The sequence below is a fragment of the Panicum hallii genome, chromosome 4, assembly GCF_002211085.1.
Source record: "Panicum hallii strain FIL2 chromosome 4, PHallii_v3.1, whole genome shotgun sequence".
Classification (NCBI taxonomy): domain Eukaryota; kingdom Viridiplantae; phylum Streptophyta; class Magnoliopsida; order Poales; family Poaceae; genus Panicum; species Panicum hallii.
Window position 1 is genome coordinate 15,454,142 of NC_038045.1, and position 72,089 is coordinate 15,526,230.

The window sequence follows — 72,089 nt, forward strand, 5'->3', positions numbered from 1 at the left end:
ATTAGCTTAAATAAAATCTTGCCAAGACTAAAAGCTAATGCAGTTGAGTCAGCCAACCTAGAGCCTCATAGTTTGTGTTATACTTGTTGAGTACGAGTTTGTACTCACTCTTGCATTTCTACTCTTCTGTTCTCTTGGATATCTTCGACTGCTGCTCAGTGCCCGGCAACGTGGAGGACTACATCAGCGGCTTCGACGATTTCTAGGCGTTTGTCTCCCAGTCGACGTCCCTGTGGCGCCCAGCTCTTCGTGTACTTCATTTTACGCTTCCGCAACTCTTGAACCGATTCTTGATTCGGTTGTAATAAAATAACTCATTTACGATTTATATTAATATTTTACGTGATATGTGTTATGATATCTTGATGATTCTGTTGTATATATGCGTGACTTGATCCTGGCGCATATATGATTGCTCGATTTATGTTCTTTACAAATCGGGTGTGACAGCTACGGCCACGATCATCCCCTTTTGACTTCAGTTCCTGACGGAACCCTCGGCTCCGTCTAACTCCTCTACATATCGAGTTCCGCCGCGACCTTGGATGGTCGCGCGCGACAGCAGTCGCATTTTTTCCAACATAGTTGATCCGTTCGAATGGCTTACACCCAGTATGTTGGAAAGGCTCGCATAAAGAGCTATCTCGACTACATCCTGAGTGGCTGCACTCAGAACAGTCTTGTTTCTGCCAAAAGAATGGCAAACCCGCGGCAACGCCCGCACCTGCTCCTAGCAAGCTCGATCCGTCCGTCCGGGTCCTACCTAGCTTACGGAGCACGCTCACAGCAGGAGCGACTTTCGACTACACTCAGAGTCGCCGCACTCGGGGTAGTCTTGTTTTTCTGCCCTGCGCAAGGCAATCCCGCGACGATGCTCACGTTCTTTCCTAACAAGCTTAGACCCGCTCGATCGAGTTGTGGCTAATCTGTTAGACGAGTATTAGCTACCCCTCGGGTCGTTGCACCCAGGGAAGCGTCTACTACTTGAGCCTTGTAAGCCTGGATCCCAATTCAGCTAAGGCACGCAAACAAGTAGAGATATCAAGTGAAGTATTTACATAAGGGAGTGATTACTTGTCTCTCACACCCTAATCCTGCAGTACACTGTGTACAATTTGTTCTGCTACAGGTTGGGCCTCTCGCAGGTACTCGTCGAATCGTTCATCCGTGCAGTCCGCCGCCACCCCCTATGCAAAAATGTCTAGCTGCGCGTTTGGCAAGAAGGATTTCACATACGCGAGGGCATTGCTAACGCATGCGACTGGAGCCTCAGACAGGAATTTGAGCACTTTCTTCGGGGCTTCGCGGAGTCACCCCAGTAGAGGCCGCGGGCTCGCTTCGCCTTCTTCTGGGGGATCCACCATGTCCACCAGCTCCTGGGCGGCCCCCCTGAGGTCCTCCAGCTCTTTCAGCTGCTGCTCGTCCTTCTCGCCCAGCATTTTGATTTGCTGAAGGCAGTCGACGAACTCTCGTTCAGTATCGCCGATCACCTTCTGCAGCCTTTCGACATCATCTGTACGACGATACAGCATATTCTTCACGTCAGTAAGCAGCTCCTCTTTGTGTTTTATTATTTTCCTAAGCTCTGCGGTGAAGATATTTCAGCAACTCAGGGAAATTGCTAAGGAAAAGTACTCGAGGTAAGCGAGGGCCTACCTTGGTGCGCTTTCTTCTCTTCCTTGAGCTGCTCCTGGTACAACGCTTGTTGCTCCTTGAGCTGTTTTTGGAGCTCGGAGTTGGCCTTCTCAAGGTTTTTCAGGTCATTCTTGAGTAGCCAAGTCTCTCGAGTTCTTTCCTGCTTCAGTATGTCCAGCTCTCGCTGCAGATAGCAATTCTTCATAATTTCTTTGGAGACGCGCTTGTCCAGGGCAGCTAACTCTCGCGCATCACTCACAACCGCGCTGAGCTTCTCCGATTTTTTCTGGGATTTAGTGATTACATGCTGCGCAAAAGGCGGAGATTGAGTCAAAACAGCTCATCAATATGCACAACCGGAACATTACCCAAGTATTACCATGGAAAAATCGTATAACTCCTTGAAGGTGCTCTTGAAGGTCTTTAAATTTTCTGCCGTTAGCAGGGGGTCGTCCACCAGGTCGGTGGTGATGACGTTCTTGTACCCCGGCCCGGCCTTTAGTATCTCACGGGGATTCCTCGAGGACCCGGCGATATCTTCGGGCGGTGGTTGCTGGACACCTGCAAGTACACAATGTTGTCAATATATTGCGCCCAGATCTCGGTAGCCAGCCGTGGGCGGATAAGCGCTTACCTGTGCCTTCAGTAGGAGCGGCATCAGGGGCTTTGACTTGTTCTCCGCCACCAGCTTCAGCTTCGTCTTGTCGGAGCTCGGGAGGCGGCAAGTCGGGGAGCGTCGCATCTGCTTCAGGGGCCAGCTCCGTGGGTACTGGTTCTCCGGGCGCCGATGGCTCGGAGGCTGCAGCGGCTGGGGCCAGCTCCATGGGTACTGGTTCTCCAGGCACCGACGGCTCGGAGGCTACAGCGGCTAGGGCCGGTTCCGCGCCGGAAGGCTCAGTTCGGGTTGACGACTCTGGGGCTACGGTGGCCGCGTCCGGATCCAGCTGGAGCTGCACCACGCTCGCAGCCCTGTTGATGTCGAAGCCATTGTTTTACAGGCCGAACAGAGCGAGATATTTATGTGACCAAAGGTAAACTCATAGTTTAGACTTCTTTTTGACGGCCTTTTTCACCCGCAAGGCCTGTCGCGGAGTCCCTGTTGTTGGCGGCGGGGCTTGATCAGCAGATTGGGCGGTCCCCGCCACGGCAATGGTCACTGCCATGACGACGGATGGACCTGTTTCCACCTCTTCGGGTCCGATCCCGGGTGGCAGAGCAGGAAGACTACAAGTGCATACTGTCAGAACACAATACTATTGATACTTGGCAACTCGTCAAAACAGTAAACCAGTGCCTGGAAGACTCAACTTCTTGCACCTTTCGTTTGCGCACTACCCGACGACCTTGTGGCACCAGAGGTAGAGTTGCGGCTAACTCCACGGCTGGTCCAGGGAAGTTGTCCTTTCTCACTTCCCCTTCAGTGCCCGTCTCCGCCAGGGGGCTCCCACCTTCCGTGGACTCGCTGCTGTGCAGGGCCGCAGCTTTTCGAGCCCTCTTCACTTCGACAGCGGCGCTGGGAAGAAGGTGGTCTAGCCGCGGGATGTCCGGCTGCGGCGGGTAGCTGCGGTATAACTCCGTGTGTCCCTGCAGAAGGTGCTCAGTTAGCATGGGCGAGATGGAACTTGTTCCTATTATAAAGTAGTTGAACATTTACCAGCTTTGGAGGCTTCTGAGCGGTGTAAAGCTGTGGGACGTATGGGACTGTATCCACATCCAGAAGTACTCGTCTGACTCGACGGAGTGCGGCTTCATCTGTCAGTTCTTCTGCGCACATACGAGACGAATCTTCAGCACCTGAATACTCAAATCCAAGACTGTGGCGTTGTTGGATCGGTTGGACTCGGCGTTTGAAGAAGGAGAACATAACGGACGCGCCGGTCACTCCCGTCATCTTGAGTGCTTCTATGACTGTTAAAAGCTCCTCGACTTGATCCAGGTCCCCTCTGGTCAGTTCACGATTCCACTCTGGCCTCACTACAGGTGGTCTATTTGTTTTCCCAGGGAGCTGGGGGGCATGATTTTCAATGTAGAACCAATGGTTCTTCCAACCGGGGAGGTTTGAGGGGAATTTGTAAGAAAGGTATCTTTCGCCGGCCTGCTGTCGCAGTTGAATGCCGGCGCCCCCTACAACAGAAAGTTTCTTCGTGGTAGGCTGGGGTTTGACGCGGAAGAGGAAGCGGAATAGATCCCAGTGGGGTTCGATTCCGAGAAAGGCTTCACAGAAGTGGATGAAAATAGAAATATGGCAAATGGAATTAGGGTTGAGGTGATGGAGCTCAAGCCCGTAATAATAAAGAAGGCCACGAAAGAAGGAACAAGTGGGGAGGGCCAATCCCCGTTCGGCAAAATGGAGGAATGTGACGATTTCGTCAACATTTTCCATGGGGAAAGGTTCACGGTAAGAGGGGCGCCAATTGACAAGGTTCTTTTCTTGCAGCAACCCCTCAGAAACTAGTTTGTTCAGATCGTTGAGGGAGCACTTACTGTGTGTCCACTCCGCGGTCGATGGCTGCGCCTCTTTCTTCTTTTCCTCGATCTCTGACTTCTTGAACGCCATCTCCGATGCGCTGGCCACGAGATGCTCGGGGGCTGCGGGGAGAGGGGCGGGGAGGTCGGAGCGGGAGGATTTCTTTGGGGGATGGCGGCGGCGCTTGGTCCCGATTGGGGATTTCGGCGGTTCTTGGCAAAATACAGATTGAAAGCACAGTCTTTTCCACTGTTATCGCGGGGTTAAATAACCAGCGGGGTGGGGAAAGGTTACTGTTCCGAAGTCGAAGGGTCATTTTTTGGAATATTCCAAACATGAGAGGACATTTGGTGGACTGTTTGGATTAAATATTCGATTAATCATTTTTTCAAGGCTAGTTAGCTCGAAAAAAGGGATTTTTCGGATTAGTGATCTAGTTTCTATCATTTGTATCATCATTTTGGTACTTTTTCAAGTTATCATTTTTAACCTGTATGCCACGGTTTTAGATCCTTAACTCCATATTTGTGGAATTTGGATTTAAGGCTCGGGGGCTGCGGGGTACGTGGCATCGACTACTTATTTTTCAAATTTCTTTGACGGACAAGGAGGATTACAGACAAATGGGACCCTCAGCCTGATTCTCCGATTCAACCTAAGGCTCGGGGGCTACTCCATATGGAGTGCGATTTTTCAAATCGCACACCATGATTAAAAATAAAATTCGGGGCATGAGCACCTCATAGCTTCGATGCAGCCAAGCAAGTACTCGAAGAAGGATTTCAAGGCAAAGCTTTAGAAGAAGTTGAAGATTGCTTCAAAAGTACTCGATAAGCCTGCAGTACTCAGCTACGAAGAGCTCGTGGGCTTGTCAGACCCGGGGTCACCGGGCTGGGTACATAACGTAGTTTAAAGAGGTCTAAGAGATTAAGTCCGTCTTATCTCTTATTCATTTTGTTTATCTCTTGTTCATCCCGTTTAAATAGGAGATAGAGCTAACCAACACGGAGGGGATCTACTCGAGATATGTTCTGGTATGATCCCTCAGCGGGTGTTGGTTAGCATCTTTGTAACTCTGGCCTCTCGGATATATAAGGGAGGTCAGGGACCCCTCTCAAAACACGATTTCTAGGTCATTCAACGCCAAAGGCAATACAAACCACCATACAGGACGTAGGGTGTTACGCATCTTGTGGCCCGAACCTGTCTAAACTTTGTTTTCCTTGCACCTTCGAGTTCCTGATCTCGGCGTCTCCTCACCCAAAACTTACCACCTTGGGTATATCCCTCGGTGGGCAGCCGGTTAAACACCGACAGCAACCCCTCGGAAACAAGCCTATTAAGATCGTTGAGGGAGCACTTACTGTGTGTCTACTCCCCGGATGGCTGCTGCGCTCCCTTCTTCTTCCCATCCTTCTCCGATTTCTTGGGCGCCATCTCTGGATCCGCTCGCCACGAGTTGCTCGGGGGCTGCGGGGAGAGGGGCGCGGAGATCTGGGTAGATTGGGAGTTCTCCGAGAGGATGGCGGCGGAGTGCGGTTCTGTTTGGGGATTTTGGCAGTTCTTGGCGAATTGCAGATTGGAAACACAGTCATTACTCAATGTTACCGCGGGGTTAAACAACCAGCGGTTGGGTGCAGTTTTACTGTTTTGAAGCTGAAGGGTCATTTCAAAGAATGTTTGGAGCTTCAAAGAAGCCGAAGACTACTTCGAAGAGTACTCGATAAGCTTGCAGTACTCAACTACGAAGAGCTCGGGGGCTTGTCAGACGCGGGGCCACGGGACTGTGTACACAATGTAGTTTAAACAGGTTTAAGAGATTAAGTCCGTCTTATCTCTTATTCATTTCGCTTATCTCTTATTTATCCCGTATGAGTAGAAGATAAAACTAGTCGGTACAGAGGGAATCTACTCGAGATATGTTCTGGTACGATTCCTTGGCTAGTATCGGTTAGGATTCTTGTAACCCTGGCCTCCCGGATATATAAGGGGGGATAGGGACCCTCTCAAAACAAGATATCAGATCATTCTACACCCAAGGCAATACAAACCACCATACAGGACGTAGGGTATTACGCACCTCGTGGCCCGAACCTGTCTAAGTTTTGTGTTCCTTGCACCTTCGAGTTCCTGATCTCGGCGTCTCCTCACATAAAACTTACCACCTTGGGCATATCCCTCGGTGGGCAGCCGGTAAAACACCGACAGACATGGAAGTTCTAGTCGGGTACAAGCATAGGAGTCCTACCCGAGTACTCTTCTGGCCCTACTGTATCCGACTAGTTTTACTACTGTATGAGTATTTCTACGATGCTATGAGTAGTTACAACTGGTGTAGGGCGTGGGCCATATCCCATCCCTTATCCTAGGAAAAGTATGCTATGTGTACAGTCCTATGGGCCCGGGTCTGACAAGCCCTGAGCTCTTCGTAGTCGAGTACTGCAGGCGTCCGAGTACTTCTGAAGACGTCTTCGAGTTCTGCCGAACTTCATCTTGAAGGTGATCTCCATGTACTCCCTTGACAGATCGAGGCTGTGAGATGCTCATGCTCCGAGTAGTTGTCAAGTCTTCTTTTATATGGGTGCCATTAAACTCGCACTCCATATGGAGTAGCCCCCGAGTCTTAGGTTGACTCGTAGAATCAGGCTGAGGGTCAATTTAATCTTGAGTCTTCTGTCCTTATCTTCCAACAGATTTGAAAAATAAGTTGTTGATGACACGTGTCCCGCAGCCCCCGAGCCTTGAATCCAAATCCCCAAGGTTTAGAATAAACGATCCAAACAATCGTGGCATACAATATGTGACGGAAAAGATTTAATGGTTAAGATGGGCAAATCGGTTCAGTAAATTCGAAAACCTCTTTTTTTTGGGAAGAGGAAAAAATGGTTAAGCAAATAACTTCTTCAGAAAACACCCGAAATTACCTCTGAAATCAGATCTTGTTCCCTGAGTCAATAACTAAATAAGACCTCTGGGTAATAATATGAAAAACTCCCTTAGTTCGGAATAAAATCCCTGAAATAATGGTTAACAATTATCTTCCCAAGATAAATCTTCAAAAGCCTCTTGAATCGGGAACTTTCGAGTAGTTTTGCAGCATCCAGCGTTAAAGCATGAGAGCTGTCACTGAAAGCACAATGAGTGCCTTGTCACATCCAGTCCCCGAGCCAGGGAGCTAGATGAGTAGTATAGTATATACCTAGCAATCGGTGGCGCCAGCCCCCGAGCCCAGGCATCGGCCAAGTAGCCGCTGAATCTTTATCAGTCGATGAAGCTGACTAGTCGGAGTCAATTCCAACTAGTTTTGAGGCGAGATGAGTAGTCAAAGTAGTTGCCGATGGTTGTTGATTGTGATACTCAGGTAAATAGCATGGTCACACCCTAGAGTTTTAGTGTGTTGTCATGTGTAAAATGTGGTAGAGGTGTGTTTAAAATGTGCAATGCTAAGGAAAAGTGTTTAATTATATAATTATATTTTAACTAGAAGTCCTTTTGTACTAAATGGGTAAAAATGGAGGGAAAAATTCAAAAGTATGAGGGCTGTTTTGCAAAAGATGGAAACTTGCGTTTAAATCGCAAATATATGTAAAACTACCCTTGGATATATGTGTAGTGTAGTTTTATTTATAGGATTTACATAAAGTTTGAAAGTATTACTAAGTTTTATATTAACTTCAAAACTGTTGCTCTTCTGTAGATGAACCTTAAAGTAAAGTTGTAGAGCTTGAAAAACTATGCACTTTTGCTTTTGGGACCATCTCCATTTGAGCACTGGTTTAAAAGTTATAAGTGCTTTACAGTGGAGTCCCTGTGTTTTTGTGAAATTGCGTTTCAGTCCTCTTCTTCTACCTCCCTCTCTTCCTCCCCTGCTTCTCCTCTGCTGCACGCCGCCGCCTGCGCCCGGCCTGAGTGCCACCCTGCGGCTCTGCGCCCCTCTGCGCCCTACTCCACACGTCGTGCTGCTCTTCCTCCCACCGCCCGCAGTGCCCGCGCTGGCCGCCCCTTGCTCCTCCACGTCGGGCAGAAGCCCCCAGCGGCCGCCACGCCGCACTGTCAAGCACGCCGGCGCCGCCCGCTGCTCTGCGTCCGGTTGCGTGATCTTTCCCTCCCTTCTTCTTTCTTCCTACGGCCGTGCGGTGCTATAAAGGTTGACCAAGCCCTCTTCTCTCCGGCTGTTTTGCCGCTGCTTCCTCCCCCGACACCGAACCGCCGCCGATTCCCCACCGGAATTCTCCTCAGCCGCACCATCCCGACCCAATTCCTTGAGCCCAGAGCTTCCTCACCTCCTCCCCTTGCTCCCCAACTGGATCTGGTCTAGCCCCGGCCGTTCCCCTCGCCGGATTTGCCCCACCCCGAGCCGCCCCTCATCGGCGTCGCCCGAGCTCGGCCCTGTCGTCGATAGCACGCCCTGCCGCCTCTCTGTCCAATCCAAGTATGGAAATCGCTTCTCCCTTGCCCACTGGTACTCGTGCGCGCGTTGGTTCCCCATGTTCGCCGGCCTTTCACCGGGAACGGCGGCGTGCCGCCACGGCCGCCGCACCTCCCCGTCGATAGCTCGGTTTCCCTGTTGTCCACCGTGCGCGTTCACCCTCACAACCTCCCCTAGGTTACATAGGCCCTGCCCGACCGGCTCCTCCCCGCCGGCGACCTCGCCGCCGGCGAGAACACGCCGGAGGTTGAGCGGCCGAGCAATGTCCAGACGGTAAGGGACTTATCCGTGAGAAGGAGACTTCTTCCAGGGACCTGAGCGCATAAATCCAGACCCCCCCCCCTCTAGTGGATCTATTATTTCATGTGTGTGTGTATTCTGTCTTGCAAAAATTCGTAGAAAATCACAGAAAAATCCAAAAATTGCAAAATTAGTTTTGTTGGAAACTAGATTTCAAGTCCTACAACTTTTGTTTATAGAGTTTGATATGAAACTAAATACTTTCGTATCTATTTTAAAATCCAAGGTTAAAGGGTAATTAATACATAACTTCTACAGGTATGCTTTGTTGCTTATGAATTTTAACGTGTAACTTCTATAAGCTATGTGTAACCTTGTTTTAAAATTTCAAACCTAGATTTGTTTGGTAGCTTAACTTCTTTTAAATTTAGGCAATTCACATTTGAAATTTTGACTAAACATGTTCTATAAGCCTAATTAATTAAGATCTCTTTTTGTCATACTCTAATGTGTTAATGTTTAGTGTATAACTAAGTTTTCAAAACCTTATGATCCTTTTAACTTAAGGCTTTGAATTTAAATTTGGAATTCAAATTCCAATGTTCTAGTTCCGGTTTGCAATAGATTCAGTGATATCCTCATGACTCCTTTGTAAATGGTGATGCAAACCTAAACCCTTTTATTTCATGAACTCTTGTGTGTCGACTTGGTGAATTGCAACTTTTGTAATGTAAGATCTTAAATTTAAATCTCGTCTTACTTAAATTATTGCATCTCATATAGAATCAACGACGCTCGACGACGGAGATTACAAGTTGGTCTTAGGACAAGACCAAGGGTTTTCGAAAGACCCAACGCAAGTCGTCAAGGAACTAACGGAAGCCCCGAACCAAGGTTCGGAAGCCTTTGACACTCCTGCCCCCACCCCCACTCAAGAAGGCAAGCCCCGGACATATCCCACTACTTTATTTACACTGCAATCTACGTCTATTTATCTACACTTATGCATTACATCTAGGAGTTGTAATGAAAACCCTAGATGCATTGATACTAGGAACCAATGTATTGAACCTGAGTCCATAACGGCTAGATGCTCTGCTAAATAGGGCCGATAAAAGTCGAGTGATTTCCTGTCACTCACGCGATATAGGAGTTGCATGTTTACATTTCTGCAATCACTATATGGATGACGGACAGGGTCATGTGCTATATCATGACCTGAAGTTTTATCCTATCTGTTTTGTTAAAAGTTGATAAGGCCGATCCATGTGGTAGTGGTGGCTAAGCGTTTGAAAGTACTAGCCACATGCCGTGAAATATGGTAAGCGGTAAGCCTAGTACCCGAGTGGCCCGGCAAATGGACATGTCTCCACCACTAGACCTTTATTTTATGTTCACACGCACCAACGTGTGGGAGTACGTTCTGCAAGGCAGACAGGAATACGGGTTTTGTAGTCGCGCTACAGACGTATGTCCTGCACAATTGGTGTGCGTACGGTCCTGCAGTCGCTTGTGGTGGCCCTGATTCATAACCCGGAATATGAGGGAAACGGTTGCTTTGGAACAATTATTGGATGTTCCAAGCGTTTGTGTTAGGTTTACCTTGCAAGGTTTGAAATTCGATTCAGAATCGTCCGCTTCTCACGAAGATTGAGACTGCTTATTCCTTCTGCCACATAGAGTAAGAAGTGTAACAAATGATGGATAATCTTCATGGATGATAATCTCTACCTTGCTTGCTTAGTGTAGGTGCTAATCTAGAATGGATAATCAACTAGAAGATGAAAGCTAAAACTTGAAAGGAGTTCATACTCTTTGTTGCTTTTCAGCTGAAAATAAACCTAGAGCTTTTACAATACCGTCATTAGTCTAGTTACGGGCTAAGTATACCCAACCCCGGGTAAGTCTTGCTGAGTATTAGAATACTCAGTCTTGCTAGTACCATTTGCAGGTATAGCCTTCGTGAACCCCACGGACATCTCTGCATGGCCAACTTCTGTACCTTTTGGCTGGTCCGTGGAATGGGATCCGTCCCCGGCTGGCAGTGACCCTCTGGAGTGACACCAGGCCTTGGGCTGAGCATGGTGTCAACCTTTGCGACGAAAGTAGTCGCGTGTTTATTTCTTTTCCGCTGCGAACATGGACAAACCATCTAGCTTGTCTGTTTAAACATCGTTTGTATAAATTTTATTTGCAGTTGAACAAGGCTTGTAATAATGTTTATGCATTTGTAAATTAAAAGTAATGAGTTGTGCTATAAATGTAAACTCGCCTTCGTGCGAGGTAAACCTGCATTGATCCTGTTGAACCGTGGTTGTATCGGGCGGAGACCCGACAGACCAATGGGTTACACCGTTTGAAGTACATTGGACCCCTTCAGAGAGGACTTACGTATTTGAGCCGGTGTAATTCTGGCGGTTCTGCCACAGCTGGTATCAGAGCTATAGGTTTACCATTACAATTACAACAACTCTTAAAAAGTGTTTTCAGAAAAAAATTTGGCCAACAAATGAATTTACAAACATGCGTTGGATTCGTTAAGGCTATGCTTAGTTCGTAAAGCCCTAGGGATGTATATGGGAAATATCAGGTGGCAATTAGAGTATATATATAATCCTGACTTGCAGCACTACTTTCTGTCAAAACTTAAATTCGTGCATAACCCAACCTTACTTTCAGTAACGACACCTATGATCAGAGGTAAGAAGGTAAGGATCCTCAGCCAACTAAGGGAGCTTGGCCTTCCTGTCGGTGATGCGAACCGAACGCTGTTTCTCAAGCAGTGACCTACTTGAGATGCTGCCAATATATCAACTTAGGTTGAATATATTGGGAGTATATGGTTCCGCGCAGGGTATGGCGATCGCTGTTCATACCCCCGCATTTTGCAGTATCCCCCGTGAATACGTTGTTTCGATGACGTATGTTAACGTTGTCTGTACGGCGGTAATTGTACAGATGTTGTTTCTATAGTGAACAGTACTGTTTGGGGACGCTTTCATGTCGTGCTGCCATGAAAGGTTCATGATATATATATGTGTTTTTCTGCAGGTACGCTAACCATGATTAATAGGTTAAGATGGATAGGGTTTATCGACTAGTTATTAGGGAGTGCCGTATGTGTTATGCCACCGAAACTAACTACGTAAGTCTGAAGTTATTCGGCAGTTGTTTGGGTTGTGAGGACGAATAGTATGTGCATGCATTATCGAATAAATGAATGCAAAGTATGCTTCTGTTAAGGAAGAATAATGTGTTGTTCGTCTTTAGATCGGGTTGATAGGATTTTTATGATAGTCTTAAGTATCTTAGGTATCCATCTGATTTTCAGCCTTTGCTGTTATCAGTTTTCACTATCTTATTCCATTTATCTTGTGATTTCTCAGCAAGGTAAAAAGTCTCATCATTTGCATTCTTGTTGCAGATGGCAGCCCCTCTTAACGTCTTTTGGGATCCGGCAGGGCATCTCCACACAGATGCCTTGCATTGGGAAGGCTTTCCTCACTTACTTTGGGAATCCTTAAGGACATTTGATTATACGGAACCTCCACAGTATGATGTATAGGAGCAGATGTATAGGAGCAAGGACCCTTCAATAATATAGAGTACTAGTCGGAAACTAGTAGTCTGAACGTTACTGAAAATATGCGAGGAGGCCTCTTTAGTAACATAGAGTACAAGGGAAAATAGTAGTCTGAATGTTACTGGAAATATGGGAGCGAGGCCCGTTCAGTAACATAGAGTACTAGTCGGAAACTAGTAATCTGTTAATGGAAATATGGGAGCGAGGCCCCTTCAGCAAGCGTGCATGTAATACGGGTCGTAAACCTGTAGAACAGAGTTGTACTGGAAATATGGGAGCGAGTGCCCTTCAGTAACATAGAGTACTAGTTGGAAACTAGTAATCTATTACTGGAAGTATAGGAGCGAGGCCCCTTTAGCAAACTTGCGCGTAATACCGATCGTAAACCAGTAGAACAGAGTGGTACTAGAAATATGGGAGCGAGTCCCCTTTAGTAACATAGAGTACTAGTCGGAAACTAGTATTCTGTCACTGGAAGTATGGAAGCGAAGCCCCTTTAGCAAACTTGTGCGTAATACCGGTCGTAAACCAGTAGAACGGAGTTGTACTGGAAATATGGAAGCGAAGCCCCTTCAGTAAACTTGCACGGATAGCAATCGTGAACTAGTAAACGGAGTTATACATGAAGTATAGGAGCGAGGCCCCTTTAGTAACATAGAGTACTAGTCACAAACTAGTAGTCTGAACGTTTCTGAAAATATGGGAGCGAGGCCTCTTCAATAACATAGCATACTAGTCAGAAACTAGTAATGTGTCACTAGAAGTATGGGAGCGAGGCCCCTTCAGCAAACTTGCACGTAATACCGGTCGTAAACCAGTAGAACGGAGTTGTACTAGAAATATGGGAGCGAGGCCGCTTCAGTAAACTTGCATGGATACCAGTCGTGAACCAGTAAACAGAGTTGTATTGGAAGTATCGAATCAAAACCCCTTCTGTAACATAAGATACTAGTCGGTAACTAGTAATCAGAGCGTTACTGGAAGTATGGGAGCGAGGTGCCTTCAGTAAACTTGCAGGGATACCAGTCGTGAACCAGTAAACGGAGTTGTACTGAAAATATGGGAGCGAGGCCCTTTCAGTAACATAGAGTACTAGTTGGAAACTAATAATCAGAGCGTTATTGGAACTATGGGAGCGAGGCCCCTTCAGCAAACTTGCACGTAATAGCAGTCGTAAACCAGTAAAAGGAGTTGTGCTGGAAGTTATGGGAGCAAGGCCCCTTCAATAACATAGCATACTAGTCGGAAACTAGTATTCAGTTACTAGAAGTATGGGAGCGAGACCCCTTCAGCAAACTTGCATGTAATACCAGTCATAAACTAGTAGAACGGAGTTGTACTGAAAGTATGTGAAGGTGACTGGAAGTCAATTAACCTGGGAGAAATAAACCTTAGTGGTAGCTTCAGTCGGTTCCTTGGGCGGACCATGCGAATTCACATGTTGGCCCGAAGGAATTGATGACGAGGTCCTTCACGTGGGCTCATCAGTTCCTTGGGCGGGCCAAGGCAAGTCGTATGGTGCCGTGCAAAGATGTCTCGGTTGGTCCAAAGGAGGTGACGATGAGGTCTTGCACTTGGTCTTGCTCAATTTCTTGGGTGGGCCAAAACAAGCCATATGTTGCCATGCGAAGATGTCTCAGTTGGCCCAAAGGAGGTGACGACGAGGCCCTGCACTTGATCTTGATCAGTTCCTTGGGTAGGCCATGACTTGCCGCATGAGAAGATGTCTCGGTTGGCCCAAAGGAATTGACAACGCAATCCTGCACATGCGTTGTTACGAAAGTAGTCGTTGTGCAAAGATGACTCAGCTAGCCCAAAGGAACTCCTTGGGCGGGCCAAAACAAGTCGTATATTGCCATGCGAAGATGTCTTGGTTAGCCCGAAGGAACTCCTTGGGCTGGCCATAACAAGTCGTATGTTGCCATGCGAAGATGTCTTGGTTAGCCTGAAGGAATTCTTTGGGCGGGCCAAGATAGTTCGTATGGAGCTGAAATATAGATGAACGAACAAGCCCTATTTTGGGTAAACTCCTTGATCCCCTGACCGAGTGGTTGGATGAATTCTTTAGGAAAAAACCCCTTGTGTTGAGATAAAACTCGAGACAATGGTTAACTAAGTCTCCATAAAACCTCATTCAATCGGGTCTCAGTCTTCATGTGGACAGCCGCCTTATTAGGCCCAGCCCAAGAGAGTAGAAACCAAACGAGCATGGATAGTTGTCGATCTTGATTCATGGGAGATTGCCGATGAATCTGTGTCGCTCGTTGATGAAGCCACGATGGTTTGCTGATGAAACCCAACTAGTCGTTTTTGAGGATATGGTTGCTAGTTGGACTTGGCCGTGTACTCTTCCTTCTGGTTGGTCGGTGGAATGGGATGCATCCCTGGCTAATGATGATCGCGCTGAATGATGTCATGTGTGGGCTTTATCATGATATCTTGTATAGTTGTTAGAACTTCTATTTATTTTTCCGCTGCACTGTTGAACTCCGAAAGTACTTTTTTATCAATTCGAACTTGAATTGTAAAAATAATTACTGTTGAACTCTGTGATATAAAATTTGTGGATTGTTGTAATCTCTGGGCTCACCTTCGTATGGGTTGTATGTATGCATTGTTTTGATCGAAATTCCAGTGGTTGCATCGGGATGCCGGCTGTCGTTTTACTCCGTTTTAAGTGCTTGCTACCTCGGATTGCCTCTAGGGTGATAGTTAGCGCACTTGAGCTGGATTAATTCGGACGGTTCTACCACAACTATAAATTAAATCAAAGGCTAAATGCACCGAAGAAGATTAATTACTAGCTGAAGGAGAAAATTTCTAACCTTTTCGAAAAAAAATGTAAAAATTCTCCTCCCCTCCCTCACTCAGCTGCCATGAACAGTGCTGAGTTCATGGCAGCTCGGGGAGGGGAAGGGGACTACTATATATAGGCAGCGGATTTAGTACCAGGTCATGCCATGATCCAGCACTAATGCCGCTGGTGGTATTAGCACCGGGCCGTCGCACGACCCAGTGCTAATGGCCGCTCCATAGGCACCGGGTCGTGTCACAACCCAGCGCTCGTGGCCCCGCGAAGCCCAATTACCGGGTCATGCCACGATCCGATGCCTTTGCTGGATCATTGGCACCAGGTGTTACCACGACCCGGTGCCTAAGGCTACCGGCTGCAACAACAGCTGATACTTTTGGTTTAGATCTTTAGCCCATTTTCTAGTATTGTAATATTATGGTGGTTGTTATTTTTCAATTTCCCAAATGCATGTCTCATAGCAATTCTAAGGGGTTTCGGAGTGATTTACCACCTCTTTCCTCTCAAAATAGAATTAATCGTGTTCGTTTCAAAAAAAATTAGAATCATGTTTCCCAAGCAGGCAGCTAGCATGTCCACATAGAGTACATTGGCCGTAACACGGAAGCTCCTCATTGAACTTTTTGTCTCCACTCTTCAAGTTCTTCATGTTACCCGGCCTATACGCGTTTTCCTTCTTATGCAACTGGAGTTGGGCAACCCACCATAGAGGAGACTCCCGAGCATTGTTCTGGAGGCACAACCGAAAATAAAAGTTCATCATTAATCCTGGTTGTAGCTTCCAACATCAATAGTTCCGAGGCTCCAACCGGGACTAACATTCCCCCCCCCCCCCACCAGTCGTTAGGTCTAGAACTAGTTCCTAACTTATTAGTTCGGATCTAAATATTGCCAGGAGCCCGGGACTAATGAAGGGGATGGACGTGGTCTTCTCCAACAGTGAAGCTCTAGATGAGACTATGTGAGTACTACTAGAACTATGTGGACTGTACTACTAGAACTATGTGGACTTCCGTTATAATTTTTCACACTATTGTGAGGTGTGTGTATAGCTTGTGACATGTCATTATTATCATCATAATTCATGCATGCATCTCATACATATATATGAGTTAATGGATGTGTGACCTTGGATGGTAATGAACTTCGTTCTCTTAACTTGCTGCCCAAAAATGTCTCTTCGGCTTGGTAATTCATTTCACGTATGTTATGGAAATGTGATCCTCATGTATATAGAGAACATGAGAATAGCGTGGCGGTAGGTCCTTCACTTGTGAGGCTACTAGCCAGGTTAAACCTTAAGTTTCGCAGATCCAAGAAAAACTTCTTCCGTTATGCGGTCAGGGAATCAGGGCTGCTCTTTCCCTCAGGGGACGAGTATTTTTATCACCATATATCCACGTCGGTATATTATATTGATTGTGCATTTGTTTTTCTTCTACAGTTGTACTACGGGAAGGCCTGGTGGAAAGAGTTTCTGCCTCAACAACAGGAAGGCCATCATGCAAATTTTTGGCCAAGCGTTCCGGACAAACCATATTGCTAAGGGTGACATGTGTTAAGAGTGTGCAGCGGAAACCATCAACAACCAAGGTAGGCCTAATTTAACTTAAAAGACTAGCCTAATGGAAAGTTGCCCCGATTTATACGTTGTGCTCCCCCACCATCAATTTTCAATATGGGACTAAATCTAACAATCTCCCCCATCACACACCAAGCCCAATTCTTCCATCACCAACAATCCATGTGATCTCCAGAAAGACATTATCCAAGCCCCGAGCACAACTCTGAGACGTTCACGGGCTTCCATATCACCATGTGACCCCGGAGATATTCCAAATTATCCAACCTTCGGCTTTAATACCTACCACTTGTTAGTGTGCACAGCTGAAACCGGCCTAGCCCCGCTATACCCACGAGCCGGCACCCAACCAAACCCAGGTCCACCGGAGCCCACAACAACAAGGCCTCAGTCCTAACTCAACCCAAAAGAAGACTAGCATGATGGCTAAAGGTTGCCCCACCTTAACAGTCAAAGGTCAAAGTGTGGCATTGGGAACCACTAGTCACACCGTCGCTAAGTTGTACAAAGGACTAGGACTAGCGTAAGTTGCATCATGCACCCAATACAAGTACGGATCAGTCATCGGGTGCTCAACACAAACATCAGATGGTACATAAGTATGTACAGGCCGAAAGAATGTTTTGTGCCAAAATTTACAACATGCAACCTAACACAAACATGAGATCAAACAGTAGGTATAAATGTTCAGTCAGCTGGCAAGTCCTGAAGTCCATCTTAAAGTACTGGGAAACAAAATTTACCACTTCAGCTAGCTCTTTCATTGCTGCCCATACAGATCGACATTGTACCATGGACCATGATCAATCATGTTTCTCCTCCATGGCCACATATCGGTGCAAACGGTTATTCCAGACAACAGATCAGAACTGCACACTCTGTATTTCGAAAGTACAATGAGGCACATATACAAGGATCCAAATCTTCATAGTCATGGGTATCCTCTACAGTTTCTCAAAAGGTTGGTCGCATGTTCATCCTAGTTATGACATGAAATCTGACCTTCCCTCCTGAGAGGGTTCTGGATTGGTGACCACATCCACAGGATGCTCATTTCCTTCACTCCCACTCATCACATTTCCTGACATGCTACCTGGTTAGCCAGCGTCATAAGAGGTCTACCCTGACAGCTCTTTTTTGCTCTCATCCTTCACAAACTTGCCATCAACCCTCAATGCAATGTCGCTGCCCTTGTTGGACTCATCCTCTCTGATATCTGACATATTGCTTGAATTTCTTGTGGAATCATCTTTAGAAGTAATATTTCCATCATGGACATCTACTTCAATCCTGTGAATTTCTGTAGAGACACCTTTGAGATCTTCACTTGCTTGATCAGTGTCTTCATGAACCTGCAGCAGTTCATCTGCCACCTCAATATGGGCCAATGGCTTTTCGCAATCAACTGTTGGATGTCGTTCAAGTTTGACATTATCTTCTTGGGATGACCCTGGGAATTCATGGTTTGCCTGTTGTTCAGTACTTGTGCATTGCAAATCAGAGGGCTCCTCAAGTTCCTTGCCACAAGTTCCACCTTCCATAGCACCAGCTGCAATGTCAGCATCACTAATATTTTCCTGAGGGATCTGTTTATGATAACTACTTGCAGAAGAATTATCGCCAGAATCAACAGCATCATTGGCAGCAGTTGCTGGAAGAGACTGGAAAGCATCCCAGTCATCATCCCAGTCATCATCATCAACTTCCTTTTCATCCTTCCCTTGAGTTGCACAACACTCCGAACCTTCAGGGGTGGACTCAGCTGATAACCCAGGGGTTTTGTTAATATCCTGGACATTCTGCTTGATGTTACTATTCTGGACATTCTGCTCTGAGCGTGCACTCATATTGACTGGCACTGTTATCTGGCCTTGACTGACTGAAGCTCGGACCATGTCCTACAGATATGCAAAGATTATTGGGTATTTCAGGGCGCAAAGGAAGCAGTATCAGGAATATATGAGTATGGATGGCATTTGACAAATTCTTAAGATCATGAACATCAAGCCTAAAACAAACCAGCGTGCATTGATACACCTATGTACAATTACCACATACTAAATTCCTTCAAAAAGAAAATCTGCACATAGTAAGGAATACCTGAAGCTGTTGTCTCCTTTCAGGTGGTGCAGAAAGCATTATATCCTTGAGCTGTATAGCAACAGATGGAATCTGAATAAAATGAGAGAACAACTTCTTGGAAATGGTGTTTACTTCAGCAAGTTCCTGAAACAGAACATTGTTGAAATGGATAAACAAAACCAAACTGAACATATTTTTTTGGTTGCATGATTAGATGAAAAATAAAATAAAATTCTACCTGTGAACCTGTATCACTGGAGAGATAGAAAACCATCAGTAAGGCCTCCAGCAGAAGAGTTGTAGCATCTTGTTGGTATTTCTTTGATTGTGCTAGTGTGTGGAAGAGGAAAAGAAGTTTCAAACATTCATCAATAACACCGACAGATTCTTTATTTGAACATTCCTGGAGTAACAACTATGTCAGATAACACCACCCTATTTTGCAGAAATTTCGACAACCTATAGCTAATAATATTCCACACAGTACCTTCAATGTAGTCTGCATTACCAAAAACACATCTCCCAACAATTCTGTAAGTAACATCATAAAAGAATCTGTCTTTGTTTCTGAACCTTCAGTTAGCTCCTTCTGTGCATAGCTTCTCAGTACATGCAAACCCAGCATGCGCACCTGCTTAGTGAAATCAACTTCATAACTAACCACTAGCAATGAATGATATTCTGGGAGCACATAATAAGCAGAGATAATTATCTACCTGTATGTTGGTACTATGAAGTGAACCCTGAATAATCTGTACGCACTGCCTGAAGCTTCCCCAAAGGAGCACATCGTTGCTACTTCCATTTTCACTTAGATTTCCAATCTCTTGAACAAGTTTTGCAAAAACAGTGGCTTCTCCCAAGAAAAAAAGTAGTATCTTTGCCAACAGCTTGTAGGAATCAGAAATCTTGTTTTCAAGCAATGAAATCCTTTTAGCACACTCTGTACAGAAGTATGCCACTAGGCTAACCGAAGCTCCTAAAACAACTTTAGGATGCATATGCTCACCATCTGATTCAGCTCTTTCTACAAAACAAATGGGGAGCCAATACTTATAATCATTCTTCTTGAACAATTTCTCTTATTATCTCGTGTTCATAAGGGAAGAGTTAATTTTTGGTCCAGCAATTTTCTAGGTAGGTATCTTCTAAGGTACATTTTTAAGGTCCCTTTTGTGCCATCAACTTTAAATGTTAGCTAAACATTAGGAGTTGTGGGGTAATGATGGGGCAGCAATTTATGGATGGGCCCCCACTTGTTATAGCTCAAGAGGCCTACCAGAATCAACATTCCTTTTTATTGAATACTCTGTTCCAACCAAACCTTAAAAGTACAAAATTTAAAAGGAACACTGAAAAAGGTAGAGCCTTATAAATTACCAAAGAAGGTCATCTCTGAGCTCATCTGTGTTAAAGAGGAGAAATGAACACTACGAAATGAACTTGGTTAAGTTATGGTAAGCATTGTACACATCGTTGGAAGCTCTCTTGCTAGGGACAGTACTCAAGAAAATCAGCTTATGTAAACTTCTTTCAGGGGTCTGTTTGGTTCCGGTCCTGGTATCGCATTTGAAAGTGACAGGCACCAAGCAAATTGCCAATTCTCCCTTTGGCAAGTAGTCTACAGAAGGTGCTGGACTGCAGATTGACTTGCTCAAAGGAACCTACCGCACCCTATCCGATGTCCTCACTGTCCTCACTGTGATCAAGAAGAGGAAACAATTGATCACTGTGATCAAGAAGAGGAAACAATTGATCACTTGCTGACCAACTGTGTGACACAAGACATTTTTGGTTCAGCCTCACAAACTTTTGGCTCCAAGAGCTATCACCGTTGAAAGCAATTAGGGTTGCGTGGAATATTGGATTAGATTGATTGAGAGATAGAGGTACATATATATAGGGGTGAGGAGATCGAGGTTTATAGAAACAGCACCAAACAAGATCTCATATCTCTCTAGCCAAATAATACCAGGGCCGGCCGGCGATACACGCCTGGGCGCGCGTCCCACACACACTCACATACACCTGTCTAACAACCATCAGCCCGGGATGGAAGTTCTGAACTTCTGATCAGTGTTTTCAAGTCGTCCGACTAATCGCGATTAATCGCGATTAGTCGTCCAGGTCGCTGAAGAGTGACCGACCAGGGCTATCGACCCGATTTGGTCGACCAGCTTTCTGGTCGTCCGATTAGTCGTCCACTAATCGCGATTAGTCGGCCGATTAGTGCTGTAAGCGACCAGAAAAAGGATTTCCTGCACTGCTGCGGGAGGCGCCAAAACAGAGGCGCGGGAGGCGCCAAAACGGGCCGTTTTCAGGCCACCAAAACGCGCGCGGCGCCAAGCAGCAGCTCCTCTCCTCTCTTCTCCCTCCTCTCCTCTCTCCTCTCCTCTCCCAGTCGCCCTCCTCTCTCCTCTCCTGATCTCCTCTCCCTCTGCTCCTCTCCCGCCGGTCTCCTCTCCTCTCCCGCCAGTCTCCTCTCCTCTCCCGTGGAAGCCAGCAGCAGCCGCCCCCTCCTCTCTCCTCTCCCGTGGAAGCCAGCAGCAGCCGCCCCCTCCTCTCTCCGCTCCCGTGGAAGCAGCAGCAGGCCAGCAGCCGCCGGTCTCCTCTCCCGTGGAAGCCAGCAGCAGCCGCCCCCTCCTCTCTCCTCTCCCGTGGAAGCCAGCAGCAGCCGCCCCCTCCTCTCTCCGCTCCCGTGGAAGCAGCAGCAGGCCAGCAGCCGCCGGTCTCCTCTCCCGTGGAAGCCAGCAGCAGCCGCCCCCTCCTCTCTCCTCTCCCGTGGAAGCCAGCAGCAGCCGCCCCCTCCTCTGCTCTAGTGCTCTGCTCTCGTCTCAGATCCAGCAGCAGCTCTGCTCTGCTCTTGTGCTAAAGATCCAGCAGGCCAGCAGCACAAGCCTTTGAAGATGAGCTCCTCCTCCGACGGTGAGTTTTGAGTATATGCTCCTCCCTTGCTCCCAGTACTAGTTCTAGCCCCCAGCACCCCTGCTCTGCTCCTCCCCTGATGCTATTGACTATATGCAGAGATGGAACGGCGGCGTGCAATGGTGGAAGTGATGATGCCAGATAGTGTGGTACGGGAATCTGCTGCTGCCGAGATTGACGCACCGCCAAATTCTGTTGGTGCTGAGACTCAAGCAACTGCCAACTCCTCTGTAGCCTCAACTGCTCCAGATTGCAGTGGTAAATCCCTAGCTGAGAAGGCAATTGCGAAACTGCCAGCTGATCTTCGTGCCCAGGCTGTTGATAAGACGAGGAAGGCTAAATCTTCTGACCCAGGATGGAACTATGGGTGGTGGCCAGATGTTACAAGGAAAGACTTTGTGCAGTGTATTTTCTGTAAGAAGGTAGTGCCTTCAGGAATAAAAAGGTTCAAGCAGCACCTTGCTGGGGGTTATGGTGACGTAGCAGGGTGCCCTGAGAGTCCTGAAGTAGTCAAGAGAGAGATGAATGATTACTTGTTGAAGAATTCCAAGAGTACTTATGTGCAAATTTCTGAAGTAGATGAAGAAGCTGCAGATGAAGGGGAACAAGTTGTTGGGCCTCAAGATGAACCAAAAGCAGCACCAGTGCCTAGTTCTGGGACAAGGGTCAAGCAAGTAAAGAAGAAAATGACACAGGCTGCCATCAGCACTTTTGTTGTTTCTGCTCCACCAAAAGCACAAACTCAAAAGTATTCAAAGTCAGTGAGTGCCATGCTTTGCAAGACACCAGAAGAAGTAGTTGCAGAGAGGCACAAATCAAAGACTTCTCAACCTACTCTTGAGCATTGCACAAAGAAATCCAAGGAGGCCAAGCAGATTGTTGATGACCATGTTGCTGATTTTTTCTATGAGAATGGCATACCATTGAATGTAATTAACTCAAGAAGCTGGGAGATAATGCTAGAGTCCATTGGGCAATATGGCCCTGGTTACCGCTCACCATCATACCATGAGATAAGAGTTCCTTTGCTTGATAGGGCTGTGACTAGGACAACAGAATTAAGGAAGAAGCATGAGGAGGCTTGGAAGGAATATGGCTGCACCCTTATGTCCGATGGGTGGACTGACACAAGCCATCGCCATCTGATAAATTTTCTTGCCAACAGTCCAGCAGGGACCTTCTTCCTAGGTTCTGTTGATGCTTCAAGTGAGATAGCAAATGCTGAAATGTTGGCAGACTTGTTAAAGAAGCAAATTGATAAGATTGGAGAGCAATATGTGGTGCAAGTTGTCACTGACAATGGAGCCAACTTCAAGGCAGCAGGAAGGATTCTGATGGAGAGGATTCCTCATTTGTTTTGGACACCTTGTGCTGCCCATTGCTTGGACTTGATGTTGGAGGACATTGGGAAGATAAAGGACTTCAACACTTGCATAAATAATGCAAAGAAGGTATGCAGATTTATCTACAAGCATGGGAGGGTTCTTGATCAAATGCGGGAGAAGATAGGTGGAGATCTTGTGAGGCCGGCTGTGACTCGTTTTGCTACCTCATTTCTTACATTGGCAAGTATGCATAGGCATAGGAATGGCTTGAGAAGTTTATTTGTTAGTGACGACTGGAATAATAACAGCTTGTCTAGATCTAGCGAAGGTCGGCAAGTTGTGAATATTGTTCTTTCAATGCCATTTTGGAACAATATGGAAAACTGCCTAAGAGCTACACAACCACTTCTCATTGCTTTGAGGATAGCAGATGGAGATGAGACACCCGCAGCTCCTGAGATCATGGCAGCCATGGATGTTGCAAAGGCCACTATCAAAGAATCTTTGAAAGATAAACCAAGTTTACTTGTGGAGGTGCTTGAGTGCTATGACAAGAGATGGGAAAGCCAAATGGAACAAAGACTATATGGGGCAGCCCTCTTCTTGAATCCAGGGAAGTATTTTGACATAAAAGAAAAAGATAAGAGATGGGCTGCAAGGCTAAGATCAATGTTCAATGATGTTTTGTGGAAAATGATAGATGATGATGATGAACAAAGCAAGATTAGTAAGCAAGCAGATGACTATGAGAGGTCCGAAGGCGATTGCTTCTCAAAGCCACTAGCAATCAGAGATAGAAATAAAAAAAATCCTAGTAAGTTTTGTGCTACTGCTGTTACTGCTGTTTTTTTTATAACTCTTTGTCTATTTCACTTCTTCATTGATCACTTTGATTGGTAGTAATGCAGTAATTTGAATTGGTTTGCACTTTGCAGTTCTTTGGTGGGGTTCATATGGTGGCCTAGCATATGAGCTCCAAAGTTTGGCAAAAAGAATTATTAGCCTTTGTTGTGCTGCATCTGGATGTGAGCGTAATTGGAGTGCGTTTGCTCATGTAAGTTACTGCTATTTTTTGCTACTAGCAGTAATTGGAGATAACATTCTTTGGGCATTTGTTAGTGGACTTAGTGCTGTTTTTTTGTGTAGGTCCATACCAAAAAGAGAAACCGGTTGGAGCATAAAAGGTTAAATAAGTTGGTGTATGTTAGCTACAACCGGAAGATGCAAAACAGATTTCAAAAAATTAGAGAGCTTGGTTCCAAAGGAAAGAAAAGCAACCCACTCTTGCTTGAGGAATTTCAATGGGAAAGTGAATGGGTTGATGAAAATTCTGAATCGGTTCATGGTGATACCGATAGTTTGACTTGGACTGTTGTGGATGAAGTTGCTGGTGCAACTCAAGGTCTCAGGGGGCGTAATTTACCTAGGGCTGCTGCTGCTCGTGCTGCTGCCGCTGTCAACCAAACCTATGTTAGGAAGAGGAAACGTGCAAGAATCACAAAGGCCCAAGACCAAGATATTGCACAAGATGAGGCTGAAGGAGAAGGTTCAGATTCTTCAGATGAGGCAGCAGGCTCAGATTCAGCAGCAAGGGAAGAGGATGAAGATTGTGGACAGGATTCTGATGGAGGCTTCCAGTTGAATGCTGATCTACTTGATTAGTCACTAGTCAGTTGAGTGCTGTCTGATGGAGGCTTCCAGTTGAATTGCTAGTTTGCTACTGCTGTGTGCTGTGTCCTTATTCCTTAATCCTTATTGTTTGCTACTGGCCTACTGCTGTTCCTTATTGTTTGCCTATTAGCCTTGTTATTGCATTAGCCTTATTGCATTAGCCTTGTTATTGTTTGCTACTGCCTACTGCTGTTCCTTACTTCCTTATTTAATCTGCCAAAGTGCCAAGTGCCAACTTTTTGCAGTTTGCTACTCCACTCCAACTCCAAGTAAGTCACCATTCACCAACCTACCTTGCAGCTTGCTGTTCCTTATTTGTATGTAACTATATACTATACTACTATATACTATATAGTATATACTATTACTATATACTATGGACGACTAACAGCCGACTAGCTCGACTAGGGTCGACTAGTTCGACCTGGTCGACGACTAATCGCGACTAATCGACTGGTCGGTCCTTAGGCGACTAGGACCGACTAGGCGACTTGAAAACATTGCTTCTGATGACTGGTGGAGCAGTGCAAGTGAGAGGGTCAACGGTCTGGTACATAATAAACTTAATGTTAGTAGTAATCCTTGTTATCTTTGCTTGTCTAACCAGTATTAATCTAACTACCCTAGCTAGGTCATTTTCCACTTTCCTTAGCAAGTATAGTCAAGACTTAGGCAGCAAGCTTGAGTCAAGTTTTTGTCTTAATGTGTAAGTAAGTCAAGTCTACTCTTTGCCTTAGAAAGTAAGCCACTATGGCCGTCTTGCAGTCTATCTTTCATCTATAAATAAGAGGCTCAAAATCAGAGTCTCCTCAGCTCCTGCAGCCCATAACAAGTTAGCAAACCTTCTAACCTGTGCTGATTTTCCAAACACTTAATTCTCTTGTCATCCTTGGTGCTTGGAATCTATGGCATAGGAACCGGCGTGTTTTCGCTGGAGTGGCGCCAAGAATGGCAGGAGCCTTGCTGCTAGCTGAAGTAGTGCAGCTGTGGGCGATGGCTGGGGGATGGGGCTCAAAGTCTCTCCCTCCTGACAGCCCTGGATCCTAATGAGTAGTTGATAGTTTCATGGTCATCTTTTGTCTAATCACGGGCGCGCATGTAATATTTTATATTTTAAACTTTATATGGGTGTGGTGTACTTGGGGTACTAACCCTCTCTTCTCGTTTAATATAATGATATGCAGCTCTCCTACGTGTTCGAGGAAATGGTAAGCACTGGTGAGCAATTCGTCCAGGCAAATGTGTGTTGTAATCTATGTAAATTTCTTCTTAATGCAATGATGCTCAGTCTCCTGCATATTCGAGGAAAAATTGTGAGCAATTCAATTTTGTTACTATATCAGTAATTTGTGTTTACTGTTTTCATAAGTAAAGAAAACTGGACCATGTTCCAACAAGCGGTTACAGCTTTCTGAGTTTTTATCAGATTGTTTGGCTTTTAGGGGATGGGAACACATCAACGCCTATTTTCATACCATTTCAAATGTTTTTTTGCCAGTTTACTAAATCCTAAGGGAAGCATTGAATAAACTACAATCAGTTGCCACTTGCCAATAACAAAAGATAAGTTCATTCTTTTGCGAAGAAAAAATCAGCACATGTAAGGACAATGCAAAATTTTCACCTAAAGATAAGTGGATCAGGACAGGTGATTATGTTTGGAGAATAACAACAAATCAAGAAAAACAGAAGATGGTACCTCTAAAACATTTCCTCATGAAAGGCAAGATATTTTGAAGGAAGGAGATTATATTTGACAAGCATAAATTAGTCGACACTTGTTCAAATGATTGTTGTGATGTGGATACCAGTATCATCATCAGCTTCCACAGATCCTGCTAGATGGGACAGGCTATTAGGTTCCATGAATGGAAGTACCAAGGCAATTTTGCACTAGACATGAGCAGGAATAGCATAGCCTATCACTACCTCTCCTTTCATTCGAGAAGCCATCATCTCACTTGCAATAGACAACTCAGAAATCAAAGTATTACTTGAATACTTCTGAGAACTCCCATCCCTACTGTAGTGATAACAAATACAGAACTTATTGCCAATATCGCATTTAATAAGGAACAAAAGGTTATAACTGAACACCAGCAGTTGATTTGAATCTAGTAACATTGCAGCAAGGAAGCTTAAAATGATGAACATGCAGCAAAAATGTCTCAAATGAACTATAATGTGGCAAGATTACCATTGAAGTATCATGCCGAGATACTGAGAGAATAACTCAAATGCAGAGGAGACAAAGGCTTCAACCTCAAAGAAGCTGTCAGGGCAGAGCCTGATAACCTTCATGGTGAAACAAAAGTTAGTCAGTAGTCTCATTACAAATAAGCAACATGCAATGAAGCATTTTGCTATTTTTTAAAAAATACTGTTACTGGGTTATCCTTGAATACTGCTACCTAGATGCAAAAGGAATGGTACCAGAGACACTATTAACCCTTCAAATAAAGAAGAGAAAACCTATCCTCGCAAATATGGAAGTCCACATCGGTTAATCTCGTTAGAGCAATGATAACACTAGGACTCAAGCGCCAATAGTTGTTAGATCACTGCAGCTCAAACTTCCTACGGGAATTAGCTATTGTTACTTGGAGCTAAACTAGGTGGGTATAAGAGAACAAAAATGCTGTAAAGCCAAAAAAAGGTCAGCAAGCTAACAAGAAGAATAAAAGCACTAGTGGATGATGTCAAGTTTCAACTCAGAAGTTACAGTTAGAACAACAGTGCCATGTTCCCATGTAAAACAAAAGCTGTCAATATTCTCCATGTTTAAATTTTATATCTTCTATTTACACTGCATGTATCACATGTTTTATTCTATCTCCTCTACCTTATGCAAACACAGACAATAAGCATCCGTAAGCATACTCTACATCAAACAAATTGTGCACAGCATCTTAAACATACCAACTGTCGTATTGGGACCAGTCTGGGCCCAACAGTGGTGCAAAAGGATAGTCATGTACTGTTCACGCTGTTACTGTTAGATAGTTGGTTTGTTAGGGTTTTCAGGATTAGATCAAGTTGTTAGTTTGTTAGGGTTATCTATTAATCTTCGTGGCTAATACCTAGCAGCAGCAGCAGTCGTAATCAAGCAAGAACCTTAAAAGCAGTCAGAGCCTCCAGAGGGAGGGCAATCAGCTGGTTCTTCCTGTTATCCCTACTACTACCATATTTATCCCATCACAGATGCTCACATTTAGGCCTAGTGGACTACTATATTGCATAAGCATAAAGCATTGTCATTGAAAAAAATGCAATATGTTGCCTTTTTTCATTTAAAAAGGTTAGCACTGCACTGTGATTGATCGATCTAACATAGGCTGCGGTAATTATCACCAGAATGACTTGCCTGAGTGAACAGACGGATGATAGGAGCACTTGAGCAATCAGCATATGTAAGAGCCTGCACTGGCACAAAAATCTGTCAATATAGGAATGGTTTTAGAGTAAAGGATACACCAAATCTACTTTTTAAGGTTTGCAAGAATAAGAAGTTATATTTAATCAGATTGCCACTGAGGATGAGTATGGTGCTTGCCTGGAGCCAACAGGTTCAGAGGCTTAGGTCCTGTTTGGATCCTTCCCAACTAATGATTAGCTAGCTAATTGATAATAGTTTCTATTAGCTAACTAAAAATTAGCTAGCTAACGATTACTGGGAGTGTTTGGATCCATCAGCTAATTGCTAATTTTTAACATGAATGGACCATGCTACCCCTATGTTTTTTGGTGCTGAATTCAGGGCAGAGAGGGGAATGGATCAGGGGTAAAAAGGACTTTAAACATCATTAGCTAGGATTAGCTGGGTTCAATCAGCTAATGAAATATTATAGTAAAAATTAGCTGAGGGATAATTAACTACTTCATTAGCTGAGGGATAAAATTTTAGCTAGCTAATCATTAGCTAGAGGATCCAAACAGGGCCTTAGACTCGGTTCAAGGTTGATCAGGGTCATGGTTGTGATCACTTTTCTTATGGTGTGACTGCTAACTCAGTAGCGTATCCACTATCTGTGTGGGTGGGTGGGTGGGTGCATTAAGCATTTGCATGCGCCTATGTGAGTTGGGGTGCTCTTCTGTAACGCCCCAGTCCAAATATGGCTCAGTCCTACTTGCACGCTGAGTAAAACACACACTCGCATCAACCCCTCTTATGCTTTCATCCTCGCTTTGCGTAAAAGGGTTAACCCGAGAATTGGAATGCATTTGGCACTTGGGTTTATATGTTGGTAAACCTCACCCTAGCGAGGTGGGAAAATTTCCCACACATGGGCCACTAGTGGGCTCTAATTCATCCTGGACTGGGATGTCACATCTTCCTTTTGGAAGAGTTCTATAATACAAAGATATGCAGCTCTCCTACGTGTTCTAGAGAACAAAATCAGCTTGCGACATCTGGCTTAGGTTGGCATTTGATCATAATTAAAATGTAGATGGTAAGAAATCATCAGGAATTACAATGAAAGATCACAGTTGGAGAATCAACGGTATTTGTGCTAAGATACTATTCCCTCTGTTTCAAGATAGTTTGTCCAACTACGCTGTGGTAAAGATTAAGAAGGCATGGAATTTAAGTAAAAACAGCAGAACAAGGCCATACTTACCCAGCTACCATATTGATTATTTATTTCATCATTTTTATAATGAAATTGTAGATGGTGAAAAAAGTGCAATAGTCATATTTTTAACTCCATCAGTGGACAAATGTTTTGACATGATAAATACGAACATATTTGAAAAGGGGTAAATACCAATTACCCTCAGTGAAACAACTTTGAAACATCATTACCAAAATCAATGTAAAACAAAAACAAAGTTGACCAACCTATCAGGAACTAGGTGGATTTGTATTAAGAAGAAATAGGCACCCAAATTTGCCTCAATGAGGACAGGAATTTGGGTGGTCTACGTGTGAATCCACACGTTAACCAACTAAGCTAGGCTCAGTTCCTCACCTCCCATGCAATGACAATCTCCCTAACAGCATTTCTAAGGTAAGCAGCTTTTTAACATTTTAGTTTCCATCTCAAGCCTGAAATATAAGCTATGATAATCTCTGAAGCTCTTCATGTTAGTCAAAAATACTGACCAGTGCTCTCATGGTGGCTGGTGGTGGTGGCTTGGAGGCAGCAAGGAGCAAAGAGAAATGAGAGACAGCTGCAGTGAAAACACTTTATATATTTTAATCCCCAAAGTTCCCCTAGTGCCCTTGTCGTCCAAATTTTTATTCCTGCATGCGCTCGATTCTCCCAGCAGCCGCCAGAGGTATCTTATCTCCTACACGCTCATCTAGACAAGCATTTATGTGTTTAAATGCGTTCACTAATTAACTGTTGCTGACCGTGTTAACTGCCTACCCGCTTTTAGTGTTTAACTCAGCGGCTAGGCCATAAACTACACGCATACCTTGTTTTTACCATTTACACGCGTTTAGGCAAACACTGTGGTACCACATCTAACACTTGTATATGGCAACTCATCATTTGGAAACATAAATAAAGCTTAGTTCCATTTCCACGTGCCTAAATACTCCATCCATCCCAAAATATAGCTAGTTTTAGCGTTCGAAATTTGTCCAGAGTTCCAAGGGGTGTTTTGAGCCATGAATCATCAAAAGTACCCTTCCCATTTATCCACATCCACATGCTGCCATGCAGGTTTAATTTGGTTGCATGCAAATAAATTCGGCAGGGACCTTTAATCATGCATGTAGAGGGACAGAATAAATGAAACGCAATTTAGATGTTGTGGACACCTTTGTTGGGCGCATTTATAGGCGTCGTACCAAGAAGGTACCAGCAGCACCTGAAGCTTGCGCTAGTTTGTTCAGAAAATTGCCGAGAGGTTAGAATTAGTTGGAGCTAATCTTATCTAGTCTCCAGTCAGCATAATATAAGCCGGCTTGGTTATGGAGTCCGCAACAAGGATTAGATGTTCTAAGTTCAGAGCCTCTTCAGAGAGCGAACGAGATTAGATCCTTGTATCAAGTTGGTTAAGCTTAGATCAATAAAGCTGACCTTTCCCTGCCGCATCATTAGACCTTTAATCGCTGCCCTTAATCTGTGTGGAGATAGTCTCAAACTAGCTATGTTCTGGGATAGAGGCAATAGAAACTACTACCTCTGGTCACAAAGACATGATGTTTTGGGCATACATCCGGTCCAACTTAAAAGTTGTGTTCATTACTTCTTTTTCTCTCAAATATGCAGGAGAAAATTTGATCATTAATACCATTGAAGATATTTACATTAGAAATATGAAAATCATACGTATACTGTTAGAATGTAAATTAATGACCGATGCTAAATGTAGATGTTTATCAAATATGAATCAGCAAGTTTAACAACTTAGAAAACATGAATATAAGAAAAGCAAACTGACCTGGAGGAGTTCCTGGCAAATATCCACTGAAAGGAAATTGTTGCTGAAAAAGACCTCTGCTGTGAGGGACAAAAACACAGGTAAGACCTGATCACAAGGTTTTTGATCATCTAGTCCCTGAACAATAAATCCCCCAAAGTTTTTGTCTTGTCTAAAGTGAAGATTGATCTTCAAAGAACTATTCTTCAATGATTGGCGTGCACGAAATAGTGCAAGGATAGATAATCCCCAAAGAAACTCGAATTCAGTTCTATCTAATTTGACCATACAATGCCCAGATATAAATGTCAGTTCAAGTAAATCATCAGACTTATTCATGTCAAATTCCATAGGCGCAGCATCAAGAGCTGTTGCTTGAAGAATTAATGTCCAAACTTCATCAAGATACTTCTGCACCTTGGATGAGACTAATAATGACTGAATCCCATCAAGGAATGGTTTGTACTGTAAAAGAGAATAGAATATAAATCAATATATAATTATGTAATCCTCGGAATGAATTGTTGAGGCTTGGTTCACTGTCTTACATTTATTTTTGAGTGCAAACCAAAGCTAATAGAAACATAATCCTTGAGGACTCCAATCCAGTATTTTCCTAATAGAGTTGAGCTGTTTACAAGTGAAGGTGCCAATTGCTGGTATTCATCAGGAGCATTTTCCTTCATCCTCAAGAATTGATAGGTGTAACACTTGACTGCTGCATGGGCAGTTAGAAGGCGAACTTTTATCTGTCACGTACACAGTCTAGGTTAGATACTGAGGACACTACCTGACATCTAAGTATGCATCAGTTTAGGACAACTAAAATACCTTGCACACAACCCAGTCAGCAAAAGATGGATAAAATAGGCCCTCAATGTCACTTAGCGGGCATGATATCAGAGAAAACAAACGATTAAGAGCCACTCTGTCCCCACCAATTATGCTACTTGTCATAACCTGTTTTTTAAGCATAGATGCTTATAAATGACAGAGTATAATAAATACATGTAGTGTGATTGGGAGGGACACTAATAATAGCAAAACAGGAATTTCGTTTTTGTTCTGATACAAACCCTAGTAGCGAGTTCTAGTCCAGCCTCCAAAAGAAGTGGGTCAGAAGCAGTATTTATGGCCGTTCTAACAGCAGAAACAAGTTGAGCCTGCACATCAAAACAAATACATTATGGTCATTGTTATGTTTGGCTGTTAGCATTGCTTGTTAGGCTCAGCATTATACGTAGAGACTTTTTGAGTTCAGTAAGCAAGAATTGAGTCCCAGGAGTTCATAGCCTTCTCAGATTACAATGTAGGTTAATCTTGCCATTGTTAGCCTCAATTCCAGATTAACAAACTCCCAGTTCCCTGCTATATCAACATCATATTTCTTTTTCTTAAAAGGAATTAAGATCCGAGGATCACCTGAAATTGCTCCAACAAGATATGCCCAGGAAATTCAGGATCCACTGCCATGGCAAACTATAAAAAAAATAGATAGTCATGATATGATTTGTAACAGCAGATATAAGAACTCGCAGCAAAAGAAATCATAATCCATAGCACTAGTTAAAAAAAATCATAAGACAGTTATGATGTGGCAGACATGCTAAGCCAATCTGAAAAAAAATATCATGCCTATCGAGAAAAGAAAACAAAGCAACAAATAGAGTCAATGGGGCGAATATCAATGGTCTAACATCGATGGCCTGGCCGCATATGAGCATGCAAACAGGCAAAAAACAACAATTTATCGATTAAGAACTCATAACTCAGGGTCTGAATCAGTATTCAGTAGTATTCCTGCTTGTAAAGAAACCTGAAGTTCCATGGTCTACAGGATGCAAATATTCTTTTTCTCGAATATGCAGGAGAGTTGTATATCAATGCATTAAGAAGAAGAATAACACCAAATACAACACACTCGAAACACATACACACACACACCAAACACACACACGTGGACCCTCCTCTAACTCCACAATGTATTCGTACAAGCATAATAATATAAGATTTATAAAGTATTTTTCATGATGCATCTACTCATCATTTTCATATAAGCAATATAAATACTCTAAAAGATAAATTTTGGTTAAATAAACAATACAAGATTTTCTGCTCATAGTATATCTAAAGTACAAATTAGTTGAAAATATGCAACGAAACGTTCGCATAATCACATCGCGTGGGTAGTTGATCAGATAACCTCAAAAGTATGTATTAGGTTTCCTCAACACAAAGATGAACATGTAAGTTGAATACTAGATTTCTCTATTTCATCACTTGTGCTTAATCAGGAGACTAAATTGCAGAACAACGAAATAATAAACCTCATCAAACCATTTACTACACGTTCATCTCATTTTAAATGTCAATAAGAATGCTTTGTTGACAAGCTATGTAGGCAATTAGTTATTTAAGCCCTGATCCAAATTTCAGATGTTTGCCTTGAACAATAAACGTGGCTGATTAAACATCACAGCACAAACTAGAATGTGTATTTATCTCCAGGCCATAATATCAAAATAGCTGGTGTACCTTGTCCATAATCAAACACAAAAGCTTGACACCTATCGGTTGCATTCCTTCAAATTGTCCAGTACTTATCTGCGACCCAAAGGTAGTTGTCAGTTAAATGTTTGGTAAATTTGAACAAAATGTTCTCCCAACAGTTTTACGGTCAGAATGTAAAATCTGATTTATGTCTAAACCTGGTATGAAAGTGAGACCAGCTCTTGTAGCTTAAGCACTAGCCAATCATTTGACAGATGAGTCCCTTTAGCTATTGCGCTCCTTGCCAACAAGAGGTCAAAATGAGCTGGTTCTGCTCCAACTGCAATTGGTACATGGCTAATACATCTGTTTTCACACAATAGGAAATCATTAAAATAATAGTAAGTGAAAAAAGGGCATCTTAGGGACAAATTGAACTTGGTTGAAGCAACAAAAAGTTTTAATAGATTAAAATTCAAAAATAGTAACCATACTCTGCCGCAAAAACCCTGGTGCGATATCTGAGGTGCTTATTCCTTTGAGGAAACTGGCTGGATATAGAAGCAGCCCGGTTGAATTGCTCCTGCTTTGAGCTGGAAATCATGTTGTCTTCATCTTCTCCATAGTATACATCATTCTCAGGTGTACTATCAGGGGGATTATGTCCAGAACTGGATAGAACTTCACCTGTGTTTCTTGTAATTGACGTAGCAAGAACCTAAGTGTCATAAAAAGATGACATCAGTTTACCAACTCCAAAGCAAAATTTCCACCGCACTAATTATGTATTGATACATTGAAAGAACTAGCAAAACTATGACTATTGTGTAAACTAGATTCATTATTAAAGCTCCAAAAGTCACCAGCACACAGTAAGATCAGTGTGTGATTCAAAATTCAAATATGAATTATCCAATGTAAATGTAAAGAGGGAGAATACAGAGATGCTAGAATCAAATAGCTTGCTATTTACAACAATCTAAATGAAGTGGCATTAAAAATTTACAAAAGGAACATGAATACAGCTTCACATATCAATTTGTTCATATTACAATATGATACCAGATACTCGTCACAAAATTAATCATTAGAGCTCGTAATTGTATTACTCTTTCAATTCTAGTATCCTGTATCTCCGCCTCTGGCAGGAAATAACACATGGAAATCACTACGAGCTACACTAGGAGATACAAATTTACAAAGCAAAGTATGTACTAAGAATAACATATTTCGTCGAACTGTCAGCCAACAAATTCACAAAGCAAAGTATGTACTAAGCATACCATATTTCGTAGAACTGCCAGCCAACGCGATGGACGAAGCGGACATGATGTATACAATAAGCGAATAATAGTTGCACGAACCAACATTGCTATTCTGCACAGTTAAACATTTAGTGATTAGCATTTCATAATTCATAACTTTTCAAAAAGTAAATTTAGCTGGACAGTTAAATCAAATTCTAATATTACTTCTGTTCCAAAAATGTAGGAGGTCTTAGTTTTGTCCTATGTCAAACTTCTGTAACTTTGACCGAGTTTATTAAAAAATGCACCAACATCCACAACATCAAATTAATTCATTAAATCCACCATAAAATATGTCCTGATAGTGCATTTATTTGGTATTGTAGACGTTAATATATTTTCCTATAAACTTTGGCCAAAGTTAGAGAAGTTTGACTTAAGACAAAACTAAAAACCTCTTACATTTTAGAACTGACGGATAGTAGATATGCTAATGACAAGTGAAAAACATGTTAAACAGGATATAGACCATCAAATGTGCAAAGGAACAAAAAGAGGTCCTCCAAATAATGATGTCATACAAGTATACAACTCTTAACCGAAAGTGTGTGCGCAGTTCAGTGACATACAACTATTGAATTACAAGTGGCACAATACCAATGGTTCAATGGGACTACAGACGGGAGATGATATCCCATGACGGTACTTTTCTCAATGTGACATACTAGCCCCAGAGTTTAGGAAAAACAAATTATGACAGAAAAGTTGTGCCTAATGAATCAGAGCAGAGCAATATATCTTTAGAAACAGCAAGACAAAATTGCAGGTTTGCCATAAGGCATCTAAATGTAAATATAACATTGCAAATGACAACTAATGATAAGTGGGCACCTGTAAACAACAAACACTAGAAGAACTGAATACCACTGTCCACCACTAGGTAAATAATATAATTTCACTGATCACAAACATAAGTCCATCTAGGTTTGTCCAAAGAACTTCTATCAGACTATCAATATCTAAAATTTATACAGATTGATAATACAAGATTGGCATTAGTAGATTCATTATAAAAAAATACCATCATTATATATAACTCTTTCCATTTATAATAATATATATTTATAGACATTGCTTGTCAAAGTATCACAATGGAGACTGTAGATATCTGAATGGATTTATAATGGAGTATGTCATATATGCAAATAAAATAACATACTCAGAATCTGTCTCTTCATCAAGCATACTGAACAGATTCTCTTCAATGTTCTCGTCAATCATTGCAGCCTGGTAGAGAAGATTCAGCTTTAAATAAGACAACCAACTTGTTGCATGAAAATCTTCCAAAACAGAAGAATATAGTCAAATAAAGCATTTAAATGGGATATATCCAATGAAATGGGCTAAATGTTGGAAACTTTGAAATTTGTTTGCAACATTGGTCTTGATTTCTTGCAAATGGTGTTCACAAATGTTGCAGGGACCGAATGCTGCAGCAACTAACGCAACATCCAGTCTTCGCATCATTTGCAAACATTGTTTGCAACGAATCAAGCCAATATTTGCAACAAAATTTCAAGTTTCCAACAGTTAGGCCCTTTTCACCGGATATCCGCAACTTTAAGAATATGATCATGCAATTAGATTTGAAAGAAATTAAAAGAACTCAAGTCTTTTTCAATATAAGCACTATAGACTAATACATACATTTACTACCATCCCAAACATGATAAATTTAGGGCAGAAGAAAATTGTCTATAATTTTTAAACCTAACACCCTATTGAACTCATGGCCATTATGGAAAATAGAATTTAAGGAGACGAAACAGGCATTCCACTAAGCTTGGCTTTGTACAAGTTAGCAGCTTGAGAATATGCCGACTAATAGAAAAAACTGCTAGGCATTTGAAACTCAAGGTCTAAAATAAAACATCTCAATTTCCAGGCCTTACCGGATCCCTTTCAATCAGGTGACGCAGTGTAGACACTGCTAAATACCTAAGGCTTGGCTGGAAAAAAAAGATGCTACTATGAGAGGGGAAATGTTAATAAGAAAGCAAATAGCAGCAGCAGCATCTACCTGTCTTGAGTAAAGCGTTGGGATAAGACCTTGAACATGGGCGTGCACGGGAACAGCTTGAGGAGCAAAAAGAACAAGCTGCTGAGCAAATCTAACTGATCTGCAAGTTTCATTGGATTTCATGTCAAATATTAAAGAAAAATGCATTCAAAATTACTTATTAATTTGGCCTATTCCCAACAAGCTGCTTGTTAAATAAAAAGGCAAGTTGTTTATGCTGAATACATACTCTAAGAGTGTAGCCATTTCATTTGAGGAACTTATCTCCACAATGACAGACTGAAATTGGAAAAAGAAAATTAAGTTACATGAACTAGCTTCTTTAGAGATGAAAAGGAGAAAAATAGTTGAAGGACTGGAGTTCATGTCTATGAAACACACACACACAAAAAAAAAATACTCCATTATTAAATGCAGGTCATGTTAGCCTTAGCCTTGAAAATGCGGGCTGAAGAATAAGAAAAATAGCAAACATTTACCTTACCTAATACACACTATATATGGTCCTGAAAACTACACCCACTCCATGGCAGAATGGCATGTATTATTAAGTTATAATATGAAAGCTAGAATGCTAAGCATCCAGTAATCAAGTAATGATACAGGATTCTTTGGAAAAGTTGGTTGGGATCTTTTCTTCTGGAATGGGGCTACGGTAAAATAGTCTAACCTTGCAACGTGAAAAGAATGTGCTACCAGGAGCAAGCTCCGGACCGAGAACTGCAACTATTGCATTAATAAGATGACCAATTCCCTGTCTAAGATCCACGTATCCATTTTCTTCCAACAGAAGAATCTCCATAGCAAGGAAAAGTGTCCCCTGTGTAACAAGATATCAAAGCATCCATTACAAATTTGCAATCAACAGTACAATCAAGCTTGTCGCAACCAAATAAGAAAAAAAGCGGCATCAAGAACATATTCCAAAACAATGATGTTTCCAATCTATCTGCTGGCAAAACAACAAAAGATGTGCGCCTCCTTTAGTTTCATGTGAGGACGCCTACTGGTTAAGGATCTATGGTGTCTCCCACTCCCCCTTAGAAACATTGAGTAGAGCAAAAATTCGTAGAAATTTAAGGAAAGATATAACAGGATTATCTGGCTCTTTGCATAACACTGCCTTTGCCGGTCCCAAGCCCGCGATGAGAAAATGTGGAGGGTTGTGTTAGGTCTGGCGAAGCAGCGTAAAAAAATCAGCCACTCTAATGGAAATGAAACCCATAAGAAATTCGTTGGGGCGTAACCCTCTTAGCGACGCGCTACATCGGAACCTGGGTGTGGTGTTAAATGGGCAAGGGCCTGGTCGTCATCCCCTCAGGGGCGCGTCGTATCGTGATCCGGGTACGATGATAAGTGAGCAAGGGTCAGGTCGTCGCAGCCTCTGTGGCGCGCTACATCTGCGCTCGGGTGTAGTGAAAAATGAGCAAGAGTCTTCGCATTTCTCTCGACGGGTGCGAAGGGTAAGGAAGCTAGCCGAGCCAACTAGGATTCATCTAGGTAGTTGGAACGTAGGGTCTCTAACAGGTAAGTTAAGAGAACTAGTCGATGTAGCAATTAGGAGGCATGTAAATATTCTATGCGTGCAGGAGACTAAATGGAAGGGCCAGAAGGCGAAGGAGGTGGAGGGTTCTGGCTTCAAGCTCTGGTACACGGGGACAACTTCGGGTAGGAATGGTGTAGGCATCTTGATCGATAAGAGCCTTAAGGATGGAGTTGTAGATGTTAGGAGGCAAGACGACCGGATTATCCTAGTGCGATTGGTCATTGGAGATTTGGTTCTGAATGTGATCAGTGCCTATGCCCCTCAGGTAGGTCTTATGAGAGCTCCAAGAGTCAGTTTTGGGAAGACCTTGATAGCATTGTTAGTACCGTGCCTATCAGTGAGAAGCTTTTCGTAGGAGGAGACCTCAATAGCCATGTGGGAGCGACTAATGTAGAATATGAGCGACTACACGGGGGTTTCGGGTATGGTAGTAGGAACGAGGGGGGGAGGATGTTTTGAATTTTGCGGTGGCCTACGACCTGCTATTAGCGAATACCCTCTTTAGAAAGAGGGAGTCCCATCTAGTAACTTTCCATAGTGGACAATACTCGAGCCAAATCGACTTTATCCTTGCTAGGAGAGAGGATAGACGTGCATGCTTAGATTGTAAGGTGATACCTGGGGAGTGTGTTGTCCCCCAACACAAGCTTGTGGTGGCGGATTTTCGTTTTCGGGTACGTGCCCACCAGGACAAACATGCCAAGATTGCGAGAACGAAATGGTGGAAGCTTAGAGGGGAAGAGGCACAAACGTTTAAGGAGATGATGTTAGGCGAGGGGCCTTGGGAAGAAGGAGCAGATGTAGATGATATGTGGCTAAAGATGGCGACATGTGCTCGGAAGGTGGCCTCAGAAGTGTTTGGTGTGAGTAGGGGAAGCAAGCAGGAAGTGAAAGAGATGTGGTGGTGGAATGATGAGGTGCAAAAGGCTATTAAGGAGAAGGAGTGTTTCAAACGCCTTCACCTCGACAAGAGCGCAACCAACATCGAGGGCTATAGATTAGCGAAGAGGTCTGCAAAGCGAGCTGTAAGTGTAGCGAAAGGTCAGGCTTTTGATGACCTTTATCAACAGCTAGGTACGAAGGAAGGAGAGAAGAACATTTATAGGATCGCTAGGACCCGTGAGAGGAAGACAAAGGACATAAACCAAATCAAATGCATCAAGAATGGGACAGATCGACTTCTGGTGAAGGATGAGGAGATCAAGGACAGATGGCGAGAATACTTCGACAAGTTGTTTAATGGGGAAAATGAGGGTCCTACCTTCGAGTTGGACGACTCATCTGATGATACCAACAGACGCTTTGTGAGGAGGATTCAGGAGACAGAGAGAGGGGAGGCTTTGAAGAGTATGAAGGGAGGTAAAGCAATGGGTTCTAATGGCATCCCCACTGAGGTGTGGAGATGCCTGGGCGAAAGGGCGGTAGTATGGTTAACTAAGCTTTTAACCTAATTTTCCGGTCAAACAAGTTGCCGGAGGAATGGAGGAGAAGTATATTAGTACCGATCTTCAAGAATAAGGGAGATGTTCAAAGTTGTACTAACTACCGGGGAATTAAGCTGATAAGCCATACGATGAAGCTTTGGGAGAGGGTTATCGAGCATCGCCTAAGAAGATTGACAAGGATGACCCAAAATCAGTTTGGGTTCATGCCTGGGAGGTCGACCATGGAGGCGATTTTCTTAGTACGACAGTTGATGGGAAGATATAGAGAGGAGAAGGACTTACACATGGTCTTTATTGACCTAGAGAAGGCGTATGACAAAGTACCGAGAGACGTCATGTGGTGGGCCTTGGAAAAACACAAAGTCCCAACTAAGTATATTACCCTCATCAAGGATATGTATAAGGATGCGATGACTTGTGTTCGAACATGTGATGGCGATACCAGTGACTTTCCAATTAAAATAGGACTACATCAGGGGTCAGCATTGAGCCCTTATCTATTTGCTTTGGTGATGGATGAGGTCACAAGGGACATACAGGGTGATATCCCTTGGTGTATGCTCTTTGCTGATGATGTGGTGCTAGTTGACGAGAGTAGGGCAGGGGTTAATATGAAGTTGGAGCTTTGGAGGCACACGTTAGAGTCGAGGGGGTTCAGACTGAGTAGGACCAAGACCGAGTATATGATGTGCGACTTTAGCCTGACTAGGCATAAGGATGGGGACGTTAGCCTCGAAGGTCAAGTGGTGGCCAAAAAGAATACTTTTCGGTATCTAGGATCAATGCTTCAGAAAGATGGAGACATTGATGAAAATGTTAGGTATAGAATTTCAGCCGGTTGGTTGAAGTGGCGGCAGGCTTCTGGCGTCCTCTGTGACAAGAAGGTGCCACAGAGGCTAAAAGGTAAGTTCTATAGGACGGCAATTCGCCCGGCGATGCTATACGGTGCTGAATGTTGGCCTACAAAAAGGCGACATGTCCAGCAACTGAGTGTACCAGAGATGCGTATGCTGCGTTGGTTCTGCGGGCATACAAGAAGGGATAGAGTCCGGAACGAAGAGATTCGATATAGGGTCGGGGTGGCACCTATCGAGAAGAAGTTGATTCAACATCGGTTGAGATGGTTTGGACATGTACAACGGAGGCCTCCCGAGGCGCCGGTGCGTAGTGGAGTTTTAAAGCGGGGTGATAATGTAAGGAGAAGTAGAGGTAGACCTAGACTAACTTGGGACGAGACGGTTAAGAGAGACCTTAAGGAGTGGAATATAGCTAAGGAATTAGCTATGGATAGGAGCGCTTAGAGATTAGCAATTAACGTACCTGAACCGTGACCTTTGTTACTTTTTGTTTAACCCCTAACTCTTCCTTTGGCTTGTGCCCTTTTTGTGTTTCTTATTCTTATTTTCTGTGGGTTTCATCTCTAGCCTACCCCAACTTGCTTGGGACAAAAGGCTAAGTTGTTGTTGTTGTAGTATCTGGCTCTTTGCATGGTAGTCAGATGGGCAAGTAATTAAGATGGTTATAACAACAGTACCAGAACCCTCTGTACAGTATATCTGCTATTGTTTCCACACATTTATAAATGCCGAGCTCATGCAAAGCACTGTTTCAGAAAACTAATGGTTGTAAAACTTACTGCTCTCGAAAAACCAAGCTACAGTTTACCACCATAATTATTTTAGGGGTACAATACCTGTACTTGGGAGACGTAGGACAAGCCAGCAGCTTCAATGGTCAAAAGAAGAGCATGCAGTGACCACAACTGCAGGTTGGAATTCAAGCTTTTACTTAAACTAGAAAGTGAGCTCACAGTTGGGGTAACCAGAGTAGATAATGCCATTCCTCCAGCACTGTATCCACAAAAAGTACATCAGTGCAACAACATCAACATATACATACACACAACTACAAGCAGGCACAAAACAGTCATCAAATTCGAAAAATGGTGGAATGAAACATTATTTGTTATATCATGGTTAGCAACTAAAGAAAGCGATATGGGTCAAGTGGATATACGTTGAACTAAATGATTCAATTTGAAACTAAATGACAATAGACATAAATGCAAGAAAACTCATTTCCATATAGATCAGAGTTGCTTTTGCTTCTCCATAAACTCAGTTGCACAGATGAATGGGCATAAAACTAAAAGTATGGTCCATTTTGGCCATTCAACTATCGCCCGAATTTGGTTTCAGTCATGCAACTCGAAAACAGACATGATTGACCATCCAACTCCTGAAACCGTTCACAATTGGTCATCTAGCTGTTTTGATGGGCGGTTTCACTGGCGTGGACTACACATGGCAGTAGGCCCACCTGTCCATTTTAATCCCCTTCCACATTGGTGTCTCTCTCTGGGCGAATCAAGCAAGCTGCCACCGCGGACCCTCCAAGCAATGGCCTTGAGCTCCACGGCGTTGGGGCAGTGGGTGGAGCAAGGGCAGCCGGTTCCCGGCATTGGGAAGCTGGTGCTGCATTGCGGACTGTGGATCCATGGCTGGCCGGTGGTGGATCTCATCCCGCCTGAGATGGAGCTCATGGCGTGCGCGGGGATCAGGGCAGAGTCCATGGCCCCGCTGCACCTGGTGCTGGAGGAGCAGGAGATGCACCTGTTGTGGCCGCTCAAGCTGCTCAGCTTGCTTGGCTTGGTGGCAGTGGATCAAGGCATGTAGTCTAGGGGGCTCCAGCGAGGTAGTGAGGCGCAAGCAGAGTAGTGTATTCGGGTGCTGCACTACGTGGGGTCACAGGCATTGGTCCACATGTGCATATGCACGGGCGAGGTGAGAGCGAGCGTAGAGAGAGAAGGCGAAGCAAGAAAAGGAAGAGGATGAGAAGAAAGGTGACGAAGGCGGTGGCCAGGGCCATCCTTGTCTTACAGTCCTCGCTGGAGAGGAAGGATGTGATCACCTTGGCTGGCCATCAGGCAGTGTGGGGCGAGACTGAGAAGCTCCCAGCGGACAATATGGGGAAATATAGGACGGCTGAAGGAGGAAGATGCAGGAATAGGGGCTGACATGCGGGACCGTGGTATTTTATTTTGTATTTCCTAAATAAGGATGTGTTCTTAATTTTTTTTGTTGGGAGTTAATTAGTTTTCTTGAGATGACAAAGTCAATTTCAATTTGACATTCAATGATGCATATCTACACATGAAGTTTCCAGCAAAGAGAAGATACATCAATAGAGAAGAAGAATTCAAATTGACTAGATAATAGTATTAGTTAGCATCTTGTGTAACATGAGCTGTATTTTGTATGTCGGTTACTGTAGCAAGGTCGGTCCACTGTAGCAAACCGACCTCACTGCCTATATAAAGGCATCCTTAGCTCATTTGTACTGTAAGCTAGAAGCTAGCTAAAAAGCTAGAAAAGGATTGCTGTACAAGCTTCAAAATTAGCTTTGAGTAGCATATATGTGTGTATGTAAGAAGTGATAAACAAAGAAATTAGTGATTGTGCCCCTGCTCGTGTTATCCCCTGTGTTTTGTGTGTTCTAGCTGCTGCAAGAACTGCAGTGCTATTTTTATTTCCAACAGTTTAGGCAGACTCAGCCCAACCTTGCTAATGAGGATGGCTGAAGGGTGGACCCTACTGCCACTTATCCATATCAGCGAAAACCACATTGCAAACCATCTTGATGGTCAAATTTGTCCGGTTTTGACAGTTGGGTGGTCAGAGATGCCGGGTTTGGAGTTGGATGGCCAAAATCAGACTCGGGCGATAGTTGGATGGCTAAAAAGGGACTTCACTCCAAAAGTAACGGCACAAAAGATTTTGATTTTACTTCATATATCAAGGGGCTCAGTTTGTAAAGAAAACAAGAAACTTGGGACAAATTTCATCAAGTATGTTAAAAATACTCAGATCCATTTCCAAGAAAGTAAATTAGTTGTGAGGCCACGTCAACAGTAGGACATAATGGACAAAGTCAACAATGAAAAATGATGAATGGATTATCAAAGAGAATGGGCACATTTACACCTGCAGCCCATGAAGATTATTAACTGTTATTTCAGGGAGGTTCAAAATTAACACAACAAAGAGATCTCTTGAGACACCAACAACTTACCTTCGATGGATGCAGCCCAGCGAAAATGCAACTGAAGCTGTGTAGCTCAGATCTGTTGCTGTTATCAGTTCTCCAAGAAGAGAGCGAGCCTAGCAAATGAAAAATTACTTCCATCACTAGCAAGAAGAATCTGGGAAGCCTATCAGAGTATCAGTGGAGAAAAATAAATGTACCATCTGCTCGATGAGCCATGAGGAATACAAATTTATTGTATTACTATTGATATAAAAGAGTGTAAATTACATAAGACAAACATAAAAGATTTGTGCATACTAACTGAGATGACAAATAAAAGAATTTGGTGCTAGAAAACTGGATTGCAGTCTCAAGAATTTCTGCTCTACATAGAACATGATAGAACAACAGAATGGCACTTTTGAGAATCTCCGGTCTATAGAACGCACAAGTACTGGTATTAAATCACGCATGCTACAACAATGTAAATTTTTAAATTTCTTTTAATTGTTGTGCATGTTTATAGGCCATAGTTTTAGGCACCGAACAACAACAGAGGTTTAATCAAAGAAAAAATAGAACCAGAACTTAGTCCAGTCTAGTTTCTATGTTAGACCATCCCTACATATGGACTGCTTTGGGCCAGATTGAACAGTCCAGCTGCATGTAAAGCTGGGTAAAAGCCAGCATCATCCAACCAGAGGCAAGTGCGCATAAGCTGGATATCACACTGGGCTTGTGCACAGGTAGGTAGTATGGCCAAAAAGCTCTGACAAGTAGGGGCACATGGAAGTCAAACATGCAACTTCATGCTCAAGTGTCTTGAGCAAGTTCTGCTCACCATATCAGCCCTAGAATCTTTTAAGTATTGCTGCAAACTTATAGAACATTGGACATTCTGGTCTGTCCTTTGAACCAGTGGTCCAAAAAGTAAATCGGCGATTGGAGTGGCAAACAGGCAAATAGGAAATGAAATGGAAACATCAAAATTCTAGAGAGAGTGTAAAAGATAAATAATTTGTATCATATTAGAGAGGTAGATATGTAAGGAAATTAAATATTGACACCGAAAATCTTTTACAACAAATATAAAAAGATAATAAAGGGACAAACCATCCTTGCAGTGAAGATATCATTCCCAACTCGTGCTAATAAACCGAGGCCCTCGCATGCTGCTCGCCGCTGTGCTGTAGAAATTTCAGTCTCTCCTAAAATGGCCTGAAGCAGCTATCATGTTAAATTTGAAAACGAAAAAGGAGGGAAATTTGAAATTACAAGTTGCCAAATACTGTGTATCACATTACCTTGAATATGGACTGGATCATACTTAATATATCGATTGGCAATGATTGAGCACCACGTAAAGTGAGGAATTCCTGGAGCACAGCATGTACAATATTGGAAAAACTAAGGGAATAGATGATATTGTTAGAGGGCAGAATACATAATAAATATGATAAATACCTTTAACCCTGACAATATAGCAACACATGTATTTGTAACAAGACACGTAAACCATGGGTACTTCTTCCCAGACTTCAGGCACTGGTCAAGATTGTTCAAAAGCCCTATCTTGACCGTGTTTTCCTGTCAGTGGATGTGTTAACATAAAATTAGAGAACCATCCAGCAAGGGGAGAATTTTCTAAGAGGAATGTGAGTGGATCCCAGAATTAAGATTGCACCTGACATGCAAAGATGGAACCATAACAGAGAAGCATCTGGTTGACAAGCATTTTGCGAACCGATTCTGGCTTCATATAAGAAAAAAGAACCATATATTATTCAAAATCAGCACCTGACTATCAAAAATCACACGGATAAGTGGTCAACTATAAGAAGCATAATAGCTATAGACTATACAAAACGACACAATTAATCAAATTCCTAGTTACATCATTAAGATTGTGCAAGTTGGAATAATGGCATCTCTATGGGAATGACAAATATTCCTAGGGCTCGCTTGCCATCCTCAGAGAGAATGCTGTTTTCCAACCACCATACTTCTTTGGGATATTACAAGTCTAATACTGTTCTTTTTTCAGAATGGTAGTGTACTACCATTTTGCATATCTGAAGGCGGTTTGACGTGCAATTTTCTTAAACAGAAAAGGTAAACTGACGGGGACCAGTTCACGCTAGTTTGGAATTGGCCTGAGGCAGTGTTCGCCTACACAGGCTACACGGCCATGTACACGGCGTGTACACGTTACTCGATGGGTAGACGTGCAGTTTAGGCCATAAACGGTATATTACACGTTACACGAATTTACATGGGTTACACGGTGTGTACACGGGCTAAATGGGCTACACGGCACGGAAAAAAGCATTCTAAACGGGCGAGTAGCATACTGTTTAGGATAGAGAACACATCGCTTAAAGGTCTTGTTTAAAGATTCAATTTTAATTCACGCAAAAGTGAATGCAAAACTCTCCAATAGTCATTCTCACTTGAAATTATTTTTTAACTTGTCATTATTATTGTTAGTTTTAAGCATATATACATGTTACTATACTTATATTTGTCAATATGGTACAAAACGTGTAATCCATGTAATACCGTGTACACAGTCTACACGCTACACGGACCCACACCGACCGTTTAGCGTTTACCGTTTAGGTGAACATTGGCCTGAGGTAAGGGTACCATTTCTCAGCCTACATATAAGAAGACAGCTACCTGAGGAAAGTTGCTGATTTCATCATCCCACACGCATGGTAGAAACCCGTCAACACCACCATCAAAGGCACGTAATTCATCCTCAAACGAATCCCTGTTAGCCAAACAGTCCATCAAAATTCAAAAATGCAAAAGAACACAGATTTTGCTGGACGATAATACAAACCCATACTCAAGAAATACCTTCCAGGTATCCATGGGCCCAGCGAAGCATCTCTCTTATCCAACAAAAACTTCAAGCATGAGCTTTCTTCCCATCCAGAAGGATCACTAGTTCCATCAACCATAATGTTATACACGGAAAGGCACGTAATACAACATTCCAGAATGGGGTGAGAAAGTTCATACTAACTGAAGATTTTTTAAAAAGATTAAAGTCATGTGAGCAAGCTCCAATGTTATGCATTGAAACAGGAAAAGGACTACCAAAGAAACAATCATGCAGAGATGTCCATCATGCGAAGACTTATTGAACTATGTTCAGATGAAAAGTGCATCTGAATATATAAAAAAGAAAGCCTCATACGGAGTAACTGATATTTTCAGAACTCAACCTAACTCAATGCAGGTACAAAGAAATTTCCTAGCACGCTAATCTCAAACTTCTTAGGAGAATGAGGCAAAACTGGTTCACAAGACCCTTGAAGCATTAAAAGTATGCTGTCAATAAAGGTATAAATATCTAAGTTTGTTGATTCAAACCCCTGCTATCTGTTTTTTTTTTAAATGTGAAACATGATCCATTAACCTGCTGACCTGCGGTTGTTCACTATATTTAATAACTTCAGCACGCCAATTCATAATAATTTGTCAAATCTAAAGACAACAACAACAGAATCAAAGAAATTTCCAACCTGAATGGACTTGAGCATAGCTGAAGCATCTGCTGGTGCTCGGATTTATACACCACTGGATTGGAAAGGGACTGATATGCCATCAATGTTCTAGTTGTGAATAGGTCCAGTGCAGACTTTACATCGGGCACTGGTTTCGATTTCAACGAAGATATGAGGGATAGAGCTCTGAGTGATATAGGTCAGACTTCAGACTTAAGCATCCAGAAGATAAAAATCGGAACAGAAATTCAGCAGTAAATGTTTACGCACCCACCAAGGTAGGCCAGTACAGGATTAAGCAGGATTCCTCCATCAGCAGTTGTGATAATTGGATAAACAAAACTTCTTATGAAGGCAGTAAGCGCCTCGATTGCAACTGACAGAACCCTGCAGCAGATATACTAAAAAGTTAGAAACTACCATCCATTTAAAGAAAATTAAAATGGTTTGAATGAGCCCCAATATGATGTTAGAACTAGATATATAGTATGGCATCCAAGATAAAGAAAAAGATATTGCTCATGAAAAACACGTAATGTTGCAAACGCAATCTATCCACAGTTGATGAAACTCACCGCAGTTCTGATGCCCAATCCTGTATATGACGAAGGTACGATTCAGGATTTCCAGTAAAAGGACCAGCCCATAGCAAAAGAACATCAAAGACCTGGTCTTCCAGCTCCTGCATGCGGAGTCATGTATAATAGAAAGAGTCATTGCTATTAAATATCTACCTGTTTTACATACATTATAAAGTATCTCTAATACCTCTTTTGGCATGGATGCTAGAAGAGAGGCTAAAAGCAACCACCCAGCTTCACGCTCTGCAATAGCAGCCGCTGGATTTCGACTGAAACCATTCAGCATTTTTTTGGACAATTCAAGTACTGATTTGGGCAGCCTGCATGATATTCAACATGCAATGGCAGAAATACATGAGGTCAAATCATTAAAAGGTAGTTAAAGCATATTTATATCTCAGAACAAGGAATTGTTCCATCCCCTGTTTCAAAAGAATGCTAGGCGGAGCAGCACAGCCTCACCTAGCACTAGGCATTCTTTCACCTAGAGACTAGAGTGATCTAGGGGGTTGATCTAACTACGAATGGGGCACAAATTGGAGACGTAGATGAACTATGGTCATGCGACTCATGGATACATGACAATATCTTGTTTCATTATGTCATATTTCCTCTATTTAGCATGGGACGGAATGTTTAGGCGCTAAGCGGAGGCTGACCGCTTGCCTAGCTCCTAGTACTTTCTGAAACATCAGTTCCATTAAAAGAAGAGTTCAGTTGACAACAAAATCAATTTTTTTCAGTCATTCATAGTTTCATACATACCTAACAGAAAGAGAACCATGCCTCTCAGAATTAGAGAAATGTTCCATCTAGGACAAGATATCGTGTATTGTTTCTCTCATCAGTGAAAAAACACCATGAATGTTTCTATCCGTTTTCAATAGTTCATGGTGGCAAATGCCAAAATACCCTAGTTTGATAGGGCTCAGTGGAGATTTCAGTCTATTTTGGTGCCAGCAACAACAGGCACCAGATCTTACTGGCCTACACTCATCCTGCCTTAGAGCGGACTGCACTGTGAAATAAGGGTATCCCCCACATTTTACCGTGTAAGAGTAGCACAGCATAGCAGTGCTATGCAATTAAACAATACCCAAACTCATGTGGCAGATGCAACATTTAACAACTCCAAGTGACATATATAAAATAATCCATCACAAAGATAACCAACTAGAAGACCAAATGCACAATCTTCTAGCTCTCTCATGGGGTCACATGATTCAGGCACAGTTCACAATGTCAAATACCCATACTAACAATGCCTTATACCCAGCAAGGTTGCATCAACATGGGCACACTAACACACGTATGCAACTATGCATGACAACTGTAACTTATATATGGCATCCATGATAATGCTACAAGCCTGCAGATATGCATAATGTTTTCTTTTGCAAGCCAAATGTGTGATTTAGACTTCAGATTGTTGCTTTTATCTAGTGCTAGTCTTGTCTTCACAAGTATCACAAGGTAGGTTGCCAATTGAATCAACCACAGAAAGTAAAGCTCAGGAACTAGATGTGTAAACTGGAATACATCAGGCTACTCGTGCTCTGCTGCAGGGAAGTTCCTTGTGGCGTCGACAGGCTGATGCAATACTAATGGCATGATTCTGTGGATATACCATTTGGACAAACATGTATTTTCGACTACATGCATTTTTTGTGTTTTGACTGTGGTCCTGCCAGGCTGCCAGCATCATTTTAATAGATTTTCTTTGAATTTCACAAATTCTGGAAATATGCTTCCAAGATGTCATCAGATTAGATTCCAGCCACGTTCAGAATGTGAATATTTAAAATTTATAATCAAGGATAAACATAGTATGGTGAAATCTACTGAGGTGAACCTCGCAGGATAACCAAGAAGTAACTTCGGCGAGATCGCAACAAGAGCAGCTAGCACAGTAGCCTGTCCGTGTAGTGAGTCGAGCTCAACGTTCAAATTCTTGCCCTGCTATAACCAAATTTATCAGGAGAGTAAAGGTTAAAGCAAAACTGTATCATGAAAAAATTATGGCAAAAACAGCAAGAAGGAACAAATAATTCATAGGAAAGATTAACCAAAAGCCAATGATAAATTCAGCAAATAAGGACTGAACAATATGTTATGTAGCTAGTGCCGATTCATCCACATAGGAATTGTAAATACAGAACTAGGCCAGTGAACATTTGCAATGACCTCTGAGGGAGTAACTTGAGCAAGACAACAGTACACGATCCGGTCTATCACTTCTGCATGTACTGCACACACAGCTTTTTTCACACGAATATGCAGGAGAGCTGCATATCATTGCATTATAGGAAGAAAAAAAATATAAGGGTTGTTCAAATCCACTTGCCACCACTACTGTACACAGTTTCAGTCTTCTGCTGTATGGACAGTGCACATTGTGCACCAATTTTTGCTATTTGGGAGACAACCAAACATGATTGTGAAGCTGCATAAGAGATGCAGTTATTAGAAGTTTGAACTTGTTCTAACTTCAACTGCAAGGTGTGGTTCTGGCATCAGTAGAGAAGCATAAGCTAGGCCAAAAGGAACCATGTGTCCCCTCTTTCAAATTTCTCAAGAAATCAAATACTGCTATGAAAGAAAAGGTTGTTTCTTTTATTTTGCCCCCCCCCCCCCCCCCCCCCCCGCAATACTAGCCAAGTTCAGCCACTGACTGGAAGTAATTAACTTCAGCCATTTTAAGATCAATGGTTATTTTAATAAATTCTGCAAAATATAGCCGACCATGTTGCACTCTCAATATATCCCCTAATACAAGTTTTAACACAGCAAAGATTAAACCAAAGTATAGCAATAGCCAGGCTAGGCTTGTTGCTGTTGGGAAGTAACACAATACCTTATCAAATGATACAGTCTCTCTAAGAGCATGCAATGTTGTAACAGCATATGAAACTAAACCACCTACACATGTAGGATCAACCTCTGCTAAAGCACGCAACGTTAAAGCTGCCTCCACGCGGACCTATACAAGGTTAAAAGAAGATATCAAGGTCGATCAACAGCTTCATACAACACAGAACGAGAAAAAATGATAACATGATTAAGAAAAAAAATGTAGCATGGACTGGAGTAAGTTTCATGTTGTCCTTTCAGGAAATGAAATACACAACAAGAACAGCCCAGGTGCATCAACATCAGGCTGCACCAAAAGTGGCAACCAATGCATCCAACTTTCAAGTCATTAACATGAAATGAATGCAACAGAAAATAATGAAAGATAAAGTAGCATTCAGTTTGCCTCAGCATCCACTAAGATTAGATGCATAGCAAGCGTTTCTCTGTAGGAACTGATAAACAAAAGATATCCTGAAATGATCTTTAAGAAATTAATGTAAACTTTTAATCTAAAGGGTGCTAAACCATGGGTTCTCATTAAAGGAGACAGGGGATAATAATAAAGAATTATTTGTATAATCTTCTCATCATCACCGGTTTACCATTTTAAAAAAATAAAATATATTCAAGATAGATTACAATATGGCAATTAATCAAGTTTTTCCAGAAACTAATTGTTAAGGCACCCCAAAAGCCCACATCAGTGAAAAAAATCATTGCCTTGGTATGTGTGCAAGGGTCACTTTGTCAATCAAACAAAACACGAGGGAGTAAATGGTTAAGCCTACCCGTGCGAGTTGAAAAGGCACAATTCAACAGTGTGTGTGTATATATCATGATTATTTAGTCCGATATGGTATGTATTTGTGAACAATACAATGGTTCAACAGAAAGTGTTACAGAGATTGTGTGCACAACATACATGAGCTGAAGAATGAGATAGTGCTGCAACAACTGTGTTATCAAGAACATCCTTAAATTCAGCTGGAACCTGCAGGATAGCACATGCCATATATTCATAGCATTAGTGAAAAAGGTAACCAGAAAGAATTTGAACATTTTCCAGAGTACACATAAAACATAAAGATGTCCTAAATTTAACTGGAAATGCACCAAGTATACTACAGTAATTGTCAGGGGGGCGCAACTAGCCATGCCATGCCACACCCATCTTAGAGATAACCCAACTAATCTTGAATGGAAACATGAGTTAGAAATAACAGGGGTTCTGGAACAAAGGGTTCCTGAAGGAATTCTGTAAAAGGTGAATCATATAAAAATTCTTCCTATGGTGCCAGTCAGATTCCAAATATGAGCTCAAATCACATGTTGGAGTTCTTTTGTTAACTCCAAAGCAACTTTACTTTTCCTCTCTCCAATTCTCTTCACTCATGAAATTTTCCTTCAACATTCCGATAGTACATCAATGATCCAAACACGTCCTGCACTTTTCAGTTCCTGTGAGCATGCACTATGCATGACAAATTGGCACCAGATCCTTGTCCTAATCCTACTTTTTTTTCCAATTCTTCCAAAGAGGCCCCAAGATGGATCAGAGATAGATCTAAGATTTGTTTTTGGATTAGATCTATAAATCTTTACTTGAGGAAGTGAGACAATAGATTTGAAAGCAAGCAAGTTATATCCTCCCTCCCTCCCTCCCACCCAAAACCCACCACGTCCATACACTGTCATCCCCCCCCCCAACACACACACACGCAGCCAACCATGTTATACAGTTACCCATTGTGTTCCTTACGCAAGGGACATAACAGTAATTGTTCAAGTTCGTCCTAATGGAGGTTGCAATAAACAGGGGCAGGGAAAACATCAAATACAGTAATACAGTTACAACTGTAAATACCTCACCCAAGCTTCTCAACAGGTACGACAAAATCCGTAATGTTGCCACTCTCATTGGAGCTGTGTAGTTTGAAGACTCCAGCTGTACCAAAATTGCACCATGTAAAGTCGTAGACTCAAATAACTTTTACAGTTTATGACTAGAAGGAATCTGCCAACCTTTCTTCCAAGAAATACCAAAAGTTCACGTTGTGTTGGCTCAGTCATCTGATCCGCAACACCAACTCGGAGAACATACAGAACACATGCCTGGTAGTTACATAATGAGCAAATCAGAACCCTCAAATTTGGGAAAATGGTATGTATATGACCACTATGTCCGAACCCATAACCCTCAAATTTAGGAAAATGGTACGTATATGACCAATGTGTCCAACCCAATGTATTGAGCCACATGAGCTGCTGATGAGACCTGCAACTGGTGGGTTTGGTGCGGGCTTACGCGGGTCGTACAAAGTTCAAACCCATCGTATGCATAGCACAATTCTTAGATCTAATATTTTATATTATCATCATGCAATAAAATTCCTTCCTGGTGTCTAATATATTTTCTCCTCGGTAAACTAAATTTTTTAATCCAATACTAGTACTAGAGGCCTTAAGCTGCTATTTCCACAACTATCTTCTACTGATGAAAACTGTTTTCACTCTGGTGACATGCATAATCAGTTCGAACTAAATAATAGGATACCACTAACCAGTTCATGGATCAAGAAACCTTAGGTCAACAAAAGAGGATACCAGTGCATGTGGATCAGGATAATCATTCCCTTGGAGAATTTCCATCACTTGTATGGCATAGTTTTGAAGTTCACTATCTGGGGTTCCATACTTCATATGAATCATCTGTAACCAACAAAAGGAGCAAAATGAAATGCCAATACATCATAAAAGTAAGTCAAACTGACCAATCTAGTCCAATATTGAACCATGAGAATTTATACAATGATCAAAAGCAACACTTGCAGTTAGAGGACTCTTTCAGAGACACATGTAATGGACAAGGATTACGTGTAATACAATTCCTTCAGTCTTATCATATAAAATGGGTAAAGGTTAAATGAAAATAAATAAAACAATACAGTGTTATGCTGTCATATCTTCTGTGCATTCATGATAACTAGTTAGTAAGGTATTATTCTACTTTTGTTTGCATAATATTGTATGCAATCAAATAGCTCTCTGTTGTGCTCTTCTAGCACAAAATGTGCCATGTTATTAATTACCTAGTTTTTTCAGTCATTTGCTATTATTATCTTTCATACTTCCTAGTTTAGCTCCACTGTTTTAAATAAAAATTACCTGTAGAAAGAACACCCATGACAAAGCCAAACCAATCCGGAGTTTTTTTACATTAGCCCCATTTGCTGCAATTTGAAATCAAGAAACACTAGGCTCAGTGCACATAAGAATGGACATTTGTCAGACATCAAAGCTAACTTGAGCAATGAATGAATAATCCCTAAACAAAAGTTTGCAACAGCGTTCAAAGGGTACCATAACATAAACTCTAAATATTAAAGAACACAAAGAAGAACAAGAAAAGAAGGCCCATCCAATCTTCTCTAAGGCTGATGTAATCCTTCTACTTTCTTGCTTGAGAATGGAGATTACATTAGGCATTCTTATATAAGAGGTACAGTCCTAACAAATTAAGGTAGAATCAATCTAAATAATAATCTATTAAGTAACAGATAATACAGAAATAACTAACTGATATCATGTTGGGGCAGGGAACTTGGCTTTATTAAGAGGACAGATTAGAGATAACAACGGCAGATTGAGCAGAGGCCGACCTCCTTGAGGAAGGACTCTACTCAAATTCTGCATACCTAGACTCCTAAGCTGCTACGGCTTATATACTGCCAAGCCTAACAAACAAAAGCAACAAACTCTGCTGAAAATAATCCCTGCCGCTAACTAACTAAACCAATCTACTCCTGGTGGTTGTGGCGCCGCCTCCTCTGATATGTCAAGCCAACGAAGGAGTCCATAACATATCATAAGAAATTTTTTCTCATACGACAAATTGTCAACCATTTTGTCCAACAAATAAGCCTTCCAAGAACCAGTCCAACCAGAGCTAACCTAAGCACCAGGAAGATTCCAATCAAGTAGGCCCCAGGATCATGTCCCAAAACTGGTAGTAACTGAGAATATAAGCTATAACGACCTTTAAAATATTGTATTTGTCGGAATCAAATTTTGGTAATACTAGTTGAACCACTGATGGTTTTAGTTGCTAGAGTTTATCTTAATTAGAAGCAGCAAGGAAAGTACAGATAGGAAGGTGCATGGAAAAGTTAAAAAGAAAAGGACATAAAAGCATGGAATTTTTCATTTCTCAGTTTTCTGAACACAAGGAATTAATTTAAATTTCATTTAAGAATGATAATCAAAATGTAAACATTTCTTTTCATGGAACTACATTCATGTAGTTAGATGTATTTGATCATTCACAAGTAGGATAGAATTTTGTTTCACCTTTGACAAATGGCACAATCAAATGCTTCTGTACACCATCTTCCAATTTCTTCGCAGAAGCAGTTTGCTTTTTCCCTCCTTTCTTCACCTATCAAATACACTCATATCTAAATCATAAAAACAAAATAGTTAAAAAATGTGAAAAAGTATTAAGCTATATACCTGGGCAAACGGGTTCACTGAAAGAGCAAGTATGGCACCAAGTGCTTCAGCAAATGAATCTCTAACTGAAGATACACTATCTTCCAAACCCTGTGACAAAACATAAATAAAAGGAATGGACTCAGCATATGGTTTTGAGCAAGCTGAGTTGCACTAAACATGAGAAAGAAGGGAAATAAACAATACCTTGACACAATAAAACATGGAATTATCAAATTCAGCCATCCCCAACCCAGGCCCCCCGATATTAGCAAATGCCTTCAAGCAGCGTGCTGCCGCAACTCTGACAATGAACGATTTATCACTTACACCTCCTCGCATGATGATACGGAAAGCCTCCTGGTAAGCTGCAGCACCACCACCACCACCAGAGCCTTCCAATGCATTTTCAAGCAAGAGAAGAGCATCTTGTCTCACAAAGTCCTGACATTTTTGTTTGAGAGCGCTGTCAGAATTTCTTTTTACTAGTAGAAAGTGAATAGGACCCATTAGTCCATGACATGATCATCAAAATGGAGAAGGCTGGACATCACAAGCAATAGTTCAAGAGCATCAGAGGTTCTTAGAGATTAGAAAGAAACGAGATTCTAAGAGATTAGAAAGAAAGCAATGAATAAGGAATCAACAGGTAATCTATTGCAGCAATTTCTCATCTTACAGGATCATTATTTCTTGATATTCGAATAAAAAATTCATATATCTAAAACAAAATGATGTATTGCAAAATAACTTTTGGAAAAATGCAGACAGAACAAAGAATTGTGAACAGTTAGATTTTCTAAAGAAGACACAAGAATGAGGAAGTATAGACCAGTAGCGGAATTGCAGGGAAGCATACAACCTCATGATACTTCATAAGTTTGGCTACAATGCTTGATGTCTCAATCAGCCCTGCAGTAATCTTGCGCCCAAATAAACGATAAATTTCTCCCAGACATTGTGCTGCACCTGTTTGGAAATTTTTGGTTTCTATAAAATTATAAAAAATAGAATAAATAATGAAAATGAAATAAGGTGATCACGAGATAATATACAGCATTATAATCTGGCCTCAACAAGAAATTGAGACATCAGCATCTCATTGCACAAGACACATAAGAAGAAAATGTGTTGTTTTGGCAGCAGCATCATGCCGGTGCTGTTTTGGCAGATAAGACCGAAACCTCTCTGGTAATCTTAAAGGTTGTTTGTATGATCAGTTCATTGCAATTTTAAAGAAAAAATTTTGAGGAGCTTTTATATGTTAGCAAAACTGATTTTGGTTTGCTGCACTTGGCAAGGGATTGTGACTATAAAATACTTGCCTGCCCAATCCTTGGTTTAGTCCAGGGTTTGGCAAAACCTTAACGTAAGACAAAGGGAATTGAATCCAGGTATGCTTAGGGCTCTCATGTACCTAACAAAACCCAACGCCGATACTGAATACCCTTAAGCCTTGGCAGCTAAAAACAATCAACTGGACACTCTTTCTGTGTTCACAAATTTGATCCATTTTATCCATTCTTAATCTTTCATTCTAACCAAAGCGAGTTGACAGAAACAGAAGCATGCCTCTGTCTTTCAGTTTGTCCATGCCTTATTTCAAGAAAGACTTATGGACTTGCTATAATGGAACTTATTTCCCCATGGACAACTCAGGACATCCTATGATCTCCACTACTGAATGTTTCCAGTTAGGCCCAGAGAATAAAGGGCCAAAGGGTACAACAAATTCATGCATATTTGTGTATTTAGGACTAAAGTCTATTGATACTCCAGAAAAATATAGATATATGAATGCATCATCTAAAGGCGCATACAAAGCTTATGTCTGATAAGTGAAGTGTTAGTTTTCCTTTTGTACCAAAGTCAGTTCTTTCCTTGATTATTTCTTTTCGTCCATTATCTTCTCAAACTTTAGCAATAGTCTTACCACAATACCATCCTACTGTGCTACATGTTCCTTTTTGTGCTAATCATATTTAGAAAGAGAAAAATATGGTATTTTCAAAAGCAATACCACCTATCAAATTTTTCCTGTACTTCCCAAAATATTCACTTCTCTACATTGTTTTTTCCAACTGAGGGAATCAGGGAGAGATTGTGAAGGCTTCAATTGGTGCAGCTTCAGTGGAAAATCAAGCCATGTCTTTGATAGGAAAATTGAGTTAAAGTGCTTACAGCTCAGTGAGGTGGCATTTTGGAAATTTTTAACTTGCTGCAAAATCAAATAGAGGGGCTGCAGCAGCTGTAAGCCCGGGTGGTCTATGACTGGCTGGCCACAACACGATGCATTGTAAGAGTGCATTACTGCATTGTACATGCTCATTTTGCAAGATCAGACAACTGATCTGATATGATTTCACTTTGTCATTAATATGATGCTGAATAAATGAATTTCTAAACAGATGAGTAATGATTCATACAAGGAATCTAGAAAGACAAAATTGCAATTCCTAACCTGCACATGCCGTGGGCTCTGCTCTTTTCACATCTACCAACCACCCCTGCAAGGTACTCGCCCTTGAGTATACTGATATCGCATCACCTTTCTCAATTATTCTGCCCATCGCTGATGATGCCAAGCGTCGAACAGGGCGCCGGGCCCCAAGGACGAGCAAGGATTGGAGAGCATCCTCGCATTTCCTTTGCCAAAGCTGTATGGTCTCCTGCATAGATAGCAACACCAAAACACACAATTCAACATCAGCATTATCCAGCCGGTCTTCCATTCAAATCACGATCGGCTGCGTGCGTCATGCATGTCCTTCTGTTGCCCCTTCGACCACAGCTAAACCCAACCAAATGAACAGAGCAAGTTGCTAGGCAGGGGCGAAGCCACGGCATGCTAGCCTGGTGCACAGGCACCAGGGTAAAACCAACTTTTATCACTAAATTCACTAATATTTACCATATATCACAAGAAAAATTTGTTTGATACTTAAGGGGTGCACCACCTCAATTTTTATGTTAGCTTCGCCCCTGTTGCTAGGGTGGAGATCACTATTGCTATGCAAGGACAAGTGCAAAAAGTAGCAGCGAGAAAGCGAGCCAATTCAGGCAGATCACGGCAGAGCAATAAGCTAGAGATCCACTGGGAGGGAACCCGCACAATTTACAGCGACATCAGCAGACGTACAGGCGCGCGCACTGCTCCAAGGGGAGAGATCTGCGCGCTAGGAAATGAAGTCGCCAGGGGACGGGCGGACCTTGGGGGCCTCGTCAATGGCGGAGGAGAGCTCAGAGAGGAGGTCGAAGCATAGGAGCGCGTCGGGGCTCTTCTGCCTGGCCGAAGCCACCACGGACTCGAGCTGCGCCACCAGCGCGCCGAACCGCGACAGCGGTATGGGCTCCCCGCCGCCGCCCTTCGCCATGGGGTGGGGGCGGGAGCGCGTGACGGGTGTTTGGGGGTCGTCTTGTTCAAGCGAGATCTACGAGCCGTCGGGGCGTGAGGTGTTGCCTGCGGTGGGTTCGGCGGTCCTGCTCGCCGAGTCGCGAAAATGGATGAACGGAGTGACCCGGATCCGGTTTCAAAAAAAATTACTAAAGAACCAATTTTAAAACTAGTTTGAAAAAAGAAAAGAACCATATTACTCCCCTCACCAATCCACCCTATCCACTTAACCTCCTGAACAAAATTTAAAGTCAATTTACTCTTTGAACAGTTTCAATCAGTCCAGTCTACATCTATTGATATATCTCTTTTTTTCTTCGTATATAAATTGAATTTTAATTTCAAGTTTTGTATGTGGATAGAGAACATGATGTCTTATGCTAAAAAATAAATTAAAAAAATTATTGGTATTTTCATAGGTTCAGAAGATTTAATATAAAACTGATCTTAGAGATACAATTGTACATTAAAAATAATAATGAAAAATTTATAGTATACTTTCTAGCATAGGGCATCATATTATGAGTTATCTTGCAAAATTTAAAGTTAAAATTCCACTTATACGTAGAGAAATAAAAAAGAGAAATCTCGATAGGGGCAAATTGGGCCAATTGAAATAGTTTGGGGAGGTGAATTGAGCCTAAATTTTGTTCACATAGTTAAGCGGACAAAGTGGATTGGTTGGGAGACAAAAATAAACTTTTCCATTTGAAAATATATCACAGGCAAAATTAGCGAAGGTCAAGTCCAATCTTTCATACTGTTGACGCTAAAATTTTGCAAGAGAAATCAGAGCTAATGAAGATTTTGAAGAAGGTCGATGCCCATTCTGCTCGAAGCAAAGGGGATCTAGTCAAAATCATTAGGAGTCGCGGTTAAAGATGACGTGGCATGAGTCTGGACCCGAGCGGGGTTCGGTCAAAAAGCACGCTGGGAGAGTTTGAATCGGACTGGATGATAACATCGGCAGAAGATCTTGCGAAAGTCCGGCTTCCTTACGTTTTATCTTGTAGATATGGTAGTTTTCCATTTAAGTCAAGTTTGTAATCGGTTGTGTTTGATCTGGACTCTTAGTACTAGGCTATAAATAGTAGATCTTAGGGTTTTGTAAAAAATAATCATCAATTCAACACAATACTTTTTCCGGCACTTCACCAAAACTCTAGGAGCAGAAGTAGAGTACTTCTCGTCAAATTATTCAGAAAATAGAGCTGCATAGGATCCATCTCCGTCTTGTTGGTAAGTTCATGTTTATCAGATTCTCTAGACTTTAGCTACCGGCATATCGTTGTAGTTTCGTCTAGTTCAATATACCAAGTTATCGATTTCTATCAAGTTCTCATGAGGCAGCATCGTTCGATCTCTTGCTAGTTCTTAATAGATTTCACAATTTATCCAGTGGTAATCATCGATATTTGGCTTTATCTAATCTTTTCTGCAGAATCCCTATAGCCGATCTCTACGTTGATTATTACTACCACCACTAAGTTATCCGCAATTGTGAACTTCATTGCGACAGTCAGATCAGCTGATTCATTTGCACCAATACCGTCATCTCAGGCCATCTCGGTTAGGTCCGATCCTTGAGTGATGGTGCTAGGTCAAATCCTACCAGTTCGATGTGCCCGTCGGTCAATGACAGCATGATTTGGGTAGCCTAGTGATTTCCCTTGGGTTCATGGCCGATCGTGGGTTTAACGCTAAGAATAGATTCCAACATAATTCGGTGCATCACTTATTTATGCTTGATTTATCGCCCTACTGTTAGCGCCGTATCGGTTAGGTCCGATCCGACTAATGGTGACGATGAATCTACTTCAATTAAACGTGTGCATTTAATTGCAAGGTTTTTATTTCTTAATCATGTTTTGTCGTGGGATCAGCTTCATAGCTGATGTATGGATTCATATATCGGACATCCCGGCCGATGCGTTTCTTGAAACTATTCGGAGCTCTAGCCGATACATCCCCTGTTGTGTTTACTGATTAAATTTCTTTTTTCTTGTCAATTGTAGATCAAATTGACTGGCACGCCCTGAACCCGTTGTGCAGGACCTACACTAGAGATAAGTAGAGCTCCCAGGCCTTAGCGTGTCATGCTCCGCAAGATTCACCGTCCGATTTTTGCGGCAACACATACCAATTTCTTGTTCCAACTTTTGATTTCGGGTTCAACTTAATTATTAGTTCTTACTAGACCATCCATGATGGAATGCTACTATTGACGTGAAATCGGATTAACACACTGAATGCATTAGAACGCGTGGATTGCAAAAGGATCGGATAGCTGTGATTCTGTGAATCTGCGATGATCGGTTAGACCGGTTTCAAGAATCAGTCAGGCTAGTTCCTTCGAGCTTCGCCGGAATCGGTCGCCCGAGGAAGATAACAGCCACACTTATGTGATGGAGTATGGCTAGGTTTACAAGCAAACCAGCGGAGGATAACCAACGTACTTACGTGACGAAGAACGACTAGTTTACGAGCAAACTAGCAAAGATCGTCGAAGCTCTCGCCCGGGAGGGACCCCGTCAGGATGTGGACTTCACCAATGTGCCCTAAGGAGACCGGCAAGCCTAGGATGCCATCTATGGTCACGGGGATTAGTAGATGAACAGCAAAAGAGGTTGGAAGATAGATTTAGGATTGAGAAGGTAAAAGATAGATGCATAGTTGATTTGTTCGATTGGATGTATCCAATAGGCCATGACCCTTTATATTTATAGAGAGGGTAGGTCTTACCCTATTAGGAGTCGAAACTCATACAAATCCCGTGTCAAAATACAACACCTAATTTGGACTATACAGTTTGGACCGATCTGACTGGTCCGATCTAGGTCAAGTTTTTCTAAAGTCATAACTCTCTCATCCGAACTCCAAATCGGACGTTCTATATATGCATTTTGATTGTAGCAACGTGAGCTACGCAATGGTGAAGTCAAATTGATAATTTGACAATGTTCCTCAGACCAGTCTGACCGGTTTCTATGACTGGTCAGGCTGGTTTGCTCAGATTGTCCAGTAAACCCTGAATTGTGCCAATTTTGGTTGTCAAAATATGCTCCCCCTTTTCTTGGTAAAGCTTGCGTATCAAGAAATATTTCTCCAAATCAAAACTGCAATGCAACAATAAGTAGCACTTGTGCACCAATTATGTCAAGTTCCTAACGATGATGGAATATTATTGACCACATACCTTGATATAACTCAACATAACGGTTTCACCTTGCTACCTACATTCTTGCATCTTCAGTGAGATATGAGCCCAAGTAGACACCACCTTAGCTGTAAATATTTGGAATATCGTTAAAAATCACTCTCACACCTTCAAATTACTCATCTTGCCAATATTTTACACCCCCCCCCCGAGCATTAAAGCCATCAATATGGTCCCATTCAGCCTCATATCATGGAGCAAGTGCTTAAGGATGAATATCAAAAGCATTTATCGGCAATATGTGTTGCTAAGAAAGATAATGCAATATTGGCCAGATTTGATCAATCAACAAGATATGTATAGCTGAAATAAATCCAATAGAATAGAATAAATGTAAGCATCAAAATCTTCTGTGGAACCTAGATATTCGGCTTTTGATGGTTAAAGACATTAATTAACTTTCATGACAATTTGGTAACCACCCTCTATGATATAGAGACCCATATGGCATCCAAGGATGAAAATAAGAGTATGGAGGATAACCAAGCATTTCTAAAGATGAACTCCAAGATTGAAGCATTGGTGGTATTTGTAAAGCATATGGATGATATGATGACTAATTATTTTGATGATTGGGAGCAAACCTAAGAGTTGGAGATTGTCTCTTGGTTCTTCTCTTCTCCATCACCTTTGTTGCATCTTTTGCTTGAATACCATCCTTGCTTTGTACTTGCACACTTCTTAGGAACCCACACCATGTTCCTTTCTTTCAGCTCTTAGGCACTAAGTTTTTGCAAATTTCTCCTTTGCCAACTTGATAAACCAAGTGGATGGCTTGGCTTTGCTTCAGTTCTGGATAGCGGTGATTTTCTCTTGATTTTTGGCTTCTTCAACTCCTTTTGTTCAGATTTAGCAGTTGGAGGATCAACAGCTAATTTCTCCCTTTCTTTGTTATTAATAGCCGAAGTCTTTAACACATTAATCGGCTTTTCATCAATTGAATCCAGATCTGAACTCTTATCTTTGCGACCATCTCTTTTCACTTGATAAACTTGTTTGACAACCCTTTTTCTTGTTTTGAACTCTAAACCGATCCTTGTGCTCAAAACGGTCATTTTCAACATATGGCTGCCTTGCACATGATGGTTCTCTTGGTGCTGCTGTAACACCCTAATGTAATTTCCCCTAATTTTAATGAATTTATTTGGGCTTAAATAAAATCTTCAGGGTTTTTCTTTAATTTTGTGGCATTTAAAGTAATTTTGTAACGCAAGAAAAAAAAAGAAATTTATTATAGGATCAACTTGCTTGTGCATTCATGCTGGAGCATATGTTTTCTTTTTGGTTGAGTGCATAGGAGTTGAATTCAAATCTAATTTGAATTCAACATAGTTTGGTTTAGTTTGAAAAAGGAAAAAGGAAATAGAAATAGGCTCGGCAGAGCAATCAGCTCGGCTCTTCTTTTCCTTCTGTGAACCGGCTCTTTTTTTTCTTCTTTCTCTCCGATTGGCTCTGGCCCTAACCGTCAGCCTCGTCTGTTTTTCTCTTGTTCAATCGGCTTGTTTCCTTCCAGAAGCTAGCAGATCAGGCAAAGCTGTTGGCTGATCCGATCTTTCCGCGAAGTCACAGGCGCACATGCCAAGGACCCTGCCTAATAAAAGGCCTCGCAGCCCCTGTTGCCCTAACTCAAACCTAAATCCTAGCGCCGCCGCAGGTCTGCCGAACTTCTGCCGTCCGATCATCTGCGCTGTTCTCCGTCGCGGTCTTGCCGACCTGCGCAGCGCCACGCCACTGTTCTACGTCGCCGTGTCCGATCAACGCCGCTCTCCTGCATCCGATCCTCGCCGCCGGGCTACTGCTCGCCGACCTGACCAACCCCTCAGTGAGCCACCCGATCTCTCTCCTCTCACGCTAAGTTCTTTAACTATATCAGTTAGGCAGCTTCTTTGCTGTTCTTTCGTATCAGTAGTTTAGCTGATGCGACCCGTAGATTAAACTTAGCGGCTGCTAGACCTGTCTCTAGGTCTGTCTCTTGTTTTGGCCGTTACGTGGTTGCTTCTAGTGCCAGCTGTTCAGCCGATTTGATCGGAGCTGTTAGCCTCTGCCGATTCATAAGACCTGATGATTCCTGCCGATCCTTTAACCCTGTTGAACTTGTTGGAATCACTCCCTCTCTAGGTGTTTATCACAAACACACTAGCCTTTCCGGTGGCTCACACTCACACACACGCAAGAAACACAGCAGCACAAGAAGTCCTTTTTTTTTTGGTCGACGCAAGCCACACAGCTCTCATCGTTTTCATTCATATAAATAGACTGAAGTACATGCAAAGGATAACAACCGGCTAGTCTGATCCATGCGTAGACTGCGCCATACTCTCCTGAACTAATGCAAACGTGCAGATGGCATGCAAGCCTATCCATCCTATTCTCCTGCCACGAAATCTCCTCATGGCCTTGACCCGAACTAACAGGGCATGCATTCCTGCCGTGCTCATCTCATGCAGGTCACACTGCATGCATCAGATGTTGGAGCCTCCGGCCGCTTCTCCGGCCGCTTCGCAGATCACACGGCTCGTTTCACACGCATCGCCGTTACATTTCTTTCGGCACCACTCACTGCTGCAATGCAAATTTCTACACTTCTACACGACATTATTGACTGCATGCAAGTACTACTTAACAAACGTGCACATGCAGAAACTAAATCAAGATTAGTTCTAACAGAACTGCCGATGTTGTTCCGACCCTTGCCTGTTCCTTTTGCATAGGCTGTAGCTTGGCCAATCTCTCTGTCCTGGCCGATCCACCACTTCTTGGCCGATCCATCAACCTTAGACGATCTCCTCGTTTTTCCTTGGTCTCCTGTGAATTATCTGCACGCCTGCCGATTCTTGTATCGACAGAGCCAACCGATAGTTTCTCCCGATTCCTTCTGCCGATAACCTTCAGCCGATAGGTCTTCTATCCGATCTGTTTAGTCCGATCGGCTAGTCCGATGGTTAGTGTTCTGATTGGCTAGCTCTGTATCTTTGCACCGAAGCCTCTGAGCTTTATAGAATTGGAACCCGCCGTCCAGCCCTAAGGTTTTAGCGTGTTAGGCCCTGAGTCTATGCTTTAATTACGTTTAGGTCCCTGGACCTTGTGTTAGACCTAGATTTCGCGTCTTAGCTCCGTTTTAGGTGTTCTTTAGGTCCACGCGATCGTTGTAGCGCGTAGAATAGTTCTAGCATAGTTTTGTGTGCTGTTTCTATGTAATGTTGTACTGTTTCTTATATTTTGTCCTTGTTTGCATGTATGTGTATGTGCTGGACATGTTTTGGCGTTGCGATCGTGAGTAGACGCGGAGCCTTTGGACGAGTACCAGGAGCAGCCATCTTCCGAGCAGTTCGAGCAGCAGCCGGGAGAGTACGAGGAAGGCAAGTATAACATGAACCTCCTATCACCTTTAAACACAATTTCATAGTGCATTTTAATTCTGTATGCCTATAAGGATTTCCTAGCCACCTTTATCCTTATATTTATATCCTTGGGTTGCATTGTGGTTAGTTTTGCTAGGTGCTGCGCTCTCACACATATGTCGGTCCTTTTTAATTAATTTGATTAATGGATCTATGCAACTTAATTCTGAGAGTGGCCCTCTGTGCTGTGTGCTTGAGTGGCTCACGTCTCCTTAAAAGATGTTTTTGATAGAAACTTGGTTTAGGGGGCCAGCACGGTGCTTAGTGATTGGTTGGCCACTCTCCATAAGGACCGGTTCATAGAGCGACAACCTGGGACAACCGCGCAACCACAAGACTGGAATGGGACGGTCTTGACTTACTAATTAGGTCGTGTTGGTTTGGGAGTAACTTACCTGCGTGGGCAAGAGGGGTGGTAAGCTTCAATGGTCCCTGCTCCTCCGGCTTGGTCTGTGCTGTGTGTCTTGTACCCCAGGAGGTGGGCCCCATCGTCGCTGATCCAGAATCCTTAGCGGTTACACCTTACCAACGTGATCCTTTGTAACGGTCTCGTAGTGTGCTTGCTGGCCATCTCACCTAAGGAAGTGTGATGAATAACTAGCGTAGCTCACGACTTGTGGGTAAAGTTGTGCAACCTCTCGAGAGTGTAAAACTGATATATCAGCTGTGCTCACAGTCATGAGCGGCCCAGATCCTCCTTTTGATTAGTGGGGTTATCAACCTTTGATTAGGGAGATTCCCCGGGTGGTTTTGGTTTGGATGGTTCTCAGTAGCTCTTATTAATATTGATTAATTTCTTATGCAACTGGGTTATGGTAATTCATCTACTTATAGTAAATAGTTTTAATAAAAATTTGCCAAGATTAAAAGCTAATGCAGTTGAGTCAGCCAACTTAGAGCCTCATACTCGTGTTATACTTGTTGAGTACGAGTTTGTACTCACACTTGCCTCTTCACCTCTTCTGTTCTCTTTGGGACATCTTCGACTGCTGCTCAGTACCAGGCGACGTGGAGGACTACATCAGCGGACTCGACGATTTCTAGGCGTTGTCTCCCAGTTGACGTCCCTGTGGCGCCCCGCTCTTCATGTATTTATTTTACGCTTCCGCATTCCTTGAACTGATTCTTGATTCAGTTGTAATAAAGATATTCATTTTATAATTTATACGTTTTTATTCGTGACATGTGTTGTGATATCTTGATAATCTGTTGTATATATGCGTGACTTGATCCTGGCGCATATATGATTGCTCGATTTATGTTCTTATAAATCGGGTGTGACAGCTGCATACTCTACATGATATGGTCTAAAATATGAAGGAGTATGTGCCCATGGATCATTCCACCCCATGATGAATAAGGATGAAAAATAGTGGGATGTGAAGCCTATGAAACTGGCATTGATGGTTCCAAAGGAGAATATGATGCTGCTGAATGAAACTTTTCCCTTGCCAATTCCAATTCCTAGAATTACATTTAGGAGGCAATCTTTATGATTTACCATCATTTGACCGATTAGCACGTTTGGCCTCATTCTCTTTTAGATATTTTGGTAGAAGTTCATCGAAACTGAGCTTCGACTTCTTGCCCTTGTACTTATTACGGTCTTCACCTCCAAGCATCCCAAAATGTTTAGGTTTTAGCAATTCTGGATGCTTCAAATCAAAACCGGTCTGATCGGTTTGAGAAACCGGTCTAACCTGTTTGGTAAAACCGGCCTGACCTGTTTTGCCAATATAGCAGGAATAACTAGCTTTAGTTTTGATTGGAAAGAATTCACTAGTCCCCTAGTGTGTTCTAGATTTTCTCATTGTCCACCAAAATATTTTCAATTTGGATGATGTCTTCAACATCAATGGAGGGCTTAGAATCTTCGTCTTTACCAATATTTTCATCATTACATGAACTGGCGGTGCACAAATTTGTAACCTTTTGTCATCAAGATCAATTGATTTCAATTGATCATTCTCTTGTGCATGAGCAAATTTCAATCGTAAGAAGTTAATGGCTGATTGTATAATTGGTGAAACATATTGCAATTCTGAGTATCGTGATCAAACAAAATATGCCACTTGCAATAGCCTTACCCCATAGCATCAAGAGATGACAGCAAGATTTTGTGATCAAAAGGTTTAATAAAATCCTTCTCTAACAATGTATCAAATAAATCATCACACAAAGTCAAATCAAAAGTATACTTTATTTTCTCTAAATGATGCTTTTGTGGAGAAGGTTTTAAGGCCAAGCAAACGAATGGTTCATATTTATCATCAACCCATTCGGCTATACCTTTCCTTGTGCTTCTCATAGACGATACTGTAGAGTTGACCACTATCTTAGATTCGACCTTCACAATGCTTCTCAATTTTGGTTTTTTATTTTTAAGACCAGAATGAACACAAGTATACCATATAGAGAAAAACTTTGGCAATGATGATGGAGCAAGTTTAAATGCCAAAATGTTACTATTATCAGCCTTTCTAATTTTCACAATGCATTGGCTGATACAATATGAAATTATTCCATTATTAGCAAGTAAATTACCTTCCTTAATCGATCTTCTAGGATTACCCTATATCACTAGTAGATGCATCAACTGAAAAAATAGGATCTGATTGGGAATTGGGTAAACTACTTGCAAAGCATACCTTGTCAAATATACTGGAGATGTGTGGAACTTTGATTCGATGATGTCATTCCCTTTCTCCCGATGACCACTTGAAGCACTTTCTGCAAGAACCGGTCCAACCGGTCTACCTAACCCGGTCAAACTGGATTTCCAGCATGACTGTAAAACACTGAATGCTAGCTCGTCAACACCTTCTTGTTGCTCCTGAGGTCATGGTCTTCAATATCATGATGTCCAACACTGACCGAACTCTATTCAGTCATAAGTTGTTGCTCACGTTGCTCACTATTGCTTTTGATAAGGCTGATTACAGATATAGGTCTTTTAGCTTTTGAAAAATCAAGCATTGTTGTTTTATTGGATCTGGCATGTTTTTGTACATCTAAACTTGTTTCTTCTGACACAACGAATTCGGAGCAATCTTTATTTGATTCGGTTCTCATCATAACTGAATTATTATGCATATCCGAATTGTTCTTTCCCACTATCAACCGATGAAGAAATTGGCTGTTTAATTGCAAGTCTCATTTCTTTGAATATATCGTCAACGAATGACAATTCCATTACTTGAACAAGACCTTGCTCCATTCCTTGAAACAAGACTTAAATAATCTTTCTTGTGTCTCTACAAATTTGCCAAGCTTATCTTAAGATTTCTTATCTTTACTAAATCTTTTAACCACATCTTTCTTAAGCTTAGCTAATTTTGCATCTCAATCATTAAAAGCATTTGGTCGTTGCAATACAGTAGAAACACTATTTGGTGCAGCCTTGTGTGCAAAATCACAAGCATGAACTTTCGGTAATTGGGAGTGTGTAGTACTGAAATTATGTGATGGTGCATGGGATGAAACACATAAGGAATTTAGAAAATTCCCTATTTGACACTAAGAAAATAAGCCGTTCCTTTTTCGGCCCGGAAAAAATTTTCCTTCCCTATTTGACACCAACTTCAAATTTCATTCCCAAATTGACACTCTGTTCGATTTTCCATTCATTCTCCATTAATTGCCATGTGAAAAGACCATTTTGCCCTTCCTAGATGTGGGCCCCACCACTTCTTTCTTTCTCCTTTCCTCCTGTTCCCTTCCATTCTGACTCCTGCGGCCATGTAGAGGATAGGTCTTGGCAGTCCTTAAATGCAAAATCTTACCGCCAACTATACTCATGAACAAAGAAAAACCACCTCACTTACTCACATATGTCTATCACTAACCAAGCTCCACAGTTGTATTTGTGTATTTGACTATTTCAAGATACAAGTCCAAATAAAGAAGATAACACACGAAGGACGCAGAAGAAGTACACAGAAGATCCCACCCTACGTCACACTTACAAAGAGGGCTCACATGGCAGGGCAAACAGACGTTCAAAGATGGAAAACACACTTAATCCAGAGGAAGACCCACCATGTAGCCGAACGAGCTCGCGGTCCGGTGGTGGGGCGGGGTGGCAGTTGGGCTCGTGGCCCCGGTGGGCGGGCACACAGCCCCTGCAGGCGCGGGGTCCGTGCAGCACGGTAGCCGGGCTTGCGGCCAGGCAGGCACGTAGCCCCACAACATTGCAGGCAGTGGCTCGGTGGTGCGCTCGAGCATGGGAGAGTCGGAGGAGAGGAAGAGAGAGAGGAAGGGGAAAAGGAAGAAGCGGTGGGGCTCACATCTAGGATGGGCAAAATAGTCTTTTCGCATGGCATTTAACGGTGAATGAATGGTAAGTCGAACGGAGTGTCAATTTGAGAATGAAAGTTGAAGTCGGTGTCAAATAGGGAAGGAAAATTTTTCAGGGTCAAGAAAGGAACGGCTCATTTTCTCAGTATCAAATAGGGAATTTTCTCTAAGGAATTAACTTGTGGAGGCGTATGTGTACTTGCTGAATTCTTATTGATTCAGCTGTAGTTATTAGAAACATTTGGAGCCAGAATATGTTTATTAGCATTTGCATATGGTGCTGAATTAACCGATGCAACCTCCACTTTAGTAATATGTTGTGCGGCATATAATGGTTGAGAATAATTGGCCGGATAGCTAAAATCAGCATGGCCAATTTTCTCATTCAACGACATGTCTTGTGATGAAAGCACAGATTTGCTGTCGATGAATGAAAAGATGGAACACCTTGCCGAGCATTATTAGAACTAATAGTATGTGATGTTCCATAAAAGTTGGCCGAACTCACCATGTTAGTTTGGCCTTGATAATCACTCACCGGCATTTGAACTTGTTGTACAACCTATGTGTGAGGGTAAATAGGTGCACATTGTATGTTGCTAGTGGCATTGAAATTCAAAGCATGCATATTGTTTGACAATGGCTTTTGCATATAACATTCAGAATTATAACTTGTATAAGGAGAAGCATCTGAATTATTACTAGCCAATGCGATATGCCTACTATCACTATATCTAGCAACATCAACATCAGAATTTGTGGTACTTGCAAAATAATTATTAGACAAAGGTAACTGACGGTGGGTGAGAACCGCAAGCAGGGATTCGTGGAACCCCTGTTTAGAGATTCGGCCAGGGGCTGAATGCGCTGATCCCCTTGGACAGCACGTATGGTGAGCGCAGAGAGATTTTACCTAGGTTCAGGCCTCCCGAAGGATAATGGCCCTACGTCCTGCTTGTCCGTATATTTTGTGGTTGTGTATGAGCCAGAGAATACATGGGGAGGGAGCTCGTGTTCGAGATCTGCCATCTCCCCACTGCCCCCAGCCCCGGGTTGCCTCTTTTATAATCCAAGAGGGATCCCCACGTCGGGTTGTATACAGAAAATAGGTGAGGTGTCTTCCCTAAGGTGACGTGCCCTTCATGCATGGGCTTCCTTTTTTAATGCGTGCAGGTGCATGTACTGCATGCATGCACCGCCCTTCATGCGTGCTTGTGTGGCAGAAGCCCCCTCTCACCTTGGAGCCCGTGCATCAAGTGGGCAAGAGAGAGAGAGAGAGATAGCTTTTTAATGCGCATGCACACCTGGGGAGCATGCATGCTTGCTCCATTGATGTTGGCCGATGGTCCTTGTCTTGGGACATGCGTGCATGCATGTCAAGATAAGGTAGCAGGTGGTAGACTTGCATGCCCTTCCATCTTTATTATGAGAGTTGGATGGTTCTACCAGCCTGCCATGCTACGCCGCATCACCCCGTCAGCCATCTGTCTGGGGTTATTTAATAATGCCTGCTCCTACAACTGCCACAGCTTTTCCTTCAGAGCAAAGGAAACTATCGCCTCCCGGGGTTCCGAGCTGCACTCCAGGGTCCTCCGGGGGTGCCGAGCTGCACCCAGGAACATGGGGGTTAGTGGGCCCATCTCGCAGGCCACTCCCTTCGTGCGTCGTGGTGGTCGAACGTCTCCATGAATCGTCTGCATAGGGGACCCCTGTTTCCTATACGACGACAGTAACATATTTGAAAATTGTACCTTGGGCTCATTGTACTCGAATTGATGTGAGGTATATGGATAGCCCACCATAATAGGTCTTGATGCTTCTGATCTTGTGATAAATAAATCCAGATATTCTTGATAATCCAAGCAACCAATGACCAACACTTTGCTTCTCTTCTAATTTTCAATATGTAGCAGCAAGCAAAATACAATGCAATCAGCCTGAGCAGCCGGATGCAAGGTCACAAGTACAGATGTAAACAGTCCAAAAAGACCAGATGTAACAATAGTGGCGAATCAAAATAGTAAATCAATTATGTAAAAGGGTAGGGTTTGATAGAACGGTTTGAGCAACCAGATCTTTCTTCCCCAACGGAGTCGCCAAAAAGTATCTTGATGCGAAATTCGGTAAACACACCGAATGCGCTAGAACGGGCGGATCGCAAATGGATCGGATAGCTATGAATCTGCGATGACCGGTCAGACTGTTTTTGAGGATCGGTCAGGCCGGTTCTTTCAGGCTTCGCCGGAATCGATCGCCGAGGAGGATAATGGCCACACTTACGTGATGGAGGACGGCTAGGTTTACAAGCAAACCAGCAAAAGATAACCAACACACTTAGGTGACAAAGAACGACTAGTTTACGAGCAAACTTGCAAATATGGAAA

The 72,089-nt window shown here is 42.6% G+C and overlaps 1 protein-coding gene across 7 annotated transcripts; it reads right to left on the reverse strand.

Annotated features, from left to right (window-relative positions):
• Window positions 1-17,303: 17,303 nt before the first annotated feature.
• On the reverse strand, window positions 17,304-58,879 carry LOC112888896 (protein SWEETIE). Of its 7 annotated transcripts, none has more exons than XM_025955277.1 (48): window positions 58,607-58,879; window positions 57,859-58,066; window positions 56,260-56,366; window positions 55,605-55,841; window positions 55,419-55,508; window positions 55,257-55,344; window positions 54,075-54,139; window positions 53,514-53,618; window positions 52,932-53,021; window positions 52,774-52,854; window positions 51,832-51,900; window positions 50,911-51,036; window positions 49,909-50,012; window positions 48,244-48,376; window positions 48,051-48,157; window positions 47,746-47,862; window positions 47,494-47,661; window positions 46,823-46,909; window positions 46,640-46,733; window positions 45,645-45,713; window positions 45,425-45,547; window positions 45,265-45,336; window positions 45,074-45,178; window positions 44,006-44,094; window positions 41,628-41,784; window positions 37,614-37,763; window positions 37,173-37,222; window positions 36,944-37,043; window positions 36,816-36,872; window positions 36,083-36,150; window positions 34,900-34,993; window positions 34,111-34,334; window positions 33,835-33,982; window positions 33,662-33,730; window positions 32,549-32,605; window positions 32,203-32,289; window positions 31,958-32,086; window positions 31,675-31,875; window positions 31,148-31,591; window positions 28,116-28,169; window positions 26,949-27,046; window positions 26,681-26,774; window positions 26,451-26,589; window positions 19,547-19,857; window positions 19,318-19,464; window positions 19,069-19,233; window positions 18,849-18,974; window positions 17,304-18,646 (listed from the first exon to the last, which is right to left on the reverse strand). In XM_025955277.1, exons 1-48 carry the CDS (start codon window positions 58,769-58,771, stop codon window positions 17,867-17,869), a joined length of 6,648 nt encoding a protein of 2,215 aa, XP_025811062.1. In that variant the 5' UTR covers window positions 58,772-58,879; the 3' UTR covers window positions 17,304-17,866. The 7 variants fall into 7 exon arrangements, with proteins under 7 accessions (XP_025811062.1, XP_025811065.1, XP_025811064.1 ...); XM_025955280.1 differs by having other exon boundaries at window positions 26,451-26,586; window positions 26,681-26,771; window positions 49,909-50,015; XM_025955279.1 differs by having other exon boundaries at window positions 26,681-26,771; window positions 49,909-50,015.
• Between the last annotated feature and the right edge of the window lie 13,210 nt (window positions 58,880-72,089).

What these genes read in the sequence shown, in the direction of transcription:
- LOC112888896 (XM_025955274.1), bottom strand. Translation starts at nt 58,771, where the DNA reads ATGGCGAAGGGCGGCGGCGGGGAGCCCATACCGCTGTCGCGGTTCGGC. An exon ending in TGTTGAGAAGCTTGGGTGAG is followed by an intron (nt 51,901 to 52,773) that starts GTATTTACAGTT and finishes GCTATCCTGCAG; the next exon opens with GTTCCAGCTGAATTTAAGGA. An exon ending in ACCAGGGTTTTTGCGGCAGA is followed by an intron (nt 33,983 to 34,110) that starts GTATGGTTACTA and finishes GTGTGAAAACAG; the next exon opens with ATGTATTAGCCATGTACCAA.